The 62,918-nt window shown below is 47.4% G+C and overlaps 1 protein-coding gene across 1 annotated transcript; it reads left to right on the top strand.

The window, feature by feature from the left end:
* Positions 1-3,408: 3,408 nt before the first annotated feature.
* On the top strand, positions 3,409-46,332 carry LOC103771329 (collagen alpha-1(XXVII) chain-like; the record flags this gene model as incomplete). Its single annotated transcript, XM_008938620.1, has 11 exons — positions 3,409-3,479; positions 8,515-9,956; positions 18,947-19,000; positions 26,753-26,806; positions 31,837-31,890; positions 33,895-33,948; positions 39,187-39,231; positions 40,097-40,150; positions 42,545-42,589; positions 44,954-45,007; positions 46,231-46,332. Coding segments are annotated over 11 exons (2,014 nt in total), but the record flags the coding sequence as incomplete, so codon positions are not given.
* Positions 46,333-62,918: the final 16,586 nt, after the last annotated feature.

The following is a 62,918-nucleotide window of genomic DNA, read 5'->3' as shown; positions in this document are numbered from 1 at the left end:
ATTTTTCCTTTACTTTTGCCCTTGAGGTTGCCACCCTGAACATGACTTTCCTGGGGCTATCCCAGCAAGGCATGCTGTGCACAAGCAACCTGGAGAGGCAATAACTCTTCTTCAGCCTCCAGGTCACAACTTGCTGCTTTCAGACGTCTGATGTTCCAAAGCTCAGCAGGAAGATGGCAAGTGAGTCTGGAAGCTGAAAACTCAAGGCACAGTTTTGCAAGTGCGTGCTAATTAGCAGCTGAGATTTCATCAGGTCTTTGGACTGGTGCATATCACCATGCAGGGACCTCCTGCCTGTCCTGAAGACCCAGCAGAAGTGGTGGCAAGACCTTCTGGTTGTTTTTTGTAGGGACTCCTCAGGATGTTTATTCTTGGCCAGTATCTGCATGTGCGTGATCCTCACCAGGTGGGAAGATGCTAAAACCACCATTAAGGCTGAGAAGAGTTTTTACCAGTCTTTGTGCTTCCACGTCCCTCTCTGTCATCCTTTGCCTTGTGCTTTTGGCACTGGTTAGTTCCTGTCAACTGATCACAGGAGTTTACAAAAAGTATTGAAGCAAAATTAAGCTGTATTCAGTAGCTTTGGTTTGCTGTAAAGGGAGTTTGTCTGCTCTGGAAGACTTTTAGGGTTCCCATGAGTTTACATCATAGGTATTTAGGGACACTTCTTCACCTAGAGACTGTAGCAGTGGGATCATTGTTCTGGTGTTCAAAGTCCCTGTGCAATAAAAGAAATAAATGCCTTTAGTGGGTACCTTATGGTAGAGTCTCTGTAGAAATCCCTGGTTGTGGAAAGAAGCTGAGATAAAGGCAAGGTGGGTTTGATAGCTCTATATAAGGAGAAAAATCTTGCTTTACTATTGCTACTCAAGCTGCTTATGCAATCCTGTCACTGCAGAGCTGTAACGGAAAAAGAGCCTGCCTTATAAAATCCTGCAGTAATTACCAGCCCCATCAGTCACAGGTCTGCCATTTGGAAGCCGCTTTTGCTTTTTCCATTAAGTTGGTAAATTTTGCCAAAGTGTTTTTCTTCAGTGTTTTGGCACTGGGCCCTGCTCTCAGCTCTGAGCAGCCTTGGCTGTGTGAGGGGTCCAGGAGCGGGGCTGAGGCCAGCTGGATCCCACACGGTGCATTCGTCTCCTTTATGGCCCCGTCAGTGTCACTGGAATGAAACTACGTGCTGGATTTTCCCCTAAGGCTTGTTCCCCTCGCCGTGTCGGTCAACAGGGAATTTGGAAGGAAATTTGGGTTGTGAAGGTGTCCTGCAGAAAAAAAGAAAGTCTGGAGCTCGGTTGGGTGTGTTGTGTGCATGAGTGTTTGTACATAGCTGTACGAATCTGGCCCTCAGCAGAGGAAAGGTGTTCTTAGTGCTTGGGACTCCTGCTGCCCTTGACCATGTTTGTCACACCTTTCCTCTTGTCTTCCCATGCTCTCATCAGCAGTCAAACCCAGCTGGTGATACCCAGCAAGGGCTCTGCTCCAAGCACACATGGAATTGTGTCTGCATCTTAAAACTACTGTTTTAAGATAGAAAAAAATATATTGTTTTAAGATAGAAAGGTGAATCTTTCCACGAAGTGGATTTTAGCCTCTTTGAATTCCTAAAAAGAGTTCTGCTAGAGGTGGCCATGAAGAATCATCCTGTTCTCCTTCCCTTCCTCACATCCCCTGCATGAACTGGGAGAACAGCTCTCCTTGGACTCAGCAGGGTCTCCAGCCTGACAGCTGTGTCCCATGGGATGAAGTGGGCAGGAGACAACCATGGCTTCCCAGCTGCAGACCTCTCGAGAGCAGTGAGGCTTTCCTGGTGAGCATGTGGCTGGCTGTAGGACAAGGCAAAGGCATATTGTGATTTGGCTGTTCCAGACTCGTTCCTTCGTGCGTACGCTGAAGCAGCCCCAGAGCTCCTGAAATGTGCAGCCCAGGGTCTGGGTAATGGAAACAGCAACGAATGATGTGGTTCATCTGCCTTTCCCAGCTGATGAAGGGCTGCTCCAGTATTTTGTCCCTTCAAACCTTAAAATATTAGTTAGTGGCTGGATTCCTGCATGGATTTTTAAGTCCAAGGCCAGGTTTCTCCACTGATGTGTAAATCACCGTGGCTTCATTTTGTCTGTGGGAAAGAGGCTCCTGCACTGGGTGAGCATGTGGCCCAGAGTAATGCACTGGCTCAGAGGATGCTTCCTTGTGCTGAACCTGAGTCTTGATGGCAGGAGAAGAGTGATCTCTAATCCCATTGGATAAATTATTTGTTACTGCCAGACCTGAGGAGAGGATCAGGCTGCACTTTGGCATTGCTCTGCATATCTCAGAGTTCTCACTGGCTTGGCTGAGATGCAGAACAACCTGTGGATGTCCCTCATTGCTTTCTTCTGGCTGAGGGCTTTCCATAGCTTACGGTTTTGTCTCTGTTCCTCCAGGAGCCCTTGCTGATCAAGCTGCTAAATATCATCTCTAGAAAATGAGGGAATTTAATCTTCAAACTTTCCACTGACAGTTTTAAGTGAGCTTAACCAAGGAGTTTCCTATGTTCTTTATTTGGCTACAAATCAAGGAAGTTGAGGGGGAGGAGGGGGTTGGCTTTCAGCTACCTCTCTGGTAAAAGTTTTCCTCTCTGCTGCTATTTTCAATGGCACCTCAAGGCACTAACTGGAAGGTTTGTCCAGTTCCCTCTCAGGCATGAAAGACTCTGTGAGAACACTCTGCTTGGGAGTCTGCAGCTCTCACTTTCTAAAATTTCCTGCCATACCAAACTAATGAGAAAGTCATTAGTGGCAACAGCATAGGGTGCTGAGTGGTTAGAAGCTGCCCTCATCTTTGCATCTGAGTGTAAAAAAGAATAGATCCATGTGGGATTTTGTATGTTTAGGGTATTTTTAAGAACGTAGTAAAATGATACGACTCCAGATTTGCTTATGTGGAGGTGAGATGACACTGTGTGTCAGCCTGTCTTCTACCCCTGTCCTCACAGACAAGCATTCAGCATGTCTTTTCACCTTCCAAAGTGGAATTATTTCTCCTTTTTTTTTACATTTCTGGTGCTCTGTCCTAGACAGGGTGAGTGCCAAAGAGTAGCAGTAGCAAAGGGACTGATGACCTGGCACTGGTGACCCTGCATCTCAAAATACTGGCCTGGTTCTTGTTCAAGGCTTGATCAACAGCCCCTAATACCAGTAGGAAAACCTTCCACTGAATTCCGTGGGCTTTCTGTGACTTTAAAGTAGCAAACCAAGACCTCAGTTGAAAGCAATTGCTGTTCTGCTGGGTGCCTGTTTTCCACTTCTCAGAGATGTGTGGGCACTGTCACTGACTCTGCTGGACTTGTGATCAAGGAGAAGACCTTAACAAGGGCTAGGTCGTTACTAATGTTGTAGAAACTCATTATTTTTTCTTCTCTTCCAATTTTAGGGGATTTTACTTCCTCTGGACTGTATTGTGTTTTACCTGGTTCCTGGGATTCACACAGGGAAATTCTGAAGGTAAATGACACTTTTTTTCCCCCCTCTCTCCTCTTTCAACCAAAGTAAAAGCCGAGTGCTTTGGTACCAGTTTAGGACCATCATTTATTTAGTGATGTCTGAGCCTAGTGCACAGAATCAAATACATTTATTGCTGATCATTGCAGGACTGATGATAGAGATGACACAGCTAACAACTGGCAAAAGAACCAGGTTTTTACAGGTGATTACATGCCCCACAGGATTCTCAGAAGTGCCTGTCTGTCTGGTGGAACTGGGGGGAATGAAGCACTTTGTGTCTAAAATGTCACTGGCATCTACCTGCACTTGCTAGGACTTAACTGCTTTTGGAAAGAGCCCCTTGAGGCTGGGGCATTAAGGAGTTAAGTGCCTCTGGCAGACAGGTTTTCCTTGACTTGAATGCAACCCAGTTTTGCCTGTGCAGGCACATAGGAAGTGGCACATACAGAAATGATGTGAATTCTAAAAGTAAAAGCAAATTTAAAGCAGAAAAATTCTACGATTGATAGTGGAATGACTCCATGTGGCTCAGTCCTGTGCAGTAGGGGAAGTATTCTGCAGGGGAGTGATCATACACCTTCACTCTGGTCTTTACACCTCTTCTCCAGGCTTTTCCTTCCACTGCTGCTGGGGACAGAGCAAAAGGTTGGGGTACAATAATCTGTGACCCCACAGGAGGAGATAAAAAGCTTCAGATTCAATAAAACCAAAAATAAATTCATCTTTTACAGTTGGTAGCAGGAGCTGAGAGTCTCTGCAACATCTGTTTGTAAAGGAGCCGTCTTCTCTTAAAATAGAAACACCTCTTCCACATGTCTGCTTTACATGGGTACATGCTGGAACTGAACAGCTTCCTCTGCAAACAGTAGACAACAATAAGTGGACTAGCAGGCTCCAGGGCTCTCCTCTCAGACTCCAAAACATGAAGGAAAAATAGAAAGTTGGTCAATGCTCAGCTGTAAGCCAGCCCATGGAGCACATTTTTATGGGGGAGGGGGGGAAGAAAATACATCCCTGCCATCAGCAATTTTGAAAAAACTCATATTTTCCAAATTCTGCTTCAATGTGAAAGAGGTGAACATCTGGCTGAATTACTTAGTCAGGCAGTTTTCGGAGCAAGTTTTATGTCAGCTCATAAAGAGGCAGAACAAATACTGTGTCTTGGCGCCTCTTTTTTTTTTTCAAGTAGGTTTTAATATGCTGTTTAGATTCATCTCTGTCCATCATTTTACTCCCGTGAGAGTTATGGGATGGTGCCATGTCTTTTGATTGTTACTATCAGTCTAAAGGGAACTTCTTCTCTTCACTATTTCCGCATTATCTTGGCGTGGTAGATAACTCCCTTCTGAGATACTTTCTCTGTGATAAAGGAATCTTTAAAAATCTTGCTTGGTCTCCCCACAGTCAGAGCCAGGCTGCTCTTCTGGGTACCAGAAAGCAAAAAAAAACCCCATAATTCCAGGGAAGCAGAGGCTGTAGAGAAACATTGGTGAGCCGAGACTGTTTTATCACTTGGGATTTCTTGGCGTGGTAGATAACTCCCTTCTGAGATACTTTCTCTGTGATAAAGGAATCTTTAAAAATCTTGCTTGGTCTCCCCACAGTCAGAGCCAGGCTGCTCTTCTGGGTACCAGAAAGCAAAAAAACCCCCCATAATTCCAGGGAAGCAGAGGAAACATTGGTGAGCTGAGACTGTTTTATCGCTTGGGATTCTCAAGCATCAGATTTACAAAAGCAATAAGAGCTTGTTCGTAGAGCTGTGTGAGGATGAAATTAAGCCAATGCTGTGGGCTTTTGAAAACACTGCAGTTATTACTGTAAGGCTTAGGGATCTTCCTGCACACTGGAAAATCAGAATACAGAGGATGATTTTTTGGTAAGTGTTACAAATCCAAAAGATCATGAGGTTAGTGAGTTCATCTGCTGTGCACTGACTAAGGGTCTAGGCAGGAACTTTGGGAAACGCAGCATTTATTCAACCCAATTTTAGCTGTGGGCATAACATCTCAGCTGCTGGAATTTAGAAAGCTGCAAGTGATTTCTTTCCTGCCTTTTGGCTTCTTTTTCTTATAAAGCATTTTGCGTGGGGGGAGGGGGAGGGAAAGAAAGAGATGGGAAGGAGAGCAATAAAACATTTTATCCCCTCTTTCTGAGATGATCATGTGGTTGTTCAGGAATCTCTGTGCATCCCACTTTATGCAAAGAGTCTGCTAAAAATGTTTTTCCCAGTTGCTCAAACGTTGCTACAGGAATGTTGCAATTAGCTTCAAGGCACCTGGGACCAGGCAGCTCTAGGCAAATGGTTTTTTTAAATAATGTGTTTTGATGGAAAAATCTACAGAGGGAAAAGTTTGAAGGGGAAAAAATGCTTTGCTAAACTTGGAGCTACTTAAGGAAGTCAAAATTACCTTGCATTTTATGTCAGTTGATGACATCCTGTCATCCCAGGGGATGTGCCCCACCAGCCCGGGGCAGTCGGGGTGGAATGGAGCAGCAGACGGGCTGGGTGCAACGGAGTCCTGAGCTGTGTGCCTGGACCTGCTGCTGGAAAATCCACATCCATGTCCTGTATGAGGTCTCATTTAGTTGGGTTTTGCTTAGGCATCTAGAATTTGGCTCTACCTTAGCAAGTTTTGATGGAAAGGAGTGGTTGGGTTGTGCTTTTTCCCCTTAAGCACTGTTGGATGCGGTTGCTAGCGAGGCAGTTGGATTGGTGTCACAAGCAGCAGCAGCATCTTCTGTGTGAGGCCACATCCTGATGTCTCTGCAGAGCAGCTACCAAACGAATAGCTCCTGGAGCATCTCTGCCTGGTACAGACACACCACTGTCTGTCCCTGGGAGAGAACCTAAAAATACATGTAGAAGCTGAAAGCGAGAGTCTAGCTCCTAGTTTAAGTGGTAAATTTATTTCTTTAGGGCTAAATTCTGATGCCTTTGAAGTCTGTGGCAAGAGTCCCACTTGCCTTTGCTAAAGCCAGGCTTTGGCCCTTGCTATTTCATGGGCTCTGGAGACTATCCAGTATGAGATACTGCTGTGATTCCTCTGTTCAGTGCAGGGAGGGGAAGGCTCTTTGAGGGACAAGCCCATTGGATAATATGGCAGAAAAGCACAGTGGGGGACTATGGATTTCTTGTTATGGGAGAAGTACCATGATTAACACTTGCACATGCTGTGCAGTAAATTATCCCCTCTGCATAGGGTGGGAACATTTCCATCCCCTTTCACATCTGGTGCATCTTCTCCAAGGTAGTTTCTGCTAGAAAACAAGTCAAGCTTCCTTAAAAAAAAAAAGGAGGTGGTAATAAAGCTGAACTCAGACAAAGCAAATATTGATTGACCTGTTCTTACATTCAAAAATGGCCAAGATTTTTGCCAAAGTCAAGGAACAGAGGTTTTCTCGTTACTCTCCTCCCTTCCTGGCCAGCCACATTACAGACCTCAGACTGGCTTGAGCCTATAACCCTTCTGGCCAACACTGAGGATCTATTTTAAGTGCCAGTTCTCCAAATATATTGGGTATTATGCTGAATATTTAATAGCTAAGGGTTAAAGAGGCCAAAGGCCCCTTTAGGGAAGGAGTTAATTTTTTTTTTTCCTTTGGAAAACCTTTGATTTACTTTGTCTTTTAATATAGGAAAGCTGCAATCCCATGGTGTTAGCTGACGTGCAGCCGTGATTGGCACTGCTGCATTTCTGACCTTACCTTGTGAGATCAGTGTTTGGGTTATACAGCCCAGGCTTGCTTCCCCAAAGAGCACTTAAATATGAGAGTTAGCTGGTCATCAAGTGCCGGGGGTTGCATTTCAGCAGGGAAGAAGGGAGGAAATACAGTTAACCTGACTCATTTTCATCAGTGCTGGTGTCATGGTAATCATTATAGGCTTACCTCTGTCTGTCTATACTATGTAGGTAACATCTTTTATCAGAACAAATGTTCAAGCTGGAATTGAGAAGCTTTGGGATGCATGAGCACCTTTGTTTTTTTGTTTCAAGTCTGGACACATTTACCTTTGCAGCTTTTCTCACGTAGACCTCGGCATCTTCCCCAGTTCAGTAGTTCAGCTGAGGCTGCTGCCAGCTGGCTCCAGATTGTGTTGCTGTTGCCTGCTAATCTGCCTTGGACTGCGAGCTGTGTGACTCCTGTTAGACCTTGGGGCCAGAAAGCAGAGGATTCGGCTTGTCTGTCCATTGCAGGCTTCTCCTGGAGTTGGTGGAGAAACACAGGTGCCTCTGGACATCATCCTGTCCTGAAAAAAAGCACCTAGCTCCTAAGTGACAAATTCTGGAGGCAAGTCTTGCCTCCACTGCTCAGTGAAAGCCATAACCGATTTCTCAGCTCTTCACAAACCAAGTCTGGTTCCTCCAGCCTATGAAAATCATTTAAGTCTGTAAGGTGATCCACTGGGAAAAAAAAAGTACCACTACTGAGAACCTGAAGTCATTCAGTGAAATCTAGGTGCAACTTTTTCATGCTGGAAGGCATCTTTGCTTCCCTAAACTCTCCAGAGCCTCAAAGATCAAAAGCTGCTTCTCACTAATTTGGAGGCAGGCAGATAGGAGGCTTTTGCTCCCTTTGAAAGTTCTGTGTTCCTTGCCTTCCGGGGATATAAAATTTTGCAATCCCAGCTCGGTCTGTTGTTCAAATTCCTTTCCAGCTGTGTGGTCAGTACTCAGAATTAAATCCCAAAGAAGTGGGCTATTGGTGCTCAGTGGGAAATTTCCTTGTCGTGAGGTCAGCTCCCTCCAGAACATCTGGAGTTGGTTGCTGGTGGGACAGGGTAGCCAGCCAGATGCACCATGGAGCTGACGCGTTTCGGCAGTTGGTGGTGACCCAGTTGAGCGTGCACTTGCTCCTCACAGGACATGTGCTGTCCATTCTGATTGTTTCAGTGCATAAATGTGAGAGGATGGTTGGGGTTTCCTGCACGCTCTGGCCTTTTAGCATAGACTGGTTTGACACCTTCCCCCACCTCACACCTACCCAGCCCTTGGGTTGCCCATCAACTCACATTTCCTTGGTGCTTCCCTTTCAGATGTGGACGTTCTTCAAAGACTGGGCCTGTCTGGGAAAAGGCCATCGAGCGGATGGTCCTCCTCACGTACAGTTCCTCAAGGAGTCATTCCTTTCAAATCAGGGGTCATCTTCACTCAGCGAGCACGTGTCGAAGCACCGGTCGGCACCATCCTCCCCGCGGGCTCCAGCACTGACCTGCTCCTGGTGCTGAGCCTCTGCTCCCACCGCATCAACAACGCTTTTCTCTTTGCTGTCAAGAGCAAAAAGAAAAAACTGCAGCTGGGGGTCCAGTTTGTGCCCGGGAAGATCATAGTGTATGTGGGCCACAAGCGCTCTGTATATTTTGATTACAATGTCCACGATGGCCAGTGGCACAATATGGCCATCGATCTCCGTGGCCAGACAGTCACTTTATTTACTTCTTGTGGGAAGCACAGAGTACATGCGGATTTGCATTTTAAAAAGGACGAGGCATTGGATCCATACGGATCTTTCCTCTTTGGGAAGATAAACCAGCACTCCGTGCAGTTTGAAGGAGCCATCTGCCAGTTCGATATTTATCCTTCCGCCAAGGCAGCTCATCATTACTGTAAATACCTGAAAAAACAGTGCAGGCAGGCAGATACCTACCGGCCGAACCTGCCTCCCCTCCTCCCCATCCTGCCCAGAGATCCCAGCGCATCCCCCAGCACCCCGCAGCAGACGGACCGCTCGTCACAGGGTCTGAAAAACCTGACCACCGTCACCCCGTCCTCGGCGTTGGGCAGGGTCACCACACCCCTCAGGACTCGGGGTTCAGGTACAACCACCATCACGCTGGTGTCATCCCCACCATCGCTGCCGAGACTGACCACCAAGGCCACAAAAGTCACAGTGGCCCCACCTCCAGCTCCATCGAGTACTGAAACACAGCCGCCCACCCGTCCGCTGCCGCGGGGGACGGTGACGACCCTCAGGGTGTCTCGGCCCACTCCCGGCACACGCACGGAGAAAACTCCCCCTCCCACTGCCAGAAAGGCCCCACCCACAAGCCAGAGCCCTGCCACAGCCAGAAGGAAGGAGTCCAAGCAAGAGACCAAAACAAAGATCAACCAAAACCCCACCGTTGTGCCTTCTGCAGCACCCAGGACTGTAAAGCCAGCGCGGAGGATGAGTGATAACACAACCAGCAGCGTCCACTTTGTCACCCTGAAGGAAACCCCCCCGAACCCAAACAATGGGCTCGTTCCAAAGAAGCAGGTGCCGTCCCCCCCCAGGAAAGCGGATCCTAGCAACGTCCCTCTGGTGTACACCAAACCACCCCTGGGGCCTGCCCGGCCCGGCCTCAGAGCTGGGGCACAGGCCTTCAACCTCACAACCCCCGCTGCCACCGACGGCTATCAGATCTTTGACCCCCTCGGACCCACTCCGTTTCCATTTTTACTGGGATATCCAGGAGTGAAAGGAGAGAGAGGACCTCAGGTAGGTTCCAGCTCTTGCTGCTAACGATGCCCTGTCACGGCTCAGCTCAGTGGTTGGCAGCCCATCACCTACCAGGGTTTCTGTGGAGCTTAGCTGAGTGTGACAACTCAACATAGCGGCCAAACAGACATTTCTGATGATCACAATTCTAGCATCTATCTCAGTGTAAACTTGAGTGCTTTGTGGTGGTGGATACCCCTTAAAAGTGTGTGGTTAAAGCTGATGCTTAGTGTTAGGTTTAAGAAAGGGGAGGGGGGGAAATCCCACCTTCCTTCTTAGAAGTTGCTGGTTAAGATTTTGATGGCCAGTTTGGGGATCTGTTCCACACCCCTGGTCACCTTCTGAAGAAAACCCGGATGCCTCAAAAATATGCCACAACTTAACTATTTCTTCAACTTAACTATTTCTTAACATTGGTTATGAATTTGTTTTGTACCTGAAACTCAGGTTTCCATTAAAGTGCCCCACTTCATCAAATGCAAGTACAGACATTGCTACAGGATTTTTTATAATGAACTCTCCTCTATTTTTATGTTATTACTTAATTTATTTTTTTATTTCTCAAAGCCTGAACTTAAAACGTGCAGCGTTTCCTTTATAAATTTAACTACAGCATTCCACACACAATAACCACTCTCAGGGTGTATATCTTGGCCATCGTAAAAGCATATACACATTTTGTAATGCTATAAGCAGTCAGGCCACAGTAATTATCTGCTAGCTTTTTTTTTTTTTTCAAATACAAGAATGCAAACAGGATCTCTAAACTGGCCAACTTTTGGGAGAATTTGGTGTTCCAACCCAAGCTTTCTGCTATATTGTGTATGTGAGAGAGAGGTTGTACATGTAAAATAAGTTTCTCCCAGACAGAGCCTGTGGTTGCCAAGTTCCAGACTAGAGCAAATTTTTACAGCTGACTTCTTAAAATAGTGGAAGAAGGGTTTACAATGGAAATATTGAGACTGGCTTAAGGAGCACGATCAACATCCCTTGTGTCTGCAGATGTGCTGCTCATTGTTGCAAGCAACACCTCAAGTGCAGTGGTGGTTTCACGAAGCCTTCAATGGGTGCTTGGTCTTTGTGCTTGGAGAAGTTTTGCTAAAACCTTGAGTAGAGAGAATGAACTGTGGTGATTTTGTCTTTGGGCAGTCTTTTGTGTTTTGTGGAGAGTTGTTTCAGGAATATTCCAAGACTAATTTGGCAGTTGTGGACTTCTCTTAAAACACGATTTACCTGTAAGGGGTAAATCTGGTTGGCCCACCCTAAGCCCAGTGAAATTCTGGGCTTTTCCACCTTTTTGCATTGTAAGTGTCATGAGGGTCATCAGACTCCAAGCCCCCACTTCCCCCTGCAATTTAAAGAGCTTATTAATGGAGTGGAAAATCCCTCTCAGCTTGTGAATCATAGCAAAGAGCCAGATTCAGGCTGTGGAGGGCTGGGGGAAGAGATGGCAGGATTTTTCCATCCCATCTGAGAACGACTAAAGTCTCGAATTGAGGGAAAGGAGAACATTTTGAGGCTCTGTCTGGCTTTGTCCTCTTTGACTGCTGGAAGCAAAGTCGGCACTTTGGGAGGGAAAGGTCATGGCTTGGCTGGAGCTGGCTGCCGTGCGGCACTTGATAGCTCCTCTGACTCACTCAGAGATCTCTGTACCATACAGAGACACATTGGATGGCTCTGACATGGGAAGGGAAGGAGGAGAAAAGACCGGAATGGGGATGACATGTTGAGAAATTAATGTAGCACTTCCATGGCCAGACGAGCACGTTGCAGAACAAGTGCTGATAAATGCTGTGTGCTTGAGTAATTACCTGGCGCCGTCCCTGCGCTGCTGGGCAGACGCTTGAGATGAGGTCAGTGCAGCCCTTCCCGCTCTGCTCTGGGCTGTCACAGCCCGGCACTTCCCCTGGACGGGGCAGGTTGTGGGCTGGGGATCTCATTCACAGAGGTGATTCATTTGGTTTCCCAGTCCTGTTGCCTGATGCGAGGTCTCTTTGAGAAGCCCATTGCTGGGCAGAGCAGTGTGTGAGGGGCGCTGCCTTCTACCTTGTCAGCGAGGATTGGGGCACCTTGGCAACGGTTCCTGGGCAGGCTGGCACCCAGCCAGCAGCACCCAGCCTGTCCAGTTTCCATACAGAGAGAAAGGACCACCTTTCATCCTGATCATCCCCAAACCAGGATGAGTGTGGCAGCCACAGGGTGAGGCAGTGACGACTCGGGCACTGTGGTCTCTGCACTGTTCTGGGTTTGTGAGTGCAACCAAAATAACCATGGGATAATCTGAGCTGTGCAGGGGGACACCACCTCGAGGGAGGTGTCTGTGAGGTCAGGGGAGTGCAAGGGACTAAAAGGATCTGTTCACCTAGCAATAAAAGGCAGCACCCTCCATGGATAAGTCTGTCCTGAAAAGGCCACCACGGTGCTGTGCAACAGGAAACGGAGACGCTGCGTCCCCCATGCAGCTAGTGGCAGAGCATTAATTCTTCAGGAATGTTGGGTTTGCTGGGCAGCTGGAGGAGGGAGCATAATATGTTCTTAAAAAAGAAAAATTTCTTGGGAACCATTAATAACCACAAGCATTTGGGATTTCTGCTCTAAATTTCGTTTGGAAGGGGGGGGGGAGTAGCAAAAAGAACACCCAAACATCGTGCTAAGTCAGTTAAGGCAGCACTGACTCAGCAGCTGGCAAAGGTCCCTCTGAATCATCCCACAGCACCTCGCTGGAGATCTCCAGTCCCTGTACAGGGCCTTTGCTCAGCTTGCAGAGCACCATGACCCCAGCCCACGGCTGCCAGTGGCTTTGACACACAAAAAAAGAAATCTATATGTTGAAAAACAATCTGTTGTTGCCAGCATGTGAAGCCCGTGTATGGCCATGATGTGAGAGGTGTTTGAGCCCTTTGGTGGATGGGATGTTATTTGCTTGTCTGTGCCAGCAGGAGGTTTGACAGGGAGGTTTAGGGGGGCTGTCGCCCTCCTCTGACCCCCAGCACTGGGATGTGTGTGCTCTGTGTCATGTGGTAAAGCTGCAGCAGAGCCCTTGCCCAGGTGCATCTGGGGTCTAGCTGGGTTGTCCACAGTGCCCTCCAAGTCGGACCTTTCTCCTCCTATGTAATTCCATAGGTTTTTTTGCCCCTACAAACAAAAACAACAAAAAGACAATATTGTCTCTTTTGACAAGTGTCTGAGGGTTATTTTTAGAGCAAGAAAACCATACCTGATGCAGAACCTGCAGAGGAGCATGCCGAGTTCACTTAGAGGCTGTGGAAGCAGTGAGTAACACAAGGGGGGGGAAGAAGGAGCACGTTTCCAACGACTCCCCAAGTATCCAAGTCGGAAGAGTCCTGGGCTGGGTGTGCCAGGAGCCTCCAGCTCCCACCCGACCGGCACGGTGCACGGCCAGGAGCCCCAGGTCCCAACCCTGGTGGCAGGAGGCCCGGCTGGAGGTGTGGTGTTACCCTGGCAGGCAGCCTCCTTTCAAAGGCAGATGTGTTTCTGAGTCTAGACTGCTCCAGCTGCCATCTTCCCCACGAGCAGTTTGTCTTGGAGCCCAGCTCCTTCCATAAAGAAGCAATCCTTGCCAATTCAATCAGTGGGTAGGAGAGAGAGGTGATTTGGAACGCTGATAAAATATGAAGTGCCTATTTCCAGTCTTCCTTGTACCAGAAAAGGCTACTCAAGCTGACAGTCTATGATAAATTAAGGAACACACAATGTGTTTGAATGTCTCTTAATGAATGAGTCATATTAATAAAAAAAAGGAGACCGCACGCTTTGTACAATACATGGGAAAAGTTTTAGCCTCACTCACACAGTTGGATCGTAGCTTTTTTAGCTCGTTTAACCAGAACTATCCCCAGAGGGAAGTCTTTTTGCAGGCAAATGACTTCAAGCATCACAGAGCTCTATTTGCATAAAACGAAGCTGATTTTGAAGAGCAGTAGTTGAAAGTGTGATGGAGATAAATGTGCTGCAAAGGATGTAGGGATGTTATTGTACAAATATGCACAGATATTTCTGTAAATCTTTAAAAATAGGGAGTGAGTGATAGAGTACAGGATCCCTCTATTTCTTCACACTCCTCCAGACTTCCTTCCAAGGTCTGAGGTTGCTCAGGGGTCTGCAGAGCCTCATGCAGAGGCTGTTCCTGAAGTGTCTCTATAGAAAGGCTGCTTTCCTCAAGCTAGAATATGAATATTTTGTTATACGTCGTGCTGCTATTCTATTAGGAATCCAGTTGTGGACGAGGATTTTTCTGTGATAGGTGTTGTACAGACCCAGAATAAACATCTGTTTCTGTTGTGGAAATCATATCACAAGACTGGCTTCCCATCAACATCTCAGTTCCTGCCAGAATGATGAGGGCCTTTTCTTTTTAGACTGGTTGAAACCCAGATGTATCCAAATTTAATACACTAAGCCTGTCTTGGAGAATAAAGTAACCAAAGTGATGGATTTTTTTTTTTTCCCCAAAAATTGTAAATTTGTTTTAGGCAGTACTTCAAGCCAGGTTTAAGTTTAGGTCCTGTCTCTGTCTCTGCCCAGCACCTGGCAAGGACAGAGAGGTGAAGCAGGGTTGGTGTGTCTTTTGGAGATGAGGTGTCTTCTCCTCCTGGGCAGGGGACTTTTAGTTCTAGTTTAATTTTAGTGCTGCCCCTCTAGCAGCTCAGTCCCTCTGTGCTGGTGCTTTCCACACACAGGGGGCTACACTGGGGGGTTGTGGCAGTGTCCCTGCATGTGGGGTGTGCCTCGTCTTCCTCTGGGAAGAAAACAAGACAGATTCTCTGTCTGCAGGGGTAACGTCACTGCTCAGAAGTTGAGGCCAGAGCGGGGAGAAGCTTTGATGATTTTTTTGAGCTCCCTTTTAAGTTGGGGTTTGCCACATTCATTAGCACCTGAGAAAGAAGAACGTTCTCTCTTCAGTCATTGCAGTGTTTTCCCATCCTCTGGGATGGAGGAGAACTGTGCCACTAATGCTGTGCAGGGGAGGCAGGAATGAAGTGGAGAGACCCTGAAGGATAGATGAGTCAGTCTGGAGTGTGCACAGGAACAGGAGCTGAGCTGTGTCCTGAGCCATCACCAGCTATTCATTCACCACTGCGCTGAGCAGCTGCCCCTGGAGAGACGACTGCAGGAACACTGTGCTATCTGAGCGAGCTGATTCAGTACTCCCTGCAAAGGAAACGAGTCATTTCCCCACTCCCCAGCACCAGTTCCTGCACGGGTTATGTGTTCCCTCCAGCCTGCTCCTGACAGGTTCAGCCTTGCTCAGGTTTGGGGATCTGAAGGCTCCCAGCAGCACTGCTGCGGGCGGGGGAAGCAGCCTGAGGAGGGTCACGCTGTGGGGGAGCCAGGGGGATGAACTGGCTGATCTTGGCAGCCAGAGGACACGGTGAGATTTCTCCTGTCCTCGGGGCCCGATGCGTTTCCCTTTCAGTCAACTTAGCTTAATTTTCCATTTGCAACTTGAAGCTCAAAAAGCTAGGGGGAAAAAAGTCCCTTTTGCGCCAGAAAGTTTCCCAGCAGCAGCTTAGAATAAATCCTGTAATGATTTGGTGGGATCAGTCATTGCTGCTAATGCTACCGTGGGAAACTGAGAAGGGTTAAACTTTTATGTGGCTGCCATTGGGGAACTGCTCAGGCTGGTGAAGAGTTCAGCAGCTTGGCTTGAGAAGAGAGGGAGAGTATCTGCTGCTGCCACGTTTCTCCTTCATCTCCCGTTCTGCTCTGTGTGATAAGAGGGTGTGTGTTCTCTGCCACCAGCCTGCAGAAGGGAGTAGGCAAGAAGCCAGAGGGACAAGAGCCCAAGTGCTCGGAGAGCAGCTCGCTGCAGGAGGTTGTCAGCTCTGCTGATCTCATGGAGCATCCGTGTGGTGGGAGGGCTGGGGCAGAGGAGCAATCTTCCTCCAGCCACCAGGAAAGGAAGCCTTCCTGCTTCTCAGAGCACTTCCCACTGCTCCCTGTGGAATTCCCCAGGAATGCTCTGGAGGGTACAGTGGAAAGGTCCACGCGGGCTGTGTGTGATCGGTTTGACCCCTGGATGGGGGTCTCTCTGGGGAGCGTGGGCACTGTGTGGACCCCACTCCCAGGCAGGCTCCAGCAGCTTGCTGCATGGTGTCTCGCTGGTAGACACCTCTTCCTCTCTGTGACTTGGAGTCACACGTTTGAAGTGGGACCACATCCATCACCCGTGAGTAGCTGGGCCCCAGTCCAGTCCTGTTCTCTGGCTGCCTCTGCAGATGTGGGTTTTGTTTGGGGTGTGTTGCAGTCTTGCTCTCCCCAGGCAAAGCCTGACGTGGGCCTCTTGCTCAGGAACTTGAGCTGGATGGTGCAGAGGCACGTGGACAGGGCAGAGAGAAAGGAGTTACCTGTTCACCCAGCTACCCCAGGCCTCCCATGTGTGGTCACACTCTTGCCTTATGCTGTCACCATAGTGGCTGGCACCTTTTAGCTACTCATCCCACAGTCACCTTATTCCTCTTACTCTTCAGGAGAGGAAAAAAAAGGAAAAAGAAAAAAAAAAAGGATGAAGGAAAGGCAAATTAAACCAAAGCAAATTGAGAGTGACTCCTGAATTACATACTGCTCTTTCTGTGCTGGTCCAGCTAAACACATTTCCTTTAACCCTATATTCCCACTCCAGAGCAGGTATTGACTCTCTCCTTATTTTTGTTAGCTTCAGTTTATTCTGAGCAGCCCACCCATTTGGAGAGGGTTTTTGCTCAAGTGGCCAAGTACAGTTGCAGCTGCTGTTAGCAGGAAGGTGGGAAATGTCACCTCAGCTCTGGTGCATGGGGAACGCAGCTCTCTGATGGTTGCATCTCCTCTTTTACTTCTCCTGGGGGTGAATGGGGATGGGTTTTGGTGGGGAAGAGGTTAAAGACTTGAACTAATCTTTGGTAAACTCTATTATCTGTTCCTGCATCAGCTGCATCCGTGTTGATAGCTATCTTCCCAACTAAAAGGGCAAGGGGATTTTTTTAATAAAAGCTTGGATTCTGGAGCACAATTATGCACGAGGCTTTAAAACCCCTACGCCCATGTGTCTATTTGCACAGCTCTGTAATTGCATTATGCACGGGGCCCTGAGCTGGCACAATGGCAGGTTAAAATGCTGTGGATATTGCTAAAATGAGGGTCAGCTCTATCAATGAGGGTTGTTAATGCAAGGACCAGTAGTCCTGTGTTAGCCAGCAATAAGCCACTTGCAGAGGGGTCAGATGAAGTGTCCCAGGCTATAGAGACTGGAAGTCTCCAGGACAGGCAGCAGTGTTGGGTAGTGGCATTGAGTGACAGGGCAGGAGTCCATCCCCGTGTGTCTCAGTGTGGGGCATTAGCTGTTCTGTGCTGTGTAGGCTCTTAGACTTTTAAAATAACCCTTTTCTTGGCATCTTTACTATAGATAGAACCAACAGACCAAAACCAAACTTAGGATTCGTTTGATCTCCTGACAAGTTAGTAGCACAGAGACCTGCCCTGGACTTTGCTTACTCCTCTCCTGATTTTTTTCCTACTGTGCCAAGTTTGACTGGATGTAATTTTTTAAAAGATCTCTTTTACACAAATTAATTTGTTGGTAATATTAGGGAAATGTTTATTCACTGGTTACCTAGATGGTTCAGGCAAGTTTTTTCTTTTCCAAATCTTATCCTGGGCATGAGATTTAGGGTAAGGATTTCCAGGGTTTGGTTTTATTGTTATTAAATCATGCACTTGATGACTCCTGCAAACTGCATTAGAGATCATGAACTTTTCCCCCTTCCTCAGAGCCAGCAGCACACCTCAGAGCCTGAGCAGCTCTGCTGGCAGTCCTGCAGCAGCAGCAGGGTCAGCAGGCTCCACTCGGGACCACCACACATGTGAGGTCTGACAGAGATGACCCACTGGGGAGGGACTGAGGCTGTGATGGGGTCAGGACAGAGTCCCAGGGCTGTCGCTGCACCCACTCGTGCAATGCACCCACTCGTGCAATGCACCCATCTCCCCCCATGGAGCCTTGCTCCTGCCCTCCATGCAGTTGGAGAGCTCGGGCTGCCTTCCAGACATCCTTCAGCCGGCTGCTGTGCATCTCTCTCCCCCCTGGACTCAATGAAAACTTGTCTTTTGTAGCAAGCTACTGGAACATAAATCCTCTGGGAGACACTTTAATTAACAGTTATTCTTGTTAGACATATTTGGCTTGGGGGAAAAGAAGATTTGAGGAGGAGTTAGGGTTGCAGATGGCTTTCCAGAAATCCAAATTCTCCGGTCCATTGAAAAAAAAATGAATAAATAAATGAATAAATTCAAAGGAGTTCAAACCTCATTAGCTAAGTATTCCTCTCCTAACCCATTTCAGATCAGTCCACAGCTGGGGGCCTGATATCTCCACTTTGTTCTCACCCTTTTCCAGGAACCCCCACTACTCTGACATGTATGAGTTGGCCTCTCCTACACTACTGAGCCATATTTAAGGATTTTTATAACACAGCATTTTAAAATATGAAGTGCTGGGATGAGATTACGTTGCAACTCGTGTAGGAACCTACAATACCAAGAGCTATATGAGCTGATATATGTATGTATGTGTAACCACACACAACGTCCCTCCCTCGCCAAGGTGCTAACACTTTGCTCCTGTTGTGTGCTAGCACATGGCAGGAAACTCCAGAGCTGGGGGAGGGTTGTGTTACCTACCCCTGTGTTACAGCACGAGTCCAGGAGAGGGGAAGCAGGAAACACAGCTGGGATCACAGGAATGCAGCCCGAGCAGGACGATGTGAGCAGTCTCTACCCAGTGGAAGCACAGGCTGCTGCAGATGTTACTGCGCCTGCATTTTTATCCCTTATAGTAACAGCATAAGCTGAAGGGAAATTCTGGCCCTGGGGTTGTAAGTGGCCCTTCTCTCCAGGTCTTCTCCAAATGGTTGTGTTATGGGTCTCTCTGAAACACTGTCAGGAGCACAATCCTGTTATAGAACTGTCAATAATACTTATTTTTGTTTTCCTAGGGTCCACCAGGTCTGCCGGGCTTACCAGGACCACCTGGCAAGAGAGGCTCCCGAGTAAGCAGCTTAACATTTTCTGTCCTTTGTACTTGTATCTGCATGTCCTGCTGTTCCAAGGGCTGTTGTATGGTCCTGTGGCTGACTAACAATTGCTTCAAGCTGAACTGTTGAGGTCTGGCCTTCCTCCTTTCCCTCATTCCCTGTGAAGGGTTTTCAGGATGACACTGGTGATTTGCAGCCTCCCTGAGCTAAGGCTGGGCCTCAGCAAAGGCTGGGGGCCAATGTTTCTAAATGGCTGTCAGAAGAATGAGGACTGTGTCATTTATTTCCAGTATCCATTTCTTCTTGCAAACCCAATGTTAATAACAGTTTTGGTTGCTTTTTGTTCTGTCCTTCACCCTCCCCAGCTTCCCAGATTGCTCCCTTTGAGGTCCTGACTGTCACTATGCTTCCACTAGTGGGACCATGATCTAGGTCGACACACCAGGATGAGGTTTTCTGTTCCCCAGACTGAGACCTGCTTTCTGACTCCTTTTCAAGATCTAGAGCAAAACATCTTTGTTGTTCTACGAGATCCATTGCAGATTTATGAGTTTCTTGCTCCCCACATTAAATTCTGATGCTGGTCTTCAGACGTTGAGTGCTGCATTGAGGAAACATCTGGTGCTGAGTGCTGCAGCTTTCTCACAGCTAAAAGCTTTCTGCATTGGCCTAGCTGCAGAAGTAGTCTCCCAAGGCTGGGCAACATGCCTGACCTGGATACACTTAAGTGCTGGCACCGTTCTCATGGTAGCATGGTGCTGTCCCACGAGGTATGGTCATGGAGCCCATTTCCTGAGCACTGAACTGATGTGGGTTGGGAGTCAAGAGGTGCAAGTGTCTGAGGCTGGAAGAAGGGAATGTTTGGATCTGTGATCCAGGCAGCATCCTGGCCTGGCAGCAAAGAGAGATTTCCTCACACATACTTGGCTAAAACTCAACCCCACGTAATGTCTTTAAAGAACAACCAAGAGGCTGAGAGCTAGAAGGCTGTGCCTTCCCCCAGGACACTCGGTACAGTCCTGTGAGATAAACACACCTCCTTCCTACAACTGTAACAACCAAAAGCTCTGCAGGACCTGCTGGAGCCTGGGCAGGGATATCCACAGCCCTGAGCACTGATTTGGGCTGTAAGTGTAAGGCACTAGCACCAGGCTGACGTGTTTTATAGACGGGACAATCTGTTCCACTTCAGGTTATGTTCTTTAGTACATAACATCAGCATGACTGGTGGTACAGCCCCAAAGTCCTTTGCTTACAAATACCTGAGCAGCCACCACACCAGCAAATTGCCCAGAGTTTGCAGTTCTTGGCAAGTCCCCTTAAGGCTTAAAATTTGTTCTTACCCCAGCTTATTATTCACGAGAGGGGTTTGGTGCCTCTTCTGCAATCCTGTGGTGTGCAAACTCAATTCCATACGTGGAGACCCCAGCTGCATCCCCTGCCTGCTGTGTGAAGCTCTACCTCTGAGTTCCACTAGCCACCAAAACCTGAGTTTTTCTGAAGAAAAATAACTGCTATGGAAGCTGTGTCATAACTTTGCCATTCCCCAGCTGTGGCATGCTCCATCCTATAGTTCAGATGAACCTCTGAAAGACAATAAGCAGCAGAGGATTTCTGAGTTCAGTCCCTGCCAGAGGTGCTGAGAATCAGCCCAGGAAAGAGTTCCCAGTTAGGAAATGCTCAACACAGCTGAGCCTGGCTTGGCTCGGACCTCTGCAAAGATGCTGTGCTAATTTTGGGAGGGGGCAAAAGGGTCACTCTGTAAATGTCTGGCCTGGAGTACTGGAGACAGAACTGCTCTGTGTTTAAGTTGTTTTGACTTTGCAACGTGTTTCTTCTAGTATTTTTTTTTTCTTGTGGCTCTTTGGGGTTTAAGGATTTCATTGCAAGGAAGAGGAGCTGCCAAAGGCTAAGACAGGCTAAGGGGAATTCTTGCATCTTTTGCTTTTGTTGTGCATGAGCCATTTAAAAATAAACTTGCAACACAGCAGGGGTTGTTTCCTACCTCTTCCTGATCCTCAAACAAAGCAGCTGCAGAGTTCTTACCACAACTAACCTGTGAGTAACCCATCAAGTGTTGCACGAAGCTCCAGCCCAAGATTTGAGCTCTGAAAGGAGGTGAATATCACTTGTAACTCTGCAGGGCTGGGTGCCTGGGGAAAGGAAGGGTTTTTTTCTTGTCACCCATGCAGTTTATGGCCTAAAGCGTGAGACACTATTGCCCTTATTGTACCTTCCTTGCATAATTTCTACATTATTAGTGCTTATACAATTACTTGGCTCATTTGAAAATCTAGTAGCAGACTTTCATGACCTTCTGTAGCTGTCAAGTCCATAAAGTTGCTCTCTTGCTGTGTAGTGTTTCCACTCCTTTGAATCCCGTGTGGTCTCTGCTTTATTTCCCTTTCTCCCCCCATATTGGGCAGGGTAAAACGAAAGAGCTGATTAACTTTTGCTTGGAGGGTGAGATTGTGGTCAGTGATAGTCTGTAAGGAAAGCTGGCTGGTCCCATGGTTCTGTTGCCCTGTTTGCAGCAGATAAGCATCACTAGACTTGCCTGTGCAGTCTGGATGTTGCTCTTCCATGTAAGCAATGCCACCTGGTTTGCAAGAACAAATGCTAGTCTTTGTCAAAGCTTGAAAGAGGCTGTGGTCAGGACACATCTCAGCATTCTGGTGCAAGCCAAGGGAGGGGAGCTAAGTGGATAGCAGCATTTTTCTTGAAAATTACAATTTCATGATTTTTAAACACCAGTCCCTATTTTAGGAACATGGAATTAATTTTACACCCTATCACTCAGCACCAGGGTCCCAGGGCTATATCTAAGCTTTACTCTGCAACTATGAAGGTAGAGATATAAAGCAGCTGAAAGGTGGGTGTTTCTTCTCATTATTGCCTTCAGGGCCCCAAGGGAAAGGAGTGAACGTTGCAGTCCTGGTAACACTTTCTCAGGGGCTCTGCAAACCCATACAGATATTGGTGTGTTGGTCACATGTCCTTCACAGGAAGACTTTGTCTCTATCCAGCTAGGCTAGTATTCAGCTTTTATGGCTCCTTTAAAGAATCTGAGCCATGAGCAAGAGGTCTGTCCACACCATTTCTCCTCAAATCAGTGTGCTGTGTGCCCAGACGAGTGCCTGTGTAAGGCTGGAGGTGCCTCCTGAAGGAAGGTCTAGCAACGAAGGGCTTCTCCAGCTTCACATGGTGTGGAAGCACTTTGCCAGGCATGTGGTGGGACAACTCCTCCATGGCTGTGTGTGTGAGCAGTGGCACGTGAGCGCCCACAGAGCAGCCTGAGCAGAGCCCTGTGTGCTGCACCTCTTTTCTGCAGGTGACCCTTGCACTTCTGCAAACACCAAGGTTCAGTGGGGAGGCAGTGGCAGAGGCTGGGGCTTTGCTGGCAGAGCTGTGCTAACAAGCTCTACAAGTAACTGTCAACAAAGGGCTCCCAGTGGAGCAATAACTTCTGAAGCATTGTAGCTTATTCCTGCCTCACCCAGGACTCGATTAGCTTCACTCCATGCTGTCTGCAGGAGGGGCTTTTGCCAGCACATCTCTGTAGATCCCAAACTGTGGCTCATTCCAGTCCTCTCTGGTATAGTCAGACCAGCAAACTACCCACAATTTAATCAGGTCTGCAGAAAAATACCATGATCCATGACACTTGGTCTTAAAGGCTGCCTTCCAGATGAGTGCTGTGTAAATACCCATGTCCGTGCACCAGGTCGGAGGCAGGACTGGGAATTAAAGCCTAGGCATGCTGCAATTGCTCTTCATTTCAGTCAGTCTCTCTGTGCTGATACAACATAGGAGAAATCCAAATGGATGGGTGAAGAGAGTATGTATGCACTCCCTGCTGCTCTGGGATGCTCTTGCCATCCTCCTGTGAACCTTGGCAGCTTGAAAGATCGCAGGGTCCCACTGTAACATGTCCCTGTTACATTTGGTCTACAGTTGCAAAAAATCTCCCTTTCCTTCAAAATGCAGGACTTCCCTCCTAAAACAAGCAAGAACTTGGTCAGCTGTGGAGGTTCCCTGGTACCCTCATTCCATGAGGAAGATTTTCCAGTTTCTGAAAAGAAACGTTTAAAGAAACAGTTTGTTTGGCTTCACTTCAAATATTTAGCTCATTTTTCAGCAAGCCAGAGGTCAGAGTGGGATCTGTAGGTCAGGAGCAGAAAAAAGTTGCTCTACGTGGTGAAACCCCAAGACATAATGAGTTTGGAATAAGCAGCCATGGCTCTGACTGAGGCTTTCTAGTATTTAGCTGGAGTTTGGGAGGATTTTTTTTTTCCTCTCCTTGTGAATGCTGGAGGGATGGGGAGAGCTGGGCACAGTTACACTTTTGTTAATTTTGCAGGCTGTGAACTGTTAGGCATAAAAGGGCTTCTGTGAGCAGGGTCCCATCTCCAGGCACGTCACTGAGATGAACTAGATGGCACAGTGTGGTTCTCAAGTAGCATCGTTCAAGTCAAGGACATTCCAGGGACATGACAAACCCCGTCACCTTTGGGAGACCCCTCCTCACTCCCAGAACACATTCAGGGATTGTTCTGGTCTCCGTGCCACTGAGCCCTGGGCTACTGCTGTCCCCTAGCAAAATTTTCCATGGAATTTCTGCTGCAAGGCTGGGAAGGTTTCAGATGGAAGTTTGCCTGCTGCTAGGTTGGGTTGTTTCAGCAGTGGTGCAGGAGGTGAAGCAGGTGGGTGAACAGGCACATGTGCAGAGGGCAACATGTGCTCTGGGAATCATTTTTACTCAGTGGTCTCAGCTTTGTCCCATCCTGTGCTTAGAAAAGAGAAGGAGAATTTATGTACTGATGTTAAATACATCTATGAGAATCCCAATGTCTAGATATGAGTGGGACATCAAATTAAACCCAGGGTAGTATGAGCAAAATACAGCAGTTAACTCTAGAACTAGACAGCAATTAACTCTTGAATTGCTTCCCCATGAAACGAGGGCCAGGTATGGGACCAGTGGCTGGAGCTGGGTGGTTCTGCTGGGCACAGTAAGAGAGGAGGAATCAGTAGTGGACCAGATGTAATAAAGCCCTGGGGCACGATGACTGTTCTTTGGGCTTGCAGATTGGTGCATGGATTAGTGAGTAAGGCCTGCCAGTTCAGATCTTGTGTTGCTCACAGCTCCTGAGGCAGATGCTGTCCTGTACCTTTTGCTACTCAGCCCATCTAACTGTACCACGCTGCATCTTCCTCCCCTGCCAAGAATGTGGGTGTAATCACAGATTTAGGACTAACCATGTTGGAACACATCAAGATCAGGGTTTTTTTTGCCATCTTTTAGGACTACTGCCAGACTACGCCCTTCTCTCTCTACAGTTAGAGTAGTGTGAACTGTCTAGCAGAAGCCCCAGACTTGGTTACAGCAGTTTCATGTGTGCCAGACTGGGCTCTTCCCACCGTCACTTCGTCAGCAGGATGTGGCCACTTCTCACTGGCAAAATACCACATGGATCTTTAGGAACAGGATGAGTCTCTGACTTTCCTTTGGCTGGATCACACGCTATGAGTCTCAGTGAATTCAGTGGTAGAGGTTCCATCCTATGTCAAGAACCTGTGTTTTTCATCATCATGTGTTTTATCACTGGATACTAGGACTAGATTCTTTCTCTTTTCTTCCATCCATTTGGTTAAAGATTCATGATTTTGTTCATGATTTTGTTGCTGTGCTTTGCTTTAGCTCTGGAAGAGCCTGCACTAAATTTTGCTGGAGGTGTGATTAGTCACTTATCCAGGAGCTCTTGATCAGCAGCTGAGCTTCCTATGTTCCAGGTTTCTTCCTGGCAACTGTGTTTTCAGCCAGGAGTCACACCAAACCACGCTGTTCCCTGCAGTCTGGCAGGGGTTTGTGCTTGCCCCAGGCTATGGTGCAGCACAGATTTCAACTTACTGCACTGAAATGGGCTTCCAGCCAAGCTGCCTGTCTCCAAAGCTGAATTACAGCTGAATCCCCTTCTCAAATCTAGCAGCAGTCTGGATTTATGAACTCAGTTCAGAGCTACCTAGATTATTGCTTACGTGTAAGAGCGTTTTAGGAACTCATCTGTCATAGAGACTTTACTGTTCTGATTTCAGTCACTTGATATTAATTTTCATACATATTTGAGACTCAGAAGACCTTTTGCTTCCACAGACTTGCTGAATTACCCTAAGCAGCACACTTAGTCTGTGTTTCCATGTCCCACTCAATGAGGTGAACAGATGATGCCACAGTTTGCTGGGAAGATGAATTTATCTGAGACTCCACAGTGCTCAGTTACTCTGGTTACAGCAGCTATGTGGGTTTTCAAGTAGATACTTATACACCTTAATTTTAATTGAAGTTTTTTCAGTTTCCTTGGAAATTCACAGCCAGGCTAAACTCTTGGGGAATTTCAAGCTGAAAATGTAGAAAGAAATTAAGAGTGGGACAATAAATGTGTTTGGTTTCAGGCTGAAAATTTGGAAGGAATTTAAGGATGGGATGTTAAATTTATTTGGGTTAAAAATGCAATTTGAAAAGTTCACCCTCAGCCTTTTAATTGAACAGCCTCTTAGAGCAGAGCAGCGTGTGTTGTGAAACAGCACTGGGCAGTCAACAGCTGCCTATACCACAAGATACCACAGCTAAATAAAAAAAGCTGTTATTTCCTATTACAGTGCAGTGAAAATAAAGCTGAATAGACACCAGCACACTGGTGTTCTCTCAGAAGAGAGGAAGGGCAATGAACTTGTGTGGCACTCTCATTTAACAGCAGTGATTTTCCTTGGAAATCAGACCCTGAAGATTTTGGTCCTACATATGTTGAAATGCTCTTTGGAAATACTGCAGGTTACTGAGAAGGCATCTGAGTGGCTTTTTAATCCCCTTGTCCATACTCCTTCTAACTAGAGGGTACACTACAGTGCTGCTCAGGGTGGTGTAAAGCTCACACGCAATCTTGGCAAAACTGGAGCCCTTGGAATTGAGTCTTCAGGTTGTTTCATCTCCCAGGAACGTGTTCAAGAGGACTTAGAACTGTTATTCCTTCTGCTGAAAGGTTAACAGATCTTCCGTGCTGTATACAGTCCTGGGGTAAACTATTCTTAGCTGCTTATTCCAGATAACTCCTTAAATAGTCTTTGGAAAAGATGCAGGGTGCTTTTAAAATCTGATGTAAAAGGAGATGCTGCTGTATCATCGCCTTGTGAGACCTGTGCAAGAACACAGAGTTAAATGGTTTCAACAGAGACTTACTTCTGCTTCCCCTGTTTTACTGCCTGGCCATCCGTTCTTTTTCTAACCTCTAAAGTCAAAAACCTGGTTGTCTTGTAGAGGAAATGAGTTCATCCTAAATAGCTGAACAATTTCCCTTTTAGTAATTACCTCTCTTCTCTTCTATTTTGGCCAAAATAATTGTTAACACCCCCGCACACTTTCACTCCCCTCTGCCTACCTCCATCTCTTTCTGCTGGGGCTCCCTGCAGAGCTTTGACTCCCCTGACCCCAAGGAACCTTCTCTTCCTGGTTGTGGAATATTTGTCTCTTTGTCATGATGTATCTTGAGGTGACAGACACACAGTCCCTTCCATGAAGGTAGGTGGGAATCAGCAGCCAAGTTTCTCCTGTCCAAGACAGTTCCGAGGGTCCCGGGGAAGTTCTCTGCAGGCTGTGGGTGTTGTGATGTTAGATCTTGCCCCAGCCCCAGACTTTCTGCAGCCAACAGGACTAACACAGGTCCCCACTGACTCCTTTTGACTCTATTTTGTGTTTGTTGTGTTTTATAGGGTCCCCCAGGTCCCCATGGAAACCCTGGCTTACCTGGCCCCCCAGGCCTGAAAGTAAGTATTGATTTGGTGTGAGGAACCTCTGCTGTCCTGCTTCAGGGGACATCCCAGGGGGAGAGGCAGAGGGGTTTTTATCCTGCTCCATGCAGAACCAGGAGTAGCTGAAGCTGTTCCTCCCCTTGGCTTGCACAGCAGCCCGGCCAAAGCCTTTTCCTGTGCTTGTGAGGGACCCTGCTGTGTGCTGTGGTTCCTGGTTCTCCCTCATTTCACAGACTGCCTAATTAGGATCCTGCTTAAGTTATGCCTTAATTAGGATCCTGCTTAAGCTATGCCTGTGCCAGGGAGAAAACTGCTATGTTGAGACACGGGCAGTGGAATCCTTCCACTCCAGAGCCTCACCAGGACCAGATTTTTTTGCTTTCTCATTTCTCTTCTCTGGATTTTGCAGCCTACTCCTCCACCTTTGGGGCTGGACAGTGAGGGGGGAGGGACTGGCAGCACCCAGCTTCTTCCTCTGCCTTCTTCCTCCTGAAGCTCCTTCATCTCTCCTTTGCTCTCCAGGGTTTCTGGGAACCCTGACCTTCATCAGCCCTCCCAGAATTATCCCCTTACTTCCTTCCAGAAGTCCTCATCTCCCCTGTGAGGTCTTGCAGACCTCCCCCAGCAGTGCCAGGAGCCTGTGTTTTGCCCTTTTCTCCTGCACACACATTTTCCCCGGGGTGTTGCATCTGGGTGGGAGCTGGAGTCCTGCAAGGTGGGAGTCACCCCCCCAGCTAAACCTCCTCCCTTTGCATGGGGCTTTAGCAAAGCTGCAGCCCCAGAGAGGAGCTAATCCAGTGTGCTGCAAAACCCTTCAGAAAGGTGTTTGAATTCCCAGCTCATTCCAGTGTACAAGTCTTTGTGTTACCTAAAGATTGTGAAGTTCCTGGGAAAGCAGTTTGGATGGTTCTGGTGTCACTGCTTACACTGAAATAGATTTATATTCTAGAACATATATCTGGGACTAAAAATAGTTGAGTTTGGAAAGGCAATGCTTCACAGAAGTTTTCAGTATGAAGCTGTAGGATGTCTCAGCCGAACACAGATAAAGGTACAAACAAGAATCCTTTCTTGTCATGATCTCCTCAGCAGGCAGAGATGTTATGAATGCTATTGATGCTCTGGGAAAAAGATTCTGGAAACTTGGCGTGCTGCCTCTACATGATTAAAAATTAGGCACTGGCGACATGCTGGTGAACAGCAGCTGTTTTAAATTCTGAAGTGCAGCTATATGGCCTGCAAAGTGAGGCTGTAAAAGTTCTACATCTTAGCATTCTGCATTTATTCTCCACCAATGACTTCCAGATCGCACTTGTTGAGTTTTATAAGTCAAATCAAAGTTCTTTTATCTAACTTCCAGTCCTGCAAATTCAGCCTGGTCCCATCTGTAGAGTCAAACTATGTTTCTGTGCTACAGGATTTTTTTTAAAAAAAAAACTTTTAGCCTAACGCCTTGTCAGAAATCATTATTTGGCTGCATAGCTGTGTTCAGTTGGTCTCTTACTAGAAATAAGATCCTCCTGTAAGCATTTTTCCTCCATCTGGATGCATGGTCTGGCAGCAGGAAGCCCCCGATGGCTGGATAGCTGTAACACTCCTCAGCAGAGATCTGGTGTCATCAGTCTGTGTGATATATTTTCATTTTGTCCAGCCATCATTTGCAGAATTGGGATGTTCTACACGATGCTTTAACAAAAGAAGGGTTAAGTTTGCAGTGGGGTGTGAGAGTGTAGCTCAGCCCAGGTCTGAGCATAACCTCAGCTCTAGCTGGGACAGTCTGGTAAGCCGTGACTGCAAGATCTTTGCACAAGAAGCACTTTCTGGAAGGTGTGCATAAGGTCCCAGAGTTTTCATTTCCATCCTTCCCCTCATTTCTCTGGTGTTACACCACTCCCTGAAGATGGACTTAGCACCAAAGAAAGTGATATTTTACCCCCTTACATTTTGAATACCTCTACCCTTCAGCAGGCTTGACAAGCCTGCACCTGGGACCTGAGAGCTTCTTAGCACACCCAGCCCACAGCAAAATTAGGGACTTGAGAAAGTTCAGCTTGAGTAACAAGGCAGAGCAACCCCAACTAGAACTTCTCTTCCTGAGAGCTTTCAAGTGGCTGCTGGATCGGGTCTTCCCTAGATAGCAGTTAATACCATGGAAAAAACAAACAATCCAAGAGAGGAAACTGAAGTTTCCCAGATAGATACAGCCTGGAAAGCATGACTAACACCAGGTCCTTGTCACTTAGGCAGTAGCCCGGGAGCATCATTTTTACCAGCTGAATGAACAGAGCCCTGCTAAGCTCAGGGGTTGGGATGTGCAGGAGGGACACTGGGTGGCAGGGCTGCTGGAGCAGTGTGCTCGTGCACCTCTCTGCTGAGTCAGGTTGTGGTGGTGAGCACCAGTGCTGCTGTTGGTCTCCTGCATTTCTGACTCTGTCCTGTCCAGAGTCCATCTTCTTCTCGTCACTGGAGCTGAGCACTTGTAATTCCTTGTTCTTAGGAAGCTGATCTTTTGCACAGAGCTGTTCCTGCTGATCTGCTTGGGCATGGTTCCACTGCCTCCAGTGACATTACCCCCGCTCGTGCCACCTGAGAATTTAGCCCATGGTGCTTTTCTCAGCTATTTATAATGTGCAACTCCTTAAAGGGGACTTCTTGCCACTTCTTCCAAACTCTTTGTTGTCCTTGGCAGTTACAAAATCGCTATTGCATCTAGTTAGCAAAGACTGATTATAGTAGATAACCTCTAAATGACTGTAGACAGATGTTGGGCTAGGGCTGTGACTGGCTGTGTGACCTGCAAGCTGCTGGAGGGGCAGGAGGGGTGTTTGTGCTGCCAAGAATGCCCTAATAGAGTTTGGGATTGGGATGAAGGTTAGCTGTCAGACAGGGTGAGTTTTCAAAAGCCATTACAAGAGCTGGGTTTGCATCTCCCATCTGGAGGCTTTTGGCATCAGGCATTAGTGTGGTTTGCTTAGTTTGCTGCTCTGGATAAATCTCTCCTGTTATAGTGCTAGGAGAAATGGAATTTTCCTTTTAGGGAATGGTTTGGCTCCAAGATAGCTCATCAGTTTGGCTCACTGATACTTAAAATACTATTAGTGGGATTGCAGAGCTGAGGTGTTTAAATGGCACAGCTCTAGACTTCTCCCAGGTAGGGAAAAAAGCAGAAGAGAACAATTCCTTTCTTTACAAGGGGAAGTAGAGTGCTCAGTCAGCTGGGATGGGAGAGAGAGCAGCTTGTGGGCACGGAGCTGCAGCTTAGTGATGGACAAGGCTTAGGCTAATTCCTGTGTTGTGGCTGCTGCACGAGAAGAGCTGGGCAATTAATCCTCAATTTCATCCAGGCATCCCTTCTCTCTGGCCCTGATGCCATCTTGCTGATTAATCTTAGGGATGTGTGATCCTGCTTGTGGCTGAGTTCTCCACCCATGCCACGGACTCTGTGCTGTTGAACGTGGAACAGTGATGCAAAGCACAGTCTTTGTTAATGGGATCTAGAGCTTCCTGGTAAAAAATGTTAGAGGCTTATAGTCCTTTCCATGGCTCAAGTCATTGCACTGAGCCCATGGCAAGACTGAGGAAGAGTGGTGGGTGTCTATCTGTTGTAGTAGATTAATTTTGCAGAGTAGAGATGAACACCCTGCAGTCCTGTGGACTGCTCTGATCTGTTCCAAGCAGTCGTAGCACCCACTGATGGCTCTGAAGCTCAGAGAGTGGGAGAATTGCCCTGATAACAGCTGCATGCAAACCAAGATTATCTGCATGACTTCATACGCCGTGTGGAAAGCAGGCAGCCTCCATTCACAAGTTGTACAGATGCATCTGCCTTGAATCAGCAGTGCTCCCTACAGTCCACAGCCAAACTCACTCCCTGAACCTTGCAGCTTGTGGTGGATGGTGGTGGAGAAGAAGGGGAGATTTACACTCAGTGCAAGGTGGGAAGTATGTGTCAAATGTAGCACAGAAAAGCTGCTCAGCTCACTATAACTAGACCTTTGTGCTGCTAATGAGAAACACCACTTAATAAATACTGTTACTCCTTTGTAGGGTTGACCTTCCTTCAAGCACTTCACTTGACAGCCATGAATTCACCCTCACAACTGTCGTGTGCTTAGCAGCTGGTTTTGAATCCTGTGCTGCTGATGTGGCATAGAGAGATTGCTACTTGTTTATGATCCCAGAGGTGTTAAATAATCAGTGCCTGATACTGGGATACCTGTCCTAGCTGTGCCAGAGGAGATGTTACACAGACCTAAGCTGCTTTGTGTGTGACACCTTACCTCTCTGCCCAAAGAATCTGGCACACTTCACATCTCTTCCAGTTTTTCCTGCTTATCTCTATTTCCCTGTTAGGTGCACACATTACCTTTCCACCTTCTAAGAATTTGGGATTTTCAAAGGAATCTACTGGAGTTAGATGTTCAACTGCTGCTGAAATTCCAGCTTGTGTTGGTCACAAGATCATGGTCTTAAATTGTAATTTCTCTCGTCACAGTTGTTAAAAAGGGCAATAAGGGATACTGCCACTTCAGATGAAGTGTGCCTCCTCCTCCTGCCAGCCTGAGAGCCTCACAATCACTCTGGCTGTTGGCAGTGCCTAATTAGTGTAACTTTCCCTGCAGTTTCAGCTATTCCCCACAGTTAAAAGAAGCAACAGCATCTAGCAAGTTGTTAAGAAGGATGGTTTAGCCACAGTAATAGGCTTGGTAATTATTCTTGAGATGGCACTTGCAGACAAGGAAGAAATCACAGCTGTCTGGTCTAATAAGTATCAAAAGTCCTGACATTGCCTTCTTCCAGTTATCCTTTTTTTAGTCAATTTAATACTGTCAAATACTATTTAAAACTCAGTGCTTTAGCAGCAGCAATCACTCACCAAAACCACCCCCAGCAAAACAGCTACACCCAGGAACTTTAATACATTTGGGATGTCAGGGCAAGGCAGAGATGAAATGTTTTTCTAAATTGGAGGTTTGGTGGAAGCAGAACCACCTCCGTGGGCTGGGTCCTTGGATTATGGCATTAATTTAAGTTTTCCCTTGCAGGGTCAGAAGGGTGATCCTGGGCTGTCTCCTGGGAAAGCTCGCAATGGACAGAAGGTGAGAGGTTGCCCAGAGTGCACGGGCATCACAGCCATGGTGTGCTCTAAGCCCTGTGCAGACACATGGAGTGAGCCCATCCTGCAGCACAAGCATCACAGCTACCCAGGTAGTCTTAGGACTGAAAACTAAGACTTAGACCCTGGATTCAAGAGAGTTAGCTAAGGTATTGAGGTGTTGAGCACAGTGCCCTGATGTGGCTGCTGCCACAGATTTTGTTGTCCAAGTGTTTATCCATTTTATGCACTATCTGCACCCTAACATTCAGAGCTCCTGTAGGTGTGTGGCTACTCAAGCAAAGTATTTAAAGCAGCACATATGAGGGACAGCCACCCTGTCCACTCTGAGCATGCAGCTGTAGAAAGAGCCAATCCCAGTGTAAGCAGTAAAACCCTTGAAGGCAAGAGAAAGGATGTTCTTGCCAAGGAGCTGAGAAGAAGTGATTTGTCTCATGTCACACATGCAGATGACTGCTATGAGAGCAGCTTTGCTGTCCCACCAGTGGAGAAAGGGCTGCTTCTGAGACCATTGCTCTGCCAGCAGATGGACACTGCTGTGGGATAAACAGAAGCCTTTCCACCAACATCTTCTCAAATGAACACAACACACATAACCTGGAAGTGTAGCTGGTTTCTGGAATTAGCAATCATTAAGGATCAGAGTTCTGCTAATTCTTTTCAATAAATTAGGACTCCCATTTTTGCTGTTTCACAGCTGAATGATTTTTACTGGTGCAACAAGGCCTCACAGAGGTCTAGAAATGAATAGTAGAGTGATCAGGGCTCCACAACACCCACCTCAGTTAGTTCTTTCAGTGGTGTCTGCACAATACTTCATAACTCACGTCCAGGGCATGAAGTCTGGTTCTCTTCCTTTCATCATAAGCCCTGCTATAAATGCTCAGCTAATGGAAAGCATCAGCCATGAGGATCTTAGGCCCTTCATTTGGAGCCAGACGCCTCCATGAAGCAGAGCAAGCCACACAAATGCAAGATGGAGGGTGACACTAGAGAACATTGAGAAAGCCAAGTCTGAAATGATGCTTTTAACTCAACAGCACGGGATGCCTTTTGAAATTTCTGGTACACTACACCAGAATGGCATCAGATGGAAACCATCCACCCGCAGAGTCTGGAACAGTTTTCTTGCAGGCATGCTCAGTGTGAGAAAGGGAGAGGTCCACATCACTTTTAGCTCATGTTAACAAGGCTTTATCCCTGTTAACAGTAATAGAAACAAGGAGTTTCCAGCAGGAGTTTGGAGTGATGCCTAATTTTCAAGCTAGATACTCCAAATGCATTTTCAATAAGCAGGCACAGACCAGTGTTAGAGACTAAAGGGTTTTTTAATCCTCATCAGAGGAGGCCAAAATGGGCTTGTGCAAATGGATTGGATATTAGGGAGATCCCACCATAATGTACTCCTCTGTTCCTGTGACAGTTTGGGTATGCCAGCTGGGGTGTGATGCAAATCCTTTTCAGAAGTATAGAACACTGAAACAACCCTCCCACCAGCAGCCTGCAAAGGTCCAGTCCATGTCATACAGGCAGGTTAAAGAATTGCAGCATTGACCCCGTTGGGACTGGAGCTGTGGGCTGGGCCAGTGCAGTAGTAGAGTGTGAGCAGAGTCACAGCATTGGACAGGAGGTTCCTATTGTTATTCTTGCATTTAAAAGCTAAATTTTTTTTGCCTTGGCGATTTAAATGCCTATCAAGAGGCGAATGAAGCATGTGACTGAATGAGATCATTGACAAAAACAAAAGCATTCATTCTGCTGGCAAAAAGCAGCTGCCATTAATTAACTGGGTTTATTATTTATATGAGCCAGTTAATAGTGATGTTGTTTAAATCCACACGTCTTATCCAGCCAGTTTTTGAAGCGTTGCTGTTAGAATCAGAAATATTAATAGTTGGGTGCTACCATCAGCAACAGGATTTCAGTAACAGGACACTAGGCACAAGGAAAATATTGCTAAAAACTAATTCAGCTTTGCTTCCTACAGGGAGACGTGGGCTTGCCTGGTTTGACTGGGTTCCCTGGACCACCTGGTAGGAAGGTAAGAATATTCTTTTCTAGTGAATTAGTATTTTTATTTTAAAATTTTCTCCTCCAACTCTGCCTAAAAGATTTAATTAAGACCTAGTACCCAGAAAAAATATGTTAGGCCTGTTTCCCAGGTGTATAAACTGGGACATAGGCTGAGGCAGCTGCCTAAGGGTTGTACCAGCAAGATGGTGTAAGAGTGTGAAGTTAAATACTGGATCCAGATTTCTGTCCCTTCTTTGTATTCCACGTCCCAGTGCACTGCACCATCCCTCTGCACCCTGACACTGAGTCCTCATCAGGAACCTGAATCTAGGCCTGATTCAGGCAATTTAACTAAATGGATCTATAACTAACATCAATACTCAAAGGCTGGGTTCAGAACAGGTTTAGACTTTGCAAGGAAACCTCGACTGTCTCTCCTGGTAAAGCACATTTCAAACAAAATATCTGTCTCACTTCCTTCTGTTTTGCTTGGAGACTGACAACACTAGCCAAGTTTCCCCTCATTTGTTTCCCTATTGAGGCTCCACCATCATTAACACCAGCAACAATACACTTATGGTCTCACTTCCTTCTGTTTTGCTTGGAGACTGACAACACTAGCCAAGTTTCCCCTCATTTGTTTCCTATTGAGGCTCCACCAGCAACAACACACTTATGCCTAGAAAAGGACACGTTAGGTTTAATTCACAAGGTCCACCCCTGCCTTCACCTTGCCTCCTACCTAAGCAATCCATGCCTTGAGCTCGTGGCTTTTATTTCAGGGCCTTTCACTTGACTTTCCAGCTCCAGGCTGTGTCAGTAGGTTGGTTTGGTTTTTTGGAAGCTGGACCTGTTGCAGGGAGCTGTTGGACAGTTGTGCTCAGTGGACATGAGTCCCCAGCAAGCCAGTGTTGACACAGCTAAGCTGAACAGCTAAAACTAGCATCTTGTTTCAATCACTTCATCAGTCAATGGGCCATTGAAGATACACTGTTCCTCAGGCCAATTAGCTGCACACAAACACCTACTCAGGTATGCTTTAAGACTCTGGGGAGAGAAAGGAGGTGTGGAGGAGGCTGAAGGAAACCCTCCCTCTCCATGATTGTTTGTTCTGTGCTTTATAAGGGACTCAAATTGCCAAGAGTAGGGTCTGGGTTGGTTTTTCTGCTCCCAAGGCTGGTCATGCTCGGGGTGCTGCGTGGAGCTAAGAGCAATAGAGGGATTAATTACTGATCTCTTGCTGTCACAAACAAGTTCTAACAAATAGGGTGCAAAGAATACCATTTTCCTGGTATAACAGCTCATAAAACAAAACTTTGTGGTTATGATCAGCAAAATGCAATGTTGGGAGTGCGAGGACTCATAGTGGGAAAAGCAGAGAAGGAACAAGAGATTGAACCAATATTCCTGAGTCCAGCACAGGCCCTTCACATCTATCTCTGCTCCCACAGGACAGGACAAAGACAGGGATAGGCTTCTGTTTCTTCAAGTCACAAGCAAGTTGGATGCTGAAATTTTTCCTTTGGTGCAGCTTTAAAAAAAACCAGCCTCCCAGTAGCCCTCGTCTGGCAGTGGTTTTGGTGTAACATGGCTTTTATTAGCATCCTGTGCTAAGAAAAAAATTACAGCTGTTGGGGAAAGGGTTGGGGGGAAAAAAGTGTGGTTTTTTTTTATCTGGATTCCCTGCTGGCATTCTCCCAGTGAAAATATGCTGGTGTTTGGCTGAAGGTGGTAGCTGGTTCTTGGCTACCAGAGAACAGCAATGCCTTGGAAAAGGACATCCCTCCTGCACACCCCGTGGAGGGACTCTGAAAAGGAGTCTGAGGGCTTTGATCTGAAAACGCCATGGAGAAACTTTCCAATAGGCAAAATGTTTCACCAGAAAAAACAAAACACTTATCCCACTAAATGAAACAACTGGCTCAGCAGCCCGGGCTGGAGCCACAAGCATCTGGTTCTGGGTAGTGCTGCTCACATTGCAGGGCCTGCCTTTTGAGTGCTGAGCTTTGCTCTCTGTAGCTTTGGAGAGTCTGATCTCAGAGCACCCCGAGTCATTTTGCCTGCACCCCTCTGTGAGTCTGTGGAATGCCTCCCAAGCAGCAGATGTCATTCGCATCCTCCACGCAGAGCACACGTTGCTGTGCTGACCAGCCCTTCTCCAGGGCGGTGCCAGGACCTGGCTGTCCCTTCTGCCCTTCCCTCTGCCCACGAGGTGTCTGTGGACTTTGGCTTGGGGCTGGGGGCTGCAGCTCCCTGCAGATAGATCCCAGCAGAGCTCTGCATCACTGCTCCCAGCCCCCAGGGCTGTGCAGGAGGGAACGGCTGCAGCGAAGGACAGGATTGTAGAAGACAGTGGCTGTGAGAGAGAACAAACTGTTAAAGTCACTCAGAGTAGAGACAGAGCTGGGAACTGGTCAGGGCTTCCAAGCACACCCTGCTGTGCAGATCTCATTTGCTGGCTCTTTGCTCTTCACATTTCCTATCAAAGTGCAGGATGATCCTTTTTAGCTAGGAGAGCGTGGATTATAAATATCCTCACAGATGAGTAAATCCTTCTCTGGAGTGCAATTTCCTTTCTAAATCACAGCCCTTTGTGTCGAGCACCCTGTAATCATCAGGAAGTGTTTGGATAAAAGAGTAAATGCAGTTGTTTTCATACCCTTTGCCCTGTCATTTTAGTGCTATTTGAAGAGGGGTTTAGCAGGTAAATGCTTTCACGTTGCAGCCAGCTTTAGCATACACAAGTTTTTCTGTTTTCTCCTTGCTATAATTAACCTGAGACAGAAATAACTGCAGCACACTATGAAGAAATACACACTCAAAGCTTCTCAGAGCTCATTAGATGTAGCAAGGAAGATATTTAAGAGGATGCAGCAGTAGTAATGTGTCTACATATTTGAGTGCCATTCCCTTACCATTCTAGACATAGCAATGCAATGTTCGGTGCTGTCTTCAGCTCATGGTGTGCTTTGAGCATCTCAAGGAGCTGTTATCTAACCACCTGGTCTGGGTGGACATTGAAGGCTTGAAATGCTTGTCCTGCAGGAACCCAATCAGAGCAGCCAAGTTGGGTGCCTCTTTCTTATCACCAGAGGCAGTGAGACATCTCTAAGTGTTTGTATCCATGGAAGCAGGTCCTCCAGCTGCCTGGAGACAAAGGTAGCTCCTGCTTCAGGCTGTGGCTGGAAGAGCTGGGCAGAGGAAACCTCATGGGCTCTATGCTAAATGCCTGGGCTCATCTGGAGATGCTGAACCCAGGGCTGTTTCTGTTGGCAGCTCTCTGGGAGAGGTGAGGGGGGCCAGAGCAGGTGCTGCTGCACAACACCCTGCTGGGCTGTGCTGCAGGAAAGGGTGGTACCAGAACTGGGCCTTCCACATCCAGATGGGTCTGCACCTTCACAACATGCCTTCATCTTCAGGCCAGCCACCCAGCCAGGATGGAGTATCCTCCCTCCTTTCTGCTGACACTGAGCCTCTGTCAAGGAGCCAGGGAGAGAATAAGCAAGAGGGGACCTCATGGGGCAGATTCCTGGAGAGGGGCAGGGACTCCTGTCTGCTGGTCCTGCTCCAGGAGCTGCTGAGGCACGTCCAGTGAGGAGCCACTGGCCGAAATGCACAAGCAACATTTGGAGAAAGGACCTTCGAGGTGGTCCAAATAAGCATCAGCTGGTAGCCAAATGACCTTTCTCATCAGCCACCACCTTCTGAGGAGGTGCAGCTTACTCAGGAGTGTGAGCCGCGAGACGTCAGGAAGGTCGTGCAGGAGAGAAGCGGTGAAAAGGGAATCAACATTTTTCCAGGCCAAAACGTCTGAAACAATGAGCAAGGAGGAACACAAAGGGGAGTGGCTAGTAGCCAGGGTGGCTGGGAGCACTGCACACCTCTGCCAGCCAGGGCTGAGGCTGTGGGGCTACAACAGCCCGTGGGAGGGATAGAAAAGCCATTAAGCGGAGGTGTGGACCTGGGAGCAGAAACAGTCCTGGGCTCATCTGCTGAGTGGAGCAGAAGGCCAAGTCCGAGGCCCTGCTAGGGCTTGATTGTGCTCTCCAGAGCAGGGAGATGTTCCCCTGGGGGTCTGAGATGGGCCACGTGTGCAGGAGCCCTGCCTGGGACAGGGTGAGCAGCAGAGGCTGAGCTACAGTTAACGGGGGTAACCCGCCCTGAAAGCATTCTGTTATTTCTGTAGTATTTGTGCAAGGGTTGTTTCTTGTTTATTTTCTCTCTCCATTTGTTTCAAGTTAAAATTTCTGCCCCTTTTTTTTTTTTTCTTTTAAGTCTCACTTGTAGCCCAGCTAAGCACTCATCTCTGTAAATGGATTTAATCTTCTAATCTGTTCTGCCTCCACTTGATGGAAATGAGTTTGTTTTAAATAGCTGAAGCAAGATAATAAAGGGGGGGGGAACCTGAAGGGCCTGTCACTTGCAGAATTTATTCAGTGTTTGGAAAGAGCTCTAGGTAAATCCTGGAGAAAGTAAACTCTCATAAAATACATACTGATCAGTCTGCAGCTGAACAGGCTGCCTTTGTCCCCCTCCAGTGTCTGCGTCACAAGAAAAAAAATACTGAAAACCTGGAGCAGGTTTATGAAAGACCTGTGAGAATGATTTGAAGCCTGCAACACTTGCCAGCCAGCAAGCTGGACTAAGAAACTCGTTCTAATTAATTGAGCAGAGAGAGAGAGAGTGGGTTAAGAGACAGCTTGCTCACCATTTTAGGTAGCTTTACAATGAAGGACTCTGGATCTTGTCATACCTTAGAATAATGAGATTAGAAAAGCTGGAAGCTAGACAAATTTAAGCTAGAAGCAAAACTGAAGTTTCCCATGACAGTAAATGTTGGGGGGGTGTTTCCTATGGTACTTCAACTTCAAAGTGAAAGCGAGTGCTCAGAAACATGACTCAGGTTGTATAGTCCCCTAACCTGGCCAAAGCCAACATTTCACCCTACAAGCCTGTGGTTTCCTAGGGGTTGATGATAGCTCTGCTAAAGGTGTAGATTACAAATAGACAGACCTGACTGTAGTACAGCTCCAGGTTTATGGAGCAGGTCCCTGAGTTACCACCAGGCCAGACCCCAGCAGGGTTTCTGTGATGCAAGCATAAGGCAACACCTTAAAAGTTTGTGTGGTTGTGTAGTGCCATCCCATATCTAAAAACTTGCTCGTACTCCAAACTTTACTCCCACCTGCAAAGAGAAATTCAAACCAAACCCAGATTTTTTTTTCCTTCCTCCTTCTTATTCACCTCTTCCATCCTATTTCAACAGGGATACAAAGGCTACCCTGGACCACCAGGTCACCCTGGAGACCAGGTGAGTGCTCCCAGTTTCCCCCACTCTCACCTTACGAGGGGATGGATTTGCTGAGGGTGAGGCTGGTGTGGGTCCTGTGCAGCCTGCCCCACATGGCCAGGCAGCTGCTGTCCTGCCAGGGCTGGCTGCTGCACGCAGGGATGTGCTCACCCAGCACCAGCAGGTGGCTGGGGGGAGACTGCCTTGCAGTTTCTAAATTTAATTTCTCATTTTTATTGCTCAACCACATTAAGTTTACGTGGTGGAAGAAATACCAGTTTACCCTGCTCCCCCTTTATTTTTTCCTTTTACATTAATTTCACCCAGAGTTTACTCACCACGTCGTATGAAGTACTAACATGTAATTCCCCTCCCAAAGCCCTTTCCCCCTCCCCCCTTTCCTCCCCCCTCTAAGTCTGATGTTTGCAGTTCAGAATTTAAAAAAAAAAAAAGGCAATGAATAGCAGGCCCTGTGTTAGCAATGATGTTAAAGGATATTATACATGAATCCATTTAGTTTTAAAGAATTTTGGCAGTGCTTCCCCACCAGTAAAACGGTTCCATATGCCAGATATAGATGCAGCCTTACACCTTCTCTTAGCCTCCTTGTTTCAAACTATCTGCTGCTTTCACTGCAGAGAAGTGAAAGAGAAGGAGAAATAACAACACTTGCTTAATGCATGGATCCTATTGACTTGGCTTCTGTTCCCCCCCCCATTAGTTTATTCCACTGTCTATCCTTAGTGTTTTCTATATCTTTATAGACTTGCATCAGGTTAATTCATTCCACCCTCCTTTGCCCCTAGCTCAAAGGATGGAGGAGCTAAAAGGCTTCCAAGTGTGACATTCCCTTACCTGCTGTGCCTTTTCTTTTCTCTCTCCCAAGGGCGAACGAGGACCAGATGGAAGCCCAGGTGCCAAAGGTTATCCTGGCAGGCAGGTGCAGTAAATCTCATCGTGCTGTGCACAGACTAGGGATTTGGGTGTGCAGGTAGCTAAATATATGCCCTGCTAAATACGTGTCCCACTAAAGACATTGCAGACCTCTAGAATATGTCTATTTTCCTTCTTCCCTCCCCAAGGTGCTGTAGCAATGATCACAGTCTTCCAGCTCCAGGAGATACTAAGGTTGTTAGAAAATGTTTTATGCCTTAAATAGATAAAACCTTGATTTCTATAGCAAAACCTGGATTTCTATAGCAAAATCTGACAAGTTTTTGCTTTAGTATAATAGCAGGGGGAAAAAAACCAACCATTCAGACAAAACCCAACCAGACAGCAGAGCAGAGCAACACACTTGCAAGCTGCTAACCCTTCACTTTGAGGCACATTTTACATCTAGTGTTGGACAGGGTAGAAACCTGGGGCAGAAAAAGGCACATTACCAATAGAAAGGATTTAGATGAAGTCTCACTAGTAAAATTCACTAGTATAATCCTATATATACATACTTATAAAATTATTCATGAGCTATAAATATATATAAATATCACATTTGCAGCTGCAAAAAAAAAAAACATGTTGCAAGAAAACCAAGCCTTTGTTTTCATTCCAAAAAAATGCACAAAGACAACTTCAGGCATGGAGGAGTGTGCGAAGGAGAATGAATCAGGATTGGGCAATTTGTCTTACTGATGTAAGATGCTGAGTAATTGGAAGAGAATCAAGGGGAAGAATTTGTAAGACCCTAAATGGAATCTGCTGGAGGGCAGAAGACTTGGTCCTGTAACATTTTACAGTGAAATGAGTTTGTCATGGTTTCTACAATGGACACATGAACGTTGGATTCTGCCCCGTTTATCTCTAAGTACATAGCTGAGAGGTTAGAGAGATGTCAGAGACCCCAGGCAGGTTGCCATGAGTCTTTCAGACTTGTCATGAGTTTGTATGCAAGTTTTTTTACCCAGATGTGCAAGTTATTGTACTCCATGTGAACTATATGTGCAGAACAAGCCTGAATCCCCCTCCCTCAGACTGTCAATAACGTATGATCCATTTTCAGTTGAAAATTAAATGGATTCTTAGCTTAGCACACCAAAGAGTGCAGATGGTAGAACTGGCTGAGCTTTATGCACCTGACTAAATGCTCCATTCATACTCTGAAAGGCTCATAGAGATTTGCATGCCAAAGCAGCTCCTAGGTGTGAGTGTGTCAGATGCCTAATGCGAAGAGGTCGGAGCTATATTGGACCTAGGAGGTTAGTGAATGCTGCTCAGCCATTCCGAGCAGCACTCTGCCCATCAGATAGGCAGGGTGCAATCTTCGTGCCTGACATAGGAAGAACAAAAGTGCTTTCTTAAAATGTGCTTTAAGGCAGGTTTTTGTCAGCATAGCTGAAAGCTGCATGGCTCCAGCGTCAGAGCTGTTTACTCTGCTGAGATTTTACTACTTGCTACTCCTGTCAGCTGTGCTGGCTCGGCAGCGCTATCGGGGAGAGCTTGGCTCTGCTTTGGTTTGAGCATCACAGGCAGGATTGTTCACTTCACCCTGATGGCTGAAATCTTTGGCAACAGTGCCTGAGTCAGGAAAGAGCATAACCTGACTTTCAGATCCCAGGCTGAGTGTGTAGCACTGCCAGCTGAAGAAACTATGGACTTAGCCTTTTTTTTTTCCCCTCCCGCTTTCCAAAAAAGCCCAGTAACATTTGGAACTAGAAAAAAAATGACCTGAAATACTTGCTAGAAGTCAATAAACATGTAAAATTCATCATGCATTTTTACAGCCTTCTTTTTCACAGTACTTTATGTAAGCAGCAATAGGCACAGAAGTCGAATGGGGGATGTATTTTCAGTTCTTTCCATAGCTGTTGATGCTGGGAAAGGTCAGAGATATTGCAGTACCTGCATTGCTCAGCGACTTTCTAGCTGTAGAAGCCAAAGAGGCTTTCTCACTGCATCAGGGCCCATCTGTGTTCCCCAAACAGGTATTGAAATACATTTGTTATTTGCTATCCATGTGTTCAGTTAGGCAGGAAAAGGAATCAGGAGCTGCAGGGTACAGGGAATCGCTGCACATCACATCTCCAGTGTAACACAACCTCCGTGCGCCCTCCAGCATCAGCCTCTTTGGTCTTTAGGACCAGAAATCTCTAATTCAGCCCCGGGGAAGGCTCACTATGTGCAGCAGTCTCAGGTTCTGCAGAGTCCCAGCTCCCCAACAATGGGAGATTTGTTATTTGTATCATTTTGTGCTTTTTTTCTCCTTGGTTGCTACGCCGTGGGCTGGGCACTGGAAGCAGAAGCAGGCGGGGATGGTGCTGGGGATTTGGCACTGCTCGTTAGCTTGACTTAAAGCCTGTCCACATTTGTCTTTGTTTTTTCCCTTCTGTTCTAGGGTTTACCTGGCCCCATAGGGGAAGCTGGTCCAAAAGGCAGCCGGGTAAGCAGCTTTTTGTTTGTCTTTTCTCTACTTGTTTTTACCAAAGGCTTCTTAAGAGACTTTACGCTTAATTTTGCAAGCCTGAGAGGAGTTGCTGTAATTTGTTGGATCCAGGGGATCTGAGCTGCACACCGCTTGTTTATTGAGGCAGTGCTGAAGTTTTTAAACTAAACATGGAATGTACCAAGATCAAAGTTCACAAAGAGTGCTGATGATACAAAGTCAACCCCTTCAGAGCTCACATTGCAGGAGAGGAAAGAATGGCACACAAATTCCTACCAATGACCAAAGTCTGAACTTTCTGTAAGCCCCATCTCCCAAAGGCCTCTTTAGTTTCAATAAGTGTGGTTCACTCCAGCCATGCTGAATATTGGTTCTTTTGGGTATAGTCCTGGGTTTTGGAGGGATTTTTATCATGATGTAGAATAGCAAGCCAGCATCTTGAAGCCATGTGCAAATAAAAGCATTAATATCTCTTTGTTGCCTGGGTTTTCTCACCAAACTGAATTGCTGAGGGCTCATTCTCATTTGCAAAGGATTATTATTTGTTTTTACCACTTATGGCTCTTGTTAATCACATTTTGTTCTTTTCCTGTAATTATAAATTCACAATGAGATTCAGAGCCAATAAAATCCCCCGTTCCTCTGATGTGATACTTTCTCTAGATGCAGTAAACTCAACCAGCTGGCTTTCATCACCAGGAAAAGTGGAAGGAATAAACAATTGCTGACCCTGTAGCTAGCTGTGTTCCTGAGGTGGGAAGGGAGATGGAGTGTTCAGTGTCCTGTAGGAGAGAGGAGGCTCTGAGACAGCACAGCTTGCTCACCTCACTTCTGCAAACCACGACTTCTTTTTTTCCTGGTGCATCTGTCTCATTGGCCTAACCAGGACCTCGTGTCATTATCATGTGGTAGATGTGCAGGATATGGCTTGAAAATTATTTCTCACTTTGCACTTCAGAGTGCTGAGGACTGAAATATTTACAGCTACCTAAGAAAGCTATTTCTTAGTTCAACTGCAGTCAATCAGAATTGGGTACTAAGGTGAGGTATCTGCATTTTGTGGATTGAGGGAGCCAACTGTGGACTCTCCTCCATCCCTCATCTCTGTATTTTAATTCTGCAGTAGTTCCAAAGTTACATGGTTTGTCACCAGGGTCAGGTGGCAAAGGCAGAGAGCATCCTTTAATGTAGCCGTGTTTCCTGGCCGGGTATATCCCAAAAGGGAGCAATGGACCAGTCAAAAAGTGTGGTGGGGTTGACAGTATGAGATTTAGTGATGATGGAGAATGAAAGATGAGAGAAAATCAGTGTTAACACTTGGCTCTTGTAACAGCGAGGTGCCACTGAGGGGGCTCCCTGCTGAAATTCACTTCCTCTCCATTCCGCATGTTTGGCACAAATTAGTCCTTTGCAAAGGCCCAGCACACAAGGTAACTTTGTACTAACTGCTGAGCAAAGAGGATTAAGCACAAGGCTTCAATTGTTGCAAGGGAGGGGAAATGTAGCATTTTATGCAGCGTGTCTTGTGGGAGCAGGATCCCAAGGGGGTAGTGAAATGCAGACTTGAAAACAGGACGCCTGCTGCTGGGAGTGAAAGGGGCAGAGTTTGTGTGAAACACGTTGGTGCTAAAGAAGCTTCTGTACAGCTGGGTGCCAGGTGTCTGTGTGTCCATAAGCTGAGCCTCATACGCCCATGAAAAGAGCCCAAAATGAGCTGAGCTGAGCCTCTCCTGGCAGGGCCCTTGGTGCTCTGGTTGACAAAGCACTTGCAGGATGTCTTAGTGGTGCAGCAGAGTTTGCAGGGTTTAGGCAGAACCTTCACAGATCTGCTCTTCTCCCAGCAACAGGATGGTTGGCAGCCTCACGTGCCAGGAGGAGGTGGTGTCTGTGAGCAGGGGCTGGCTGTGAAACCACCACTGGACATGAGACAGGCAGAAAGGGCTTGATGCAACAGGACATTTTTGTAAACAGTTGGAGCTGAGTGCCAAAGGCAGGAAAAGAGCCTTTGGAGAAACGAAAAGAGGTGTAGGCATCTGGATTACTTTTGCATCACTCTTGCTAACCTTGAACCAAGCTCCATTTCCTTCAGGTACACTTAGAGCCAGCCCAGGTAAGGTTTCTTCTTGCTGGCCTCTTCCTGCCTGGAGCCCTCATGATCCCTGGTGTGAGGGTATGTGCCCTTGGACTACATCGTGGAAGCCAGCACCATGCAGTCCATGGGCATATACACTTGCCTCAAGGTTTATTTCATCACGGCTGCTGTTGACCAACGCTGGAGGCTGCTCTGCTCTTCAGGAAAGACAGACTGACTGGTCACTAGTGGAGAAATGGATCTGACTACTCGTTTCCTCTTTTCTTTAGGGTTATATTGGTCTCCCAGGATTATTTGGGCTACCAGGGGCTGATGGAGAACGAGTGAGTATTTTGTGAAGAAATCCTTGGTGTGTTGCTTGAATACCGTTCTTCAGAATAACCTTCTCTATCCCTTGTTCCTGAGGAAAGAGGCAAGCATGCCTAACATTTAACCATGCCTTCTTTAGCCTCTTTCTACCCTTTCATGAAGACCTGTGTTCCTGTATGATGTTGACTTCCAGCTCAGGGAAACCTAGGCTTCTGCAGGGGTCATCAGACCTCACTGTTGAGTAGAGAGGAGTTTTTCTGTGTTTTCCTTCACTTAAACACCTGCCTTCCTCCTCCCTCTCACTAGTCCATCTTAGTGGCATGGGGAGAGGGCAAGAATGTACATGGAAATTCCCTGCTCCTGCAGGAATCCCAGCCACATCCCAGCCACAGTGTCCCAGAATCTTGGGTGTCTAGAGGTGTCTGGAAAGAGCCTGGCTCTCGGAAGGGACAGTGCCTTGGGGTTTCTGACAGTGGCTTTCCTTCCAGTTCCATTAAGTTGGGCAGTCGAGACTGGGGGCTGTGGACGGGCAGCTGTGGCTGCTGTTCTCACGTGCCCATCCTTCCCCCCTCCTTTTCATCATGCCTTCTCCAAACCCACGTGTCCAGAGCATTGCAGCACCTCCTTGCTTTTTTAATTTTTCCCCCCACATCCACCCACCTGCTTGATCTCTACCCATCCAAAGACCCCCTCTTCCCACTGCAAGAGCTCCTAAGGAAGGTCGCTGTAAGATGAAGACCATTTTATTCCAGTTTTTTCTCCCTCAGATGCAAGCTCCAGAAACAAGAGAGGCCCCGGGAGCATGTGGGAGTGTGAGTGTGTGTGTGCCTGCCTGGAAGGGGACTGCCCTGCACTCTGGAGTCGCTGATATTTAATGCTTGTATAACTAAATAAGAAACATAAACAGAAGTTCTCCAGTGAGTGCCTTGGCGGTGGCCTTCACTTGGTTCCAGACCAGTAGCTTAATGACTGCTCCTGCTAAGCAGAGCCTCAGCCCGTTGCCCAGGGTGTGGATGCTGCCTGCGTGTCCTCAGGGAGGGCCTAGTTAGTGGGTGAAGGTTAATTGTCTTCTGCTCTCCCAGCTGACTGCAAGTAGCTGATTCCCGAACAATGCCGCAGTCATTAGCCTGTTTTGCATTCCCCTTTCTCCTCTAGTTTTGTTTTGTATTTTTGGTTGGCTGTTTGCTTGAGAAAAGCAGACCTACTATTTTTTTTTCTCTGTGTGTTTTCCTTGCAGGGGATCCCTGGAGTTCCTGGGAAGAGGGGCAAGATGGGTAGGCCGGTAAAGTTTTTCCTCATCTATTATGCTGACCTTGTTGAATGAAACTGGAAACAAAACATCTGGCTTTGGTGGGGTCCCCTCATATCTTCTGATGGGAATTAAGTGGGGAGATCAAACAACCCTTTCCATGTTCTTCTTCTCAAGCACAAAGAAAACTGAAGATACAAATACTGTTTTCTTCTTTTCTTCCATGCTCTGCCCACTTCAGGCATTTTGGGGTTTTTTTGCACTGTCTCCATGCTCCCTTGGATCTTACACTTCTCAGACTATCTTCTGCAGTGTCTTCCCTTTCACCAGCCTCTTCCCTGAATGCAGTTCTCTTTCCCCACCATGGCTGCAGCATCCCAGGTGCCTGTGCTCACTCTGCTCTATCCACTGCTCTGTGCTCCCACCAGTCCCGTCACGTTTGTCTCTTTGTGCTCTGATTCTCTCCAACCCTTGTGCCACCCTGGTTTGTATAATGCAAGTGCCCTTTTGTGTAGAAACCTTTTTGTCCTTGGTGGTGGTATAGAGTTACAGCAGTCACAGATCAGATGAAGATATGTTTGAGGAGCAAGGAGACCAGGTAGATTTGAGAGCTTGGTGAGGAAGATGAAGTGTTTGCAGGTAGGGCTGAATACAAGATGGAAACTGTGAGAGCTGTGTGGAATAAAGAGGGGGTTTGTGCTGACGATAGCAAAAAGCAAAATAAAAGCAGGTGGGGCAAGTACGAGTAGAGGGAACAATGAAAGGACAGAAAGAAAAGCCTTTCCCACATCAGCCTTCTTCCAAGCAATCCTGCACACTTCCTTCAGCAAAATGTAGGCAGTGTTTTGCTCCAGGAGTCAGTGGAGAGATCAGGCCAGTTCACACTCTGGTGCGGCTCGTTCCCTTTGCACCTTGTCCTCTCCACCTCCCGACCTCACTGCACTCACATGCTCCTGGCAAAACGGCCACTCCCCCACACACAGAAGAGTCCAGAGCTTTGCCCTGTGAGCCCTGCCCGGGAGCGAGAGCTTCCCCAGTCCTGCGCCTGCCGCCCGCTGCTCTTCCCCCAGCAGCAGCCACACCAGCATCCCGACACTGCCACGCTCTGCTCTTCAACCCCTGGGCTGCCAGGAGGTCGAGCAGATTATTTGTGGGTCATGTAGGAGGAATATGTACCAGATCTTATGACTTCGTATGCTGTTGGTTGCACCAGAAACCTCTGTGATGAATAATTGCAGGGGACCAGTTGATATAAGGATGACTCACTGACCAGAGTAAAACAAACAAGGCAACAGTCGTTAGGTACAGGATCTCTGCTCTCTGCCTTCTTTCTGCAGAGCACGCTGGAGGCTCAAAGCCTTCCAGCTGTTGTTTGGCTGGAGTTTGTAATCTTCCAGGCAAGAGTTTTTGTCTGGCGGTCAGTGTTCCAAACAAGGGGCTCCCCTGAGATCAGCAGGGAATCTCTCGGCCGTGGAGGCGTTTAGGCTGGGATCTAGGGAAGGGATTAAAGGGCTGCACATGAGCACCTTTGTTCTACTCGGCTCGTTCAGAGAGTTTTGGCTCCATCCCCGTTTCATGATATCAGGTTTAATAAGGAATCTTGAATGGGCTGATGCTGATGATTCGTACTTCCAAGCGTGAACAAAAAGATTAAGCGACATCCAGAGTTTTTCAGGAAGTCACTGGGAAAATGGAAAGTAGGAACCAGTTGTCCTGGTGCCTTCCCAGTGCTTATCTCCTGGCCTGTGATGTTTCTGGCCTCTCATGTCCCTGTGCCTCTGGGTTTGCTGGCGTGGCTCCTGTTCCTGCTCTATTTCAGTGTTGTGATTGCAATGGAGAGCTCTTGGAAGCCCTTATTAGCTGCCGTCCAAAGCTGGTAAATGGTCTGGAGAGTAGAGAAGGAGCTGGTATCAAATGTATTTCCCTACCTAGTTTTGTTTGGGATGTGAGATGGCAACAGATTAAGTGCTCAGCAGAGGAGGAGTGGGGGGCTGGGGGAGTTTGCATGTGACACCGTGGGCCTCTGAGAATGATGTAAGAGGGAATGATTAAAATAGAAGAACTGGACATGAGTCAGACCTTGAAACCCTTCCAGGGAAGTTAAGTGTTGCAGAGCTGTGAGGAACATGGTGAATCTGTCGTGGAAAGAGCTGTGACTCCACGTCCCTGCTTCCCTGCAGGACATTTCCAGTGGGTGGGCCCCGGGGAACCTTTGAGCAAGGAGAGGGTTGGGGGTGGGCTAGGGAGAGAATTATGATTAAAGCACAGTGCACCAGGGGGACTGAAATCACATGAGTCTGTCTGTCTCCATATCTCCTGCCTGTTTTAGGGGGAGGCTGGAGGCCTGGAGCTGAAGCCACTGGTTGCTTAAACCTTCAGTCTTGCCAATGCAGTGGCTGAAAAGAATGGCTTTTTGTGGTGTTCCTGTGGATTTTATGGTGTTTGGTTGAGCAGCTGGCAAAAAAGATAAAAAATAGATGATGACAACTGACCCAGTTGCTGTGAGGGCAGGAGGGCTGTGGTCTACACCATGCTGTGGGGAAGGAGTGAGAGATGTTCTTACTATCTTGGCATATGTTGGCTACATATCAGTCCTAGTTCATCTTTGAAAAGGAGGTGTACTGTCACTGGAGGAGGAGGGGAGATACAGCTAATCATCATTCAAGAAAGACAAAGCTGGAAGTGATGGGGTTTCCTTGTGCTGTGGGAGATGTGTGGGTACCATCAGATAAGTCTGCTCTGCAGATTGTATTCAACTTCAAAGAGAGCTGAATATCTTCAGAAGCTCTCAAGACCTATTAGAGAAAGAGACTTAAAAGTGAACTTTTAGGAAATACATCCAGAAAGCTTTGAGCTCTTTTCTTGGTCATCTTCATTAATGTTATGTGCTTGTATAATTTTTTTTTTTAACATGTGGTATCAATATTGTACCAGCAGTGCTATCTTAATGCCTGATTTTTGCTTACTATGTGTTGTAGTAGTAGTATTTTAAAAGAGATGGCAAATAAGGAGCAAAGTTTAGTTCCAAGACATAGGAGTTCTTGTGTTTGTCTGAGATGTATTTAGCATTTAGCCCAACACAGCTGAGGTTTCCGTATATTGTCCTGAGAACCTGTTGGTGCTGCTGGTCCCATGCCTGGAGCTCAGCTCAGAGCCTCACCATGTCAGGTGCCATGCAAACACCTCATGAAAGAAAAGCCCTGGCCCAAAGGGTTTCCCAGTCTGGATTAGAGGATCAGGACAGTAGCATAAGCAAGTCATTAATGTCACAAGCAGGAACTTTGGGTTCCTTGCCTGTCTACCTGTGCTCATCATTGCTGCTCTTTTGTTTGCCCTCCTGCAGCTGAGGTTAGTGAGCAGTACCACTGTGTCCTACCAGCTGTGACTGGGCAGGAGGAGGGGCAGGATGTGGGACCTGCTTTCTCCCAGTGGCACACAACCTCTGACAAGCTGCTTGGCTGTTGTGGGCTGGGTGTGAAACAGGGATAACACGCCTGGCTCTCCCTTGAGCTCAGCAGCTGAAACGTGTGAATGCCAAGGATTGCTGCTCAGATGTCAAGAAGAGGCACTGTGAAGTTGGCTGTGGGTTGTAAGAATGAGGGATCAGTGCATAGGTGAGTCCAGAAGTCTCTTGCCCTGCCTGTCAGCACAGCGTGGAGGCTGAGAGCCAGCAGTGACCTGGCAGCTGCTCCAGTGTAGCCTCAGGGTTTGTTGTGAGTGTCCACACGCTGGCAAGCTGCCGAATCTGGCATCGTTTTCCACGAGCTGACCACAGGCCCCTGGGCCAGCCCTCAGCTTGTAATGTGGTGGCACCTTCTTGAAGAACAGCTTCTTGCCAGGCTGTTTCCAGATCTGCTGTTTTCTCCCATGTTAGCTGATAAAGTTAATGTCTCACCTCCTGCTCCACTGAACACCAAGACTCAGTGTATTTCCTTCACCTGGTGAGTTGCTAGAAGGGCTTGTGATCCCCTGCACTCCCCACCAGTGCAGGTAGGTCGTTACATCCTTTGAAAAGGCGTTTGTGTTGTGGGAGAGACTAGACAGCAAGGAGCAGGGCTGCCTTTGGGCTAGGCAGGCTTTGTTTTACAGCTTTCCTCAACCTTTTGATATATGGCTAAGATAACTTAGTGGTGAACGTAAGTGCACGGGGCTTTGCCAAGTTACACAGTCTCAGCTGCTGTCCGTGCAGACAATGGGGGGACATGTTTTGCCATGTGTCTGGAAGGGCTGGCATAACCACAAATTACTGAGAAAATAAATTTTGCTCCTCTCTGGAGGGACTAAGATGATAAACAGCTCCTCTCTTCTTGCTCCAGTCTTTTCTCTGCTTTGGATGAAGCTGAGGCTTTTCCTTGCATTCAGAGTGACCCAAGCAAGAGTCTTCTGCACCACACAGGCTGAGATTTGGAAACTGGTAACAGCATTTCCAAGTACCACTTCTTTAATGAATAACTACCAAACTTCAGTTGACTTGAGTGGGCTCCCTAGGGGCACAGAGAGACAGCCCATATGACTTTCTGAGAAAACTTGACATAGGCACACACTCTAAGAGCTCTCACCTACAGCACTGAGTATCACAGCTCATGTGGGCTGCTAAGGGTCCAGCCATGTCTCTTTTGTCACTGAGACCTTGTTATCTACCAAAAAGAAGTATGAAGAACAGAGCTATGCTTCTCTTTAAACACTGAGAAACAGTTTTAAAAAATACTGCAATTAAAATGGAAACATTTCTAGAGAAGTGGGAATAAACTGTGGTTTCCCACTTAGCTAGGTGGTAGTTCAGTGTGTTGGCCCACAGGCCATTTCTTAACATTTGAAAGAAGTAGGAATTTATTTTTTTTTAACTGATCCTGAATGATGTTTTCCATATATATCCTCAGAAAGTGTTCCATACAACTTCACTGCTCAGGCCTGATTCACCTTAGAACTTGGTGAACTCATCCTCCAACCCATAAAGCATTCCTTCCCCACTGGTGTCCAGTCCAGGTTCTGCTATAGGCCCTGTGCATGTAGAGATGTGCTTTCAGATGTGACCTGCTAAAGTTAGTGGAGAAATGCACAGGCTGAGGAACTATTTGTCCAGGTAAATCCACAAGCTGAGCTGCAGGAAGGAGCACAAATGGCATGTGGGAGTTGGTGGGCAGGACTTGGGTAGCTCTCTCTGGCTTCTACCAGTACCCCAGTCAGATGCCTTCTTTAGGAACAGACTGATTTAAAAAAAAAAAAAAAAAGGCAAAACCGAAAACCAAGAAGCCTTTAATCACTCTGCTTGCAGGAAAAGTCAAGTGGGAGTCCTGAAAATTAGTAATCAGCAGAACTCCCCAGTCACTGAGAGAGTTTTAGCCCACAAATTAGATTTTTCCTGTTAGCCGTCTAAGTCAATTCTTTGCTATAATATTTCTTCATTAACCCAAATTTTAACAATTTATTTGATTTGAGTAATCCGTGGCTTCTTTTAATGCTTAAGTTGGACACTGAAACTTGGCAGCTGGTCTCTCCTCCCCTCTGGGCCTGGTTCTCCACTCTGAAATACAGGCACAAGGCCAGAGCAAATGTCACCATCTCTTTTTGCCCAGAGTTGTGTTCCACGTGTCTGGAGTTTCCCAAATCTCTGTGGTGAGGTGCTTGCATGGTTGCTTATCACTCTGATATCAGCACGTGTTCCTATGTTCATGATTACATCATCCAAATAATCTAGCAAGGTGGACAATAGTAGCATGCATTTAATTTTTAAAGAATAGGTGAAACAAAGTACTTGAAAACACAGGGAAGAGGGTTTGAAAGGTGCCAAGGCTCATAACTTCAACTGAAAGAGAAGAAACAACCCAAAGATGGTTTGTTTCCCAGAAAGTCCCTAAATGGCTTGTCCATCACTATTCAACAAGCTCATGAAAAGTTGAACCAAAGTCTAGTAAGCACAAGAGCATCTTTCTTCCTTTGGGGAAATGTTCATTCATAAATGAGATCAAAGCCTCAAAATCATCTTCATTAGAAATTATAAGGAAAAAATAATACAAGCCTCACTTTTGAGTCTGAAAGCATTTCAATCACCAAAGCTGCTTGACTTTCTTAAATAGGAGGCTGCTTGATTTGGAAGTCTTGGCCATAAGTAATTAGGAGTGGTGGCAGATTCAATGCTCTTCAGGAGCTGGTAATTTCTTTAGATAATTGGGTCTGTGTTGTGTGCACTGTTAGAGCACACAGACCAGGGAAGAGTCACATACAGGTGTGAAAGGAACCAAGCAGATGAGCAAGAGGGTGGAAGGGCTGTCTCTTAACTCCAGTGATGTTTGGCTGAAGGGGCTTCAGGAGACTTTTGCTCATGTTTGGGTGGAATGGGCTGCCCTGGAGAGCTGTGCTCCCACAGCTGGGACCTTAGAATTGCCTCCCAACACCTGAAGGGAACCTCCAGGAAGGCTGGAGAGGGACATGTCACATGTGTCAAGGACAAGGGGAAATGGTTTTAAGCTGAAGGAGAGTAGGTTTAGACTGGACCTTAGGAAGAAATTCTTCAGCACGAGGGTAGCCAGATTCTGGACTAGATTGCCCAGAGAGGTTGTGGATGCCTCTTCCTGGAGGTGTTCAAGGCCAGGTTGGAGGAGCTTGAGCAACCTGCTCTAGTTGACAAGGAGTCTGGATTGGATGATCTCTAGAGTCCTTTCCAACCTAAGCCCTTCTATGATTCTGTGTAATCTTTGTCTGACTAGGATGTGACACGTTGCTGAGAAGTCTACCAGGGAGGGAGAGCAAACGTCCCTTTTGGGTGGCAGAGGAGCAGAAGGGCAGCAGGACCATCAGTCCTGCACCCAGCTGAGGATGGCATCTCCCTCCTTGGCAGGGACAAAAGCTGTCACAGCCCCAGCTCTGGGCTGAGCAGAAGGCAAAGGCTCCTGCAGGGCTGTGTGAGTTCAAGCGGGCGAGCAGGCACACAGGCTGTGCTGGGTCTGAGCAGCCCTCTTGCCTTCACACCCACCTGCCCAGGGGCTCACATCTGCTCTCCCCACCAAGAATGCTCACAGAGGCATAAGCTGCCAACATAAGCTACACTTGTTTATTTATTTTCCTTCTCTTTTTCCACTCCTGCCTGCTCTCACCCCCGGCTCACCACCATTATCTCCCCACTTTTCTTTTCCATTTAAATTATTTGACTTTCAAGCACCATCCCTGGAGGAGACTCCTGGGCAGTGATTCACCTGGCCGGAGCCAACTGGCAAATAGAGTCTTTTGCAGACAAGACAGGAGGGCTGGTTGGTTTGAGCAGCTTCACCTTTAGCCAACAGGAAAATAAAATCCTATTTTTGGAGAAGGATTCTGTTGGCGTGAGGACCTGCCAGGATTCCTGGGAGCAGCAGCTGCCAGACTGCCTCCCTTACTCTGTCAGGGAAAGCATTTTAAACTGAATCAGATGTTGTGTACACACAACACACCCACCCACATGTACACACCTGAAAGGGCCTTGGGGAAGCAAAGGACACGGTGCATCTCACCAGCCTCTGCTTCCCTGAGGACGAGAGGCAAGAAGTGGTGGCATCTGCCTAGAGCAGGAGCAGCATCCACTGTTGTCTGGCTGGCAACAGCAGGAAAGGGCAGGCTGCTCTCTTTGTTTTAAGCAGAGGAAGAAAGGAAGGGGAGGTGGGGGGGATCTAATCTTCTGATGCAGGAGGAGCTGGTTCCAGTGTCTGTCTAGGTCTGGTTGTTCTCAGCAGGAGTCTCCTGGTGTTTGAAAGGATGCCCTTTGCAGGGAGTGTGGATGAAAAGGAATTAAGGCGCTATTGTAGGATCTCAAAGATAGAGATTCAGTTACTCATTCACCTCTGGACTTCTCAGCCTTGGGAGAAATCAGTTTGCATCTTTCTCTGTCTCTGTTCCCCCTCTAATAGTGGTTCTTCAGCTTCACCAAATGCAGTGAGGACAAAATTTGCAACCACTATGAAGCTGTGCTTGAGGTGGGGACAGGAGAGCACAGAAGCACCTGGATCTCACTTAGTGCAAAACATCTGCTTGATGCTTTTCCCTCCAGCTTCCAGCTTCATCTTGCTTCTGTCATTGAACTTCTCCTTCAGACAATATGAAATCCATTCAGCTGGGTTTTTTTTTTTGCCACCTCCTCTCTGTACTTCCCAGCTGTGAGATAGAGCCAAAGGTTTTGTCATACCTGACTTCAGCCACAGTGGAGGAGCACCCCACTGGCTCTTGGCCAAGACAACTTGTTAGTTGAGCATTTTCCTCCTAGGTCTGCTGCCACTTGCCATCCCTTCCTCGTCCTGGTCCTTCTCTGCATGTCCCCTCCCTCCCACAGAGCGGGCAGGATGCCTGGCTCAGGATTTTTCACTAGAACGTTCTTCTTTGTCGTCCCAATTCTTGAGCATAATTTCCAGGGACCAATCTTCCTGGCAAAACAGCTGCACCTTGAAAGATAGTGAGTTTTGTGTACCAAAAAACCCTCTGCACTCGCTTGGGGAAGGTCAGGAGACTCTGAATGCGCCGGGCTCTCTTTAATCTCTTTCCCAAGTCTCCTGTAATGGGCTGCCAAGTGCGACCTGCCTGTCCGCCAGCACCATAAAATGAGCTTCCTGCCCCATGTCTTCTCCCTCCGTTTGGGCTCCTCGGGCTGCTGGAGCAGCACACGGGAGAGGAGGGAGAGGGGCTGCTGCTGCTGCTGCTTACAGGAGTGGAGCAAGAGTGTAACAATGTCTGCTGGTAATTCCTAGGCTGCTTCCTTCAGTTGAATAACGCTAGATTTGTTCCTGGGGAACATCTCTGTCCTTTAGGCTCAGGCAGAAGAGGACAGGCACTGAAAAAAATAGTTTTTACAGACTTGTGAGATTCAATAAATTAGGCCACTGTGGTCACTGGAACTGTTATTGTGGTTTAAAGTGCTACTGCTTACCCCATGGAAAGAAAGTGCTTTCTTTTTCATCAGGGGCTTAGAAGATTGATTCTTTCCTGCTCTGCACAGGACTGAGTTGGGATAGCTTTCACAACCTGCTTTAGGGCTTTGGAGACCTTGTGGATGCTGAAATATCCTCCTTCAGCCATGGTCCCATTTAATGTGCAAAAATCTGTTAATCTTGTGTTGCTGGGCTCCAGTATTGGGCTAGGATGCCTGGGGTTAGTTGAATTGAAGCTGCTCTTTCCATTTGTCTCCTCCTCTAGGTTTGCTTTACAGCTTGGGTCAAAAAGTACCAGGGGACCACCCAGCACCCCAGAGGTCCATGAGCCTGGGCTGGGAGGGGTGCTGATGCCAGCAGAGCAGGCAGCCTGTTAAGGGTGATCAGGTCTTGGCAAGGACGGGGCTTCACTGCTGCCTCCTCTCTGGGGTCTGGCTGCTACAGGAATGGTGCCAGCCCACACTGGTCTGGGTTTCCTTCTGTGTTTCCTCCCAGTTTGACCCTTTTCCATCCCATCTTGAGGATGGGAAGAAACCCTAGCTCTGCAGGGGGACTCACAGTGTGCTGTGAACGGGTTTTATTGTCCAATCTCATGCTTACTGGGGAGTAGTGGCCAAATGACCCCAGGTGCCCAGTTCTCTGCCTTCAAAACACAAGAATCATTTGATTTCTTAAATACTTTGAGACCTACTGTTGGAAAACCTATGTCAAAGCTGTATTTTTATGAACTCTATTGCCAGTGCTTCAAATTTCCTATGCCTTTATCTTTAAGCACCAAGGTTAGGACTAGAAACTGAGGCATCAAAAGAGTTTAGTGGGAGACTTTAAATAGTTCCTTATCTGGACACCTTTGTTCTGGCAGAGGAGTGCATTGTTTATATCACATTGGAAGTGATTTAAACCATATTTAGAATTATTTTTTTAGTCCAGAAGAGGCACTCCTCTAGCTGATATACTGCTGTAACCATACAGATTTAATTCTACTATCCAAAGTAGTAGAACCTTCCCACATGGGCAAGTCCTTAGCTTGACAGAAGACACCCCAGCAGCCGCAGGGCCAGGCTCCTCAGTGGTATCTGTGGGTCACTCTGTGCCCTGCTCTGCCCTCTGAGAAAGGAAGGATGCAGCTGGGGAAGTGCTGAAGGCTGTGACTGAAATCTGCAGCAGTGTAGGTACAGAATCAGCCTGTGGCAAGTTGTACGACTGTAAACAGCAAAATACTCCAAGGCAGGTTTTTTGTTTGTCCTGTGCAATGTTTTACCTACACATCTCTCTCCTGATCTTATTGATTCAGCATGTAACAGTTATTCTTCCCCTTTTCTTAATTAAAGCAAACTGTACCCTCCCCACCTTTTTGTTAAATGTGATGCCTTTGTCTGTAGATGGCAGGAGGCTGTTTCCAGTGGTTGCTTGCCACGGTCTCTTGGCACATGCAGAGGCTTGAGGGCTGAGGTGGTCAGCCAGAAAAATGCAGACAACTTTTGCAGTGATGCCCATAAAATTAGAAGTATTGAATCCAAGCAAGCAAGGATTCGCTCATGTCCATTCAAGAGAGTACTGGATGCTGTGGGGAACCGGTACAGAAAAGGTGAAATGCTGGATTTTAAGTCAGTGGCAAAGTTTTGGTTGTCTTAAACAGGTCTTCCATTACTCATCTTAGATTTGAGCAAGCACCTTTTTTACCTTGTTGTGTTGACCAAGAGCTGTAAACCCTCAGAGGTGAAAGGAGGTCTTGGATGACATCTTTGACTGCAGACCTTGCCAGTATAGTTCTCCTGTTTTGCCCACTGTGATGGTTGGAGTGTTGCTGGTGGGTTTCCAGATAGCACGTTGCTGTTGGCTGTCACATTTTGCTTCCCTGAGGTTTGCTTTTCTGAGGTAACCTGTGCTTGTAGCATACAGGGGAGCAGGCAGGGAGAGAGAACATCCTTCTGTCTCAGTAAGGACCATCCTCTCTCTGCTCCATCCCTGTCTCTTGAGCTTTTAGCTAGCCCAGGACATGGTTGTGTTTTCCTTTGTATCTAACAGTCTGGTGGAGCCACAGAAAGGTGTAAGGCAGTTTTACTGTGACTACTGGTTTGAGGCAGGAGTAATGCACCCACTAGCAGCTTGTTGGTGTGTCTCTGGAGCACATCTTCTGGTGTAGCCTCATCTAAGCAATGCTGATTATTCTTCAAGACTGCTCCACTATAAACAGAAGAGGGGTTAGGGGTGACTGGAGCTTTGCTTTGCAAGTTCCAGCTCTGATCTGAAGTACAAATGTAGATGCTCTTGCTAGGAACCTTTTATATGCAAATATAGTCTGTAATTTCTCCATCCTGATGCCCACAGTTACCATAATGTGGAGAACAAAGCAGGATTTTAGCCCTGGCTGAATGAACCCAGTCTAGGAGTCAGATCCTGGGGTTAGCCACTGCATACGCTCTGTTCATGGGGAGCTCCTCTAGCAGACCACAACAAATTTCCCTTTTGGCTAAGAGTCGAAGGGGGTGGATGCTGTGTCATGTTTTATCTCACTCTGTCTTAATGGACCTGCAAGAAAAAGAAGCAGAGAGTCACAGCACTCTTCCCTCAGTGTCGCAGCCTCCCCAGAGCACCTTCCACTGCAGCTGAAGTTCAGAGCAGCCCTGAAGCTGCTGATATTTGAGCTGAGCCCTGATAGTCTTGGCAGCCTGCTTCCTGTCAGGCCTTTACTGAATGAAGTTCAAGCTCAGGGCAAAACTGAGTCCAATCCATCTTAAACCCAACTGCTTCCTCCTTGACAATGTCTATGGAGTGACTAAGAGGGTTTGCTGGCCACGGAGGCTGTGTGGCTGAGGGAGACAGAGCATGACAGGAGCAGGAAGAGCAAGCTGCTGTGTGATTTGTTTGTAATAGGGAACTGGGGGGGCTTAGGGGAGCACAGGGTCTGTCCAACAGCACGAGAGAGAACGTGCCACACCACCGTGTTCTGGCTGAGTAATTCTGCTCCCTCTTCTATAATTGTTTGAAGTCTTCCAAATTTGTATCGGATATAATGAGATGATGAAGAAGTCTTTTGTGGTGACTTTTTCATGTAGTAAACATGGTCTTTCACAGCTCTGGGGTGTGGACCATAATGAGCTTGGAACCGTTTGTTCCTCTGGCAAGCTGAAAGGTCGTGAATGCATTGGAGTTAATTCACTAAGCATCTTTGATCAGCTCCATTAAGCATCTGCATGGGCTCCAACAGGCATTACTCATCCAGCTATCCTATGAGAAGGGGGTACTGTGTAAACTGATTGTGTTAGCAGACAGGATGAAATAATTCAGATTGACAATCCATTTTTGAGGATAGTCATGGCAGTGGAGTTTAGGAATTCTTCCAGAATTTCAGGGATTTGGACTGACTTTTAAGGAAGTATCCTATCAGTAGGATATGTGTTCCTGAAAGAGGATAGAAAGCACTGTATCTTTAAATACAGTTTGATAGTCCAAATGTGGGATTATCATTTCACATGTAAACTGCATAACATAATCTTTGGGGCTGTATATTCCTTGTTGGACAGGCTGGAGTGCTCAGGTGAACCAAAAGGAGTGCAGGAGCACTGACTGCCACCCCTTCTCTCTGCTATGCACACTCGTGTTGTCTTTCCACGTGGCAGTGCAAGAGCCTTGCCTGCCATATGAAGTGTGCCCAGGGCTGACAACTGGGCCCCATGACTAAGAAACTCACGACTGATTGGAGGCTGGAGATACCCTGCAAGACAAGACGTGGAGCAGGAAGGTCCAGCAGCCTCAGCATTGGGTGCTCTTCATACCATGGCCAAGGAAAAAGCCTTTCTGTCTCCTCACTGATTCTTCCCCTGAAAGCTCCCATCAGTTAATGTGCAGCTCATGGCTGAGCCTTGCAAACAGTACTTGTGGTTACCCTTGACTGGCCCCAGGAGGGAGCAGTGAATCAGAGCTTTTGGCCTGGTGGAGCTGCTCCCCGAGCGGATGTGCTGGTGGAGCCGGAATGGTTTGGATGAGGACAGGCTGCCTGGCTGGCCCACGCTTCCTTGTGACCTGCTGTCTGCCCAAGTGCTGCACGAAGAGCAGGGGGAGCAGTTTCTAAGCTGATGATCTTTACACCAGGGTACATCAATAGCTAACACTCCTGTTTACCTCCTCTCCTCAGGGTTTTCCTGGTGATTTTGGGGAACGAGGACCTCCAGGCATCGATGGGAACCCAGTAAGTTGATAGCTTTCTCCTTCTTTCTTCATGTTGCAGTAGATGGCACACTGTACTGCATCATGTGAATCAGAGCTGAAAGAAGCTTTTAAGTGTGGTGGCAGCTACTCACATGTTGGATTTGTCCCTCTTGAAAAACAGACATGTCCTTGCTCTGCTCAAGCGTGCTGCGAACTCCCGTGTTCTACTCCACCTCCTGTAACTGCCAGGCCATCGTGTTGCCCTTTGCTTTCTGTCTGCCTCTGCTGTCTGTCTTGCACCTTCATCTTGGTAGATGCTTTCTCATCCTGAGGACATGACTAGAAAAGAAATGGAGAGGAAAAAGTAGGGATGTTGTTCCTGATGAGCAGGTAGTGGTTGGAGCACATTGTCCACACCACAGGGCCTGATGCAAAGCCTGTGACAGTCCCAGGAGGCTCCTTGTTTGCTGCTGTGCTCTGGATGAAGTTTTGAATGAACACAGCAGGGAGACATGAGCCCACAGACCTATCATCATGAGGCATACAAACCCTCAGAGGAGGAGACCATGTACTCAGTTGTGTACAGGTCTGAGGTATATAAAGAGGCAAGTTCCTCTCCTATTCACCCCATTTCATTCTGGGATGCGGGTTAGCAAGCTAGTACCACTTGGTTTGCATCTCATTATCCTATAGAAGTAAGCTTCTAAAGTCCTCCAAACTCAGTACCTTTTATCATCCAAAGGGAATGTTAATGTGGGCACAAGAAGTGCCAGATTCCCCACTCTGGTGTCTGGGAGCCCTGGCTTGTGCTGCACTGCCCCATGCCTTAGCCAGCCCTGGGAGAAGTCTCCAGGCTCTTGAGTTCTTGGCTTCTCTCTGGTCTTCATCTGACCCCTGCTGGCTTTGTAAGAGTGGGATGTGTCTCCTGGGAATCGAGTCAGGGTGGTCATGGAGGCCATTTAAGCAGCTGTATGCTGATAAGGTTTATTTTGCTCTGCTCTTGTAGCACTTAACACCAAACAGTTGGGTATGTGCTGTGTTTTCCACTACTCACAGAACATGCCCTTGAGGATTGCAGAAGTTCTCAGATGTGTTAATTATTCTAAATAGTTTTTTGAATGACTTTGTTGGTTCTCCCTCAATTAGCATGTGAGCAGCCCTGACTCATCTTTGACTTTCCTGCTGTCTTGGTTATTCACACATAAGCACAGCACAGCTCTTAGTGTTTGATGGAATGATTTGTGTGAAGTAACCCACTCCATGTGTCTTCAAGTTTTCATTCATCATATATGCAACATGAAAGTTCTTTTCACAAGCGATTCAAATCGCCAAGCCAAGCTCAGCTACACTCCAGCCTGTGTGGGAACTCATCCTGTGTCATAAATGCAGTGAACTGCAAGAATTAGATTCCCAAGGAATACTCCTGCAGGACTTTTCCCATCCTTCAGTCAACTTAAGCCATGGGTCAGGGTGGAATCAGTAGTCCCAAAGTAGACAACTTTCTGAATTGCATTGCTATTTCCAGCCAGTCCACCAGGAAGAGAAGAAATCCTGGAGGTCAGAAAGACTTTTTTTTTCCCCCAAATAACTCATTTTGTTTTCTTTTAACTTTGCAAGTTGTGTAAGCCCCATTCAGAAGCTGTGCTCAATGTTAGCTGCAGTTCCTTGAGCACTGGGGAGAAGCGACGTCCCGTCCCTTCCGTGAGTTCATCCCCAAGGATCACTCTTCTTTCATCTGATCAGTGGCTGTTAAATATTCATGTGCCTTGGAGATGCAGAATGAGAACAGCCTGTTTCGGCCGACTTGAAGGGAGGATTGCAGGGTCAGGAGGAGAGTCACAGACGCAGAAAAATGCCAGCAAGTCTGTTTGTGGAGCAGGAACAGGCGGGGTTTGCTAGGTGGAGGATGCTGAGCCTGCCGGGGCCGAGCTGCCCCAGCCTCCGGCTGAGCCGTGGGGATGGCTGAAGGCAACACTCTGATCTTCTTTCCATCCCCTCCAGACGGAGCAAAGACTCTTCCAACCACAGGAGCCTTTTGCCTTTTTTTGTTTCCCCCTCCCTCCTACCAGCTTGCTGAGAACTGTTGAGCCATCACATTCCAGATTCCCGTTCCCGGAGCGCTTTAGCCACTCCAATTAGTCTCTTAATCACAGGAATTAGACATGGGAAAGGACTGTTGATTCATCTCCTTGTCTCTTGTCCCAGTGCCCAGTTCGTGCACTGAGAAAAGGAGAATAGAGCCCAATTTCCCCTGCAGGTCAGGGACCAGGCTGGTATTGCTGATAGCCAGGAAAGAGCACCTGTAAATTCTCCATTTCCCAGGCCAGGGAATGGCTCCAATTAACAACTAGCCCTGTCCACAGCTCCCAGGGGAGTCCACCCCTTCCTTTTCCAAGAGGAAATCCTCTTGCATTAGACATGAGGCCATGTGTTTCCACATTTACCCTTTCTCTTGAGGAATATCCACATGACATAACTCAGAAAGTTAGGCAATTCTTCCTGCAACTGGTGGGACCAAGAGCCAACCATCCACCCAGCCTGCATCCCAGCTGCCCTCGGAGCCTGCAGAGCTTACTGGGAACCAGAGGCCACTGTGCAGCTCCAGTGCTCAGCATTCCTGGGGATATTCCCTCTTCTTGCTGAGCCTAGTAATGCCAGGCCTCAACTGAAAGCTTGAAGCCGACCTTATTACAGTAGCTCTGAAGATGCAGAAATCCCACCCATGAGGAACAATTGCTCCACAGATGTCCCAAGTATGCAGGAAAGGAACCGGCCATAAAAAAGCAATTTTAGGCCGGTTGAGATTATGAAACGTTTTTTGTGTGTGCTTGCCCAATAGTCCTTTACTCCACTTCCCATAAAATAAACACACGGAGCCCTTTCCCCAGGCAGGCTGAGCACGTTTAGTCACGTTGTGTCCCCTTCCCTTTCATTCTTCCTAGGCAAAATCTGCCCATAAAAGGGGAGCTTTATTGCACGGGAGGGGACTCCACCAGATGTGCACCATAAACCCAGCTGCTCTGTCAGAGAAAGTAGCCAGCACGGTCCAGAGCAGGGGTAGGGCTGTCTGAGCCAACGGGAAGTTTAGTATTTCCAAGGCACTTGTTTGGGAGGCCCTGTTGGAGACAGAGGTGTGTGAGAGCAGGTCCTTGCCTTGACAAGCAACCCGCTCTCAAAGAGGCAAGGGAGAGGGTGATCCACCGAGGGAGACACAGGGACAGCATCACCTGATTGCTGAAGTACTCAGGGACCCAGAGAGGTGATGTGTGGGGGTCTGACACGGCTTCTCTGCTGCACTTCACCTGGAGATGCCATCAGGCACCTGCCAGCCCTCCTGGCACCTGTGTGTCTTTGGAAAGGTGTCACAGAGGGGGGTTGTGGTGAAGCTGAGAATCCAAACCAGCTTCATAAAGCAGAGAGCACCTTGGAATGGTGAGCTCTGAGGTGCTCAGGAAAAGACTCTGAGAGGAGCTGGCACGTTCCAAAATGCCCTGATTGGAAGTGGTAAATGGGCACAGAGCCCAGGACAAAGTCTCTGCAGTCCACCTCCTGCTCTCTGCAGTGTGTTTAGAAGTGGTTCATCCTCCAAAAAAGTGCTGGGTTCCCTGCAGAGAGCTCCCTGCCCCAGGGACA

Source organism: Merops nubicus, unplaced genomic scaffold, assembly GCF_000691845.1.
Source record: "Merops nubicus isolate BGI_N331 unplaced genomic scaffold, ASM69184v1 scaffold1004, whole genome shotgun sequence".
Taxonomy (NCBI): domain Eukaryota; kingdom Metazoa; phylum Chordata; class Aves; order Coraciiformes; family Meropidae; genus Merops; species Merops nubicus.
This window is presented reverse-complemented; position numbering and strand designations above follow the sequence as displayed.